The sequence below is a fragment of the Lagopus leucura genome, unplaced genomic scaffold, assembly GCF_019238085.1.
Source record: "Lagopus leucura isolate 7727_CA_CO unplaced genomic scaffold, USGS_WTPT01 Super-Scaffold_100159, whole genome shotgun sequence".
NCBI classification, from domain to species: domain Eukaryota; kingdom Metazoa; phylum Chordata; class Aves; order Galliformes; family Phasianidae; genus Lagopus; species Lagopus leucura.
Genome location: NW_024962335.1, coordinates 35207908 through 35279777, shown reverse-complemented (window position 1 = coordinate 35279777; position 71870 = coordinate 35207908). Strand labels below are relative to the sequence as shown.

The 71870-nt window shown below is 38.9% G+C and overlaps 3 protein-coding genes across 7 annotated transcripts in view; 1 reads left to right on the top strand and 2 right to left on the bottom strand.

The window, feature by feature from the left end:
• Nucleotides 1–12544: 12544 nt before the first annotated feature.
• Nucleotides 12545–41807, bottom strand: CUNH12orf4 (chromosome unknown C12orf4 homolog). 4 transcript variants are annotated; one of them, XM_042889705.1, is made up of 14 exons: nucleotides 41702–41807; nucleotides 39557–39751; nucleotides 39145–39290; nucleotides 37590–37771; nucleotides 30226–30325; nucleotides 30013–30134; nucleotides 29071–29177; nucleotides 28183–28380; nucleotides 25060–25188; nucleotides 23872–23940; nucleotides 22162–22364; nucleotides 15246–15303; nucleotides 13814–13881; nucleotides 12545–12796 (listed from the first exon to the last, which is right to left on the bottom strand). In XM_042889705.1, the coding sequence occupies exons 2-14, from the start codon at nucleotides 39732–39734 to the stop codon at nucleotides 12704–12706; spliced, it is 1653 nt and encodes a 550-aa protein (XP_042745639.1). In that variant the 5' UTR covers nucleotides 39735–39751; nucleotides 41702–41807; the 3' UTR covers nucleotides 12545–12703. The 4 variants fall into 4 exon arrangements, 3 of the variants coding, with proteins under 3 accessions (XP_042745639.1, XP_042745641.1, XP_042745640.1); XM_042889706.1 differs by lacking the exon at nucleotides 15246–15303 and adding an exon at nucleotides 19485–19597 and having other exon boundaries at nucleotides 12704–12796; XR_006182064.1 differs by lacking the exon at nucleotides 12545–12796 and adding an exon at nucleotides 19485–19597 and having other exon boundaries at nucleotides 13860–13881.
• Nucleotides 41808–41846: 39 nt separating this feature from the next.
• Nucleotides 41847–50589, top strand: RAD51AP1 (RAD51 associated protein 1). Of its 2 annotated transcripts, none has more exons than XM_042889709.1 (8): nucleotides 41847–41951; nucleotides 43396–43445; nucleotides 44418–44556; nucleotides 45687–45796; nucleotides 46798–46947; nucleotides 48014–48160; nucleotides 49146–49265; nucleotides 49987–50588. In XM_042889709.1, exons 1-8 carry the CDS (start codon nucleotides 41932–41934, stop codon nucleotides 50112–50114), a joined length of 864 nt encoding a protein of 287 aa, XP_042745643.1. In that variant the 5' UTR covers nucleotides 41847–41931; the 3' UTR covers nucleotides 50115–50588. The 2 variants fall into 2 exon arrangements, with proteins under 2 accessions (XP_042745643.1, XP_042745642.1); XM_042889708.1 differs by lacking the exon at nucleotides 41847–41951 and adding an exon at nucleotides 42345–42548 and having other exon boundaries at nucleotides 49987–50589.
• A 9673-nt stretch (nucleotides 50590–60262) lies between these two features.
• The window catches only part of FAR2 (fatty acyl-CoA reductase 2), a 134077-nt gene continuing 122469 nt past the window's right edge, over nucleotides 60263–71870 (bottom strand). The window contains exons 11-13 of the mRNA XM_042890418.1: nucleotides 71099–71228; nucleotides 68642–68769; nucleotides 60263–65587 (exon numbers count right to left, since the gene is read on the bottom strand). Coding sequence (XP_042746352.1) covers nucleotides 65425–65587; nucleotides 68642–68769; nucleotides 71099–71228 — 421 coding nt within the window. The 3' untranslated portion in view covers nucleotides 60263–65424. The remainder of the gene's footprint in view (nucleotides 65588–68641; nucleotides 68770–71098; nucleotides 71229–71870) is intronic.

Below are 71870 nucleotides of genomic sequence, written 5' to 3'. Positions count from 1 at the left end.
TCCAACTGTGTCCTCGTGTTTTTCCATGCACACTTTCCCAGATGACTTGGGATTCTTATTATCACCAATTTTGAGATGCATTCAACTTCATACGTGTGGACTTGGCAGAAAGTGCAGAAAATCCCATCTGAGATCCAGCTTGCTTAAAATGCCCTAGCTTGAGTACTCAAAAATAGAGAGGTTAGTTGATATTAAGATAGACCGGGGAATGCTTTCCTTTATGTGCATGGCCTGAGGATTCTGAACATCACAACTGAATGTGTCTTTCACCCAGTGATGATCTGATCACCAGCCCATGCAGCTTACAGTTTGCACTGACACATTCTTGCTGACTTCTCTTCTGAAAGCTGAAAATGTTGGTGAATGGCAAGGGACAAGGGAAAAAGGGCACTAGCAGGAAGTATCCAAGGGTACTGAGTCCACTGCCTTCCTCTGTTAACTATGTTGCTCTTGATTGAGTTTTCTCCTCGCTCTTGTCAACTGAAATATCTTTACCTTCTGCTGCTCGTTGCTGCTGCCTTTCACTCAGACACTGGTGGGTCAGTTAATACAAGGCAACTGAAGTGTTCAACTAAGCCATCTCTTTCTGCCTACTGAGGTTCAGCGAGCATTTTGATTAACACTTTACCTACTGAACGTAGAGATGTGGGTGGGGGAAGAATTGCAGCTAGAGAATGAAAGAGGTCCAGAGCTCCTTCTAGTTTTCTAGTCTACCTAGCTCAAGCCTCCTCTCCACTTCTGAGAGTTTACTCCAGCCTGTGCCCACACACTGTACTAACAGCATGGTAGCACTTTCTCTAGGGCTTTGTAGAGCTGTGCAGCACCACAGGAACATTAGTGATCCCAGAATGACAGCAGCCAGCGTAGTGACTGTGGACACATTGTCTACTTTAGTTACAGGGGAACTCTAATGGGTGCCTCAGTTTTTCCTGGATTCAGACCCTTCTGTCAAGTCTGGATTTATATCCCCCAAACATTTCTGGAGGCACTGAAGAGGAAGGAAGCAGTCAGCCTGGACTGTTATTCCCTGGCAGAGATGTCCTACTTTTGTATATATATTTGTTTGTATTTAGTACTGTATCAGTCTCTTTGATGTGGCCCACTCTGGCCTGGAGATGTTCAAATCCAGCTTTCTCCAGAGAATGGCTTGACCACTGTCATGGTTTTATGATTTGTTGTTATTGGTATTGTACATCATAACATCATTTAGTGCACTGGAAGTTAAAGAATGCTCCAATTCTGTGGACTGTCAATATTTCCAGGTACCTGGTTCTCAGAAAAGAAGAGCACCTACATCTCCCAGATGACCTAATTGTTCTGTGTCCATTTTCCATTTGGAGGGGGGGAAAAAAACTGCTCACAAGTCACAAGATGCCCCCTTCTTTTACTGCTTGTCTCTGCAAAGTGTGCTCCCTAGCTGTCTTGCCTTCAGCATTAAAGCCTTCAGTTTTGGACACTCATAGAATCATAGAATCATAGAATATAGAATCGCAAGGTTGGAAATGACCTGCAAGATCATTTAGTCCAACCACCCTCCCATTCCCAGTACCACAAGCTACTAAACCATATCTCGTAGCTCCATTCTCATTTATTTGGTTTATTGTCTTCAATCGCAATTAACTTTACTTCTGCTATTATAATTAGTAGATTAACTTTCCTCCTCAAATCATTGCTGCTGTTTTTTGTTTGTTTTTTTAAAAATTTATTTCCCTCTTTGTTCTCTTTCCCTCTTCATGCTCAACTCTGCCCTCTTCCCCCTTCCCCCTTCCCTTATTTGGGCTGGCGGGCCTGTGGCCTGCTGTCCCCCATCACAGACACAGATCTAGAGATAACTCCATGGCAAGCATCCAGGAAAAAGAATAGCATCCTCGTTGCATGGCAGATGTGTTCCCAGTGAAAGCCCTGCTCATGCACTTCAAAATATGCCCAACATGGGCTAGAAGCATGACCGAATGCTGAGTCCATTGTGGATAGGAGGACAACACCCTTGCCTGTCATCTCAGCCATGACAATCCCTGTTGCCATAAAATCTGATTATAAGCATAATTTTAAGTCTGAGCATGTAAGTCTAACTGCAGTCAGACAAATACTTGCTTTCTGAATCAGGATCCTACACACTTCTGCAGAGTTGTAGTCATATGTAAATTAGTTCTCCATCTCTTCATATTTATTGCATGCAGTGGGCATGATCTATTTTAGCTGGAAGACAGATGACTTGTAAGTTACATATCAGCTGAGAAGGCTTTTAGGGATTCAGAGTAGGGGGGTGTCAAAGGATTCTGGAGAGCTAGGGGTTGCTGAATCCAACCTGAAGGAACTGAGGCTGCTGCAGCTTCTGGTTCTCATGTCCAGTGAGGCTGTGTGTGCATTCCCAGTAGGCACACATGCACTGAATACCTACATATGTCTCTACACACCTGATCCTATCAATCAACAGAGGCAGAAAACATAGTACTCGAGCAAACACAGTCAACACAAATTGCCTCATCCTGTTACTTTCTCTGACCAGAATGGAAAATATATGTATGTATATATACATAATATGATACATATCCCTTCAGTAGTTGATGTTCTGTTACACAATCTGACTATCCAGTAACATCCTTAACAATCTTTGATCTCTCCAGTGGCTGATACTTGGACTTTAAAGCCACTGAGGCCTGCAAACTCACTTTGCTAGTACTCAGACTTCCTTGCACAGATACACAAACACGTGCACTACAGATCCCTCCAGTAACTTCACTTAGATGTTGAGTGTGGCCAGTAGCTGCCTCTGGATCCCTAGCCTCCTTGTTGCCCTATGCATAGGCATACACAAACAACTGTGTATGCCTCTAGATAGTTGATCCAGACCTATGGCCTCCAAGTAGCTGAGCCCCACATGCCCCTATCTCCCCAGTTGCTGATTCTCAGGTGCTCTGGTTGCTGATGGCTGCACAAATACGTGGCTGTCAAACCTCTCATCCTATCTGTGGTTAGTCCAGTGTGACACAGGCAAGTGCACACACTGATGTGCCTACCTGCATAGGAAGCATTCCCTCCATTTACCTAGTTGCTGGCACCTCAGGCTCGTAGCTCTTTTAACCTGGGGCCACTTGACAGTGGCTGGCATTTAGACCTCCATGCACACATACGCATGGAATGGAGAGCCCCTCACTCAGAAAAACTGGAACAGAGTTAAATGAGAAGAGAGAAGAGAATACAGAGTACAGGTGCAGGACGTGACCTGATGAGTGTACTGAACACAACGCTAATGCAAATGAAGCATGGAAGAATCTACTCATTTGTTTGCTTTTTCACGACATTTACGTTACCTACACCAATGCGCCGTCCAAAGGAGATTTGGGAAGTATGGGCTAGAATGGTGAGGAGATGTACACATACACTTGTTGGAAAACCATGTGTCTATTGGAGCTTTAATTATGTTGTAACATTAATCTAACATTCTTTTGCTTTATGTCTCAATTTTGCAAGAATGAGTTTCAAAACCCATGGTTTTCGAATGAAATTGGAAGGGGAAATGTTGGCAGAAGATGCCATGAGGCACTGCTGACACTGAGGAAGTGAATCATTCTTCTGAGGCCCAGTTTGGATTTTGAGCTGTTAGATCTGGATGCTATATACCTTTTCTACATTTTCTTTAGAAGAGCTGCAAACATTTGATGTCACAGAATCACAGAATTGTAGAGGTTGAAAGGAATCTCTAGGTACTATAACTCCAGCCCTGAACTTGTCTTAAGCATGTGGCTGAATGGAGGAGACTAACTGCAAAATCAGCTCATGTAATTGTATCCAGCAAAGCTCCACTGTGTGAAGGCCTTGTGCTTTAGCTTCTCAATTTCTGTGATTTCTGAGTAAAAGGCCTTTAGGGAGGAAGAAGCTTAAACAGATTTTGTAGGAACTGTCTGATAAGAGTTTTCTCATTCATCACATTGAAAGGCTTCCCTTAGCATTCCTTTAATCATCCTCTTGAACAGAGTGTTTTTTTTTTATTTTTTTATTTTTTATTTTTATTTTTTATTTATTTTTTTTTATTTTAATTTTTATTATTTTTATTTTTATATTTTACTTTTTGTATTTATATTTTATTCTGTTGATCAGCAAAGAATTTTTTTACTTTCACAAGGTTTTTCTATTTGAGTGAACTGTAGTTAAGCTGGTAGCTCAGAGATAACAGTCATTGCAGAGCAACTGAGCAATCCAAGGTCAAATCTTACAGTTTTCCAGAGATGGGAGAATGGCTGTTTTAATATGTTGGTCTGGCTGGAAGCCTCTTGCAAAGGTCTTGAAACGCACTGAATACTTACTTTATTGTTCTGGGGTATGTAATGCAGTCTACCATCATAGAACACAGTGCCCAGTAGACACTGCATTAAAACATTAAAAATAATCATCCAGCCAAAAGGAAAAAGAAGCAATATTCCTTCTCACTCAAGGTGCCTGGTGGACTTGATATGCACCTAGGGCTGGAGAGAAGGCAGTGGGAATGATGAACATCCTCTTAAGTCTCACAAAGAGGAAAAGCTGCTTTATTCTCTGCATGACAGCTAGTACATTCCTAATGTGATTTATAACAGCCACATGATTTAAATCAATTTAAACATTTCTAGAGCCTGATACTGTTCCCTGGAAGTAAAGTTTTTCTCATCAATTACTTCTTGTCTTTCCATAATATGTCCTAATATTACATAGTGGATAGAATGTAGTTTCAGTGCCAAGCCCTGAAGTCTGCTGCCTGTCTTCTATGTGACTGTCTACCATATGTATCATTCAATCAGTTGAGTCTTTCAGTTTTACTATTGACTTAGTAGAATAACCAGTGCTAGCCAATGCCAGGTGTTTTAGAAGGACTAGATAATTTGATACATGAAGAGTTCCACTTTCCTGGGTGTTAGGTACTTTAGAAACAGGGTGATTCCCAAAAAAACTGTGGTAACTAGGACACAAAGTTTTGTTCTCTGTACTGCCATGGTCACTTGTGTGCCATGGGCTAATCATCCAGAGCTTCACTGAGACCTGTTCATGCTGGAGAGCTGGGCAAAGAGAAACTGCCTGGGGTTCAACAAGGGCAAGTGCAGTATCCTAAACCTGGAGAAGAATAACTTGGTACAGGTTAGGGCCTGGGCTGTTGGAAAGGAGTTCTGCAGAGAATGACCTGGGTTTCCTGATGGACAACAGGTTGACCTGATCTTGTGGTCACAAAGGCCCTTCCCTCTAATCTGCACTGATGAGGCCACATCTGGAATACTGCATAGAGTTCTGGGATCTCCAGATCAAGAAAGGGAAATTCTAGAGAGTCCAGTGGAGAGCTACAAAGACGGTCAAAGGCCTGGAGCATCTCCCTTGTGAGGAAGCTGAGAGACTTGGATTGTTTAGCCTGGAGAAAACAGAGACCTTATTGATACATATAAATATCTACAGGGCAGTTGTCAAGTGGATGAAGCCAGGCTCTTATAATTGGTGCCCAGCAACACGACAAGGGACAAAGGGCACAAACTGGAACATAAGGTATTCCATCTCATTATAAGAAAAAAATTCTGTGAAGGTGGCAGCGTGATAGAACAAGCTGCCCAGAGAGGGTATGGAGTCTCCTCTTGATATATTCAAAACCTGCCTGGACGCTTTCCTTTGCCCTACTCTAGGGAGCCTGCTTTATCAGGGGCTTGGACAGATGATCTCCAGACATTCCTTCTAATCACCAAAATTTTGTGATTGTGAATGGAGCACTACACCCATCACTTAGCTTTGCCCGCATGTCATCATCTTTGATGGGATTCATTATAGCAGTCAGCTACCAAGTGACTCACAGGCATAGGGACCCAAGACTTTGTCTTTCTTGAGAACTGTGTGTAATGCTCATTATTAAAGGCAGACCTGAATAATCAGTGGGTCAGAAGGGCACATCAACTTCCGTCTGCTGAAAAACATCAGAAATTGACACTGTTCCAAGGGAAGTAAAACATCCTTAAGTGTTATGCAGCACTTTCCTGAATTATTTTGAAGGCTTAGAAATCAAGTGAAACTTGCAGAGGTGAAGCAATTGCCAACAATATTTTTATCTGCAGTTTGTATGTCTTAACAGGAAGGCTCCATAAACAAAGCTGAGCAGGCTACTTATCAACACAAGAGTGGTATGTATCATTTTGCATTTAGTAACATCAGCTTGCAGGACTTACCCATGATTTATGGACTGCTTGAAAGAAAGAACCACTTCCACGGGCAGGAAAAATGACCAAAAATGGCTAAAAATATATCCAAAATAACAACTGGTTGTCAAACAGTGGTTTCCAAAAAGCTAGTCAACAGAAGCATTCACATACTCTAGTGTAGCTGGTCAAGCTCATGTCATCTGACCTGCTGCAATTTCCGCTGTTTATTGGTGAACAAGAAAAGATTTACGTCTCAAAAAGGAGGCTTCTTTGGCTTGTGCTGGTAGAGATTTTGCTGCGGAAATAGGCAGGCAGAAAAGTGATAATATGGATGCACACAAGGAGGGGCAGGCCCTTGTTTGTGGAGTGATGCTATTTCTGCCTGGATTTCAAAGTGTTCATTGGAACAAAGTTGAAACAGTCACTATAAATTACTTGTATGAATGAGTACAGAGCATTTTGGAGAATTATAATTTATGCTGGGCAGATGCTGTTATGGTTCAGTTTAAGGCACTTAAAATAAGACTTTTGGGAGACTACCAAACCAGCTTCAAGTCTGGTAACAACTCAGCTCAAGACACTGAATTTATATGTACAGGTTCCATTACTGTGAGGAGGAAAACAGGCCTTGAACTACTATTGAAACCACTAGGTTCAAAGACGGTCTGGTGATAGTTAACACTGCAGCAAACAAAGCAATGTACATTAGGAAAGAGATGATAATGCCATGTTCACATGACTCTCCTTGTCTGGACCCAAATCAACTCAACTAAAAGATTTGCTACCCAACACTTTGTCTTTCACAGTAAAAACATCTTGAAGGAATGGGGAATTCTTCATGGTAAGCTGATTTGTACACATTTAAAACTGGTTAGCATATCAAGTCAACTTGAAAAAAGATGTCTGTCTAGATTCAGCTGGTCATGCACGTGCTTCCCAATGACAGAACAGTAGGAGGGAGAAATCAATCCAATTCTTCTGAGAAATCATAAAGGCAGACATCAAGCTCTATTTTGGTCTCCACTAGGCAGCTTGAGAGTGCTTTATAAAACAATAGCAAAGCTGTAACCTCATGTCATTTTGTAAATTACAAAGCGGTTGTCACTTCATTCACACAGAAATGCTTACACATTAGGAGACCGATTTCTAAGTTTTTTTACTAATAATGCTTCCATAACTTTTATATATTTTTCTTTGCTCAGTTTTATTCCTGTACATTAAGTCCCTTCTTGGAATACGCAGTGGAAAATCGTCTCCTGTTTAATCATGGCACCTACCATGGCTCTTCTGACAAGTTAAGATATGGTTCAATAGTCTGCTTTGAGTTCATTTATGGTTTAAAAAACTTCTATGACTTAAAAAGCTACTAGCTTTTCCTTTTCTTTTCTTTCTGTGTTACAGATAATATTTCATTCTAGCTGCTCATATTTATATGTATGCATTACAAACATGACACGAGAAACTTACTTTGTTCTGTGACTTTTTTTCCTTTAGAGGTACAAATACTTGTCCACACTGGAGAACACTACTCAGTCTTTCCCCAAAAGCACCTAAGATTGGTTGACAGCACTGTTTCACACCTATTCTGAAAGCCGAGAAACTGATAAGACAAGATCCATGCATCGTGTACTTCAGTCCATACTGCATTTCCCATAAAAAAAAAATAAAAAAATTCACAGTGAAGAAAGTCCCCAGAGGAAGATTATTTCAACATAACTCTTGAGCTGGACTTGACTTGCTAGAGTAACAGGGCAGAACTTACTAGACCTACTTCACATCTTATATTGACTAGTTTCAAAGGCTTTTATCTTTCAAAATCTTCACGGTGAATGCTGTTTTTAAAAATTATTGTTATATGCAAGATATTCCAGCAGATCTGTGAATTGAAATAATAAACTGTGAATCACAGTTCCCCAGTACAAAAAAGACAGGGATCTCTTGGAAAGAGTCCAGCAGAGGGCCACAAAGATGGTGAAGGGCCTGGAGCATCTCCCCTATGAGGAAAGGCTGAGTGAACTGGGTCTGTTCAGCCTTGAGAAAAGGAGACTGAGAGGGGACCTGATCCAGGTCTATAAATATCTAAGGAGTGGGGGGCAGAGTGGCAAGGCCAGACTCTTTTCAGTGGTGAGTGGAGACAGGACAAGGGGAAACGGCCAGAAACTGCAGCATAGGAAGTTCCGCACAAACATGCGCAAGAACTTCTTTACAGTGAGGGTGATGGAGCACTGGAACAGGCTGCCCAGGGAGGTGGTGGAGTCTCCTTCTCTGGAGATGTTCAAGACCTGCCTGGATGCCTACCTGTGTGACCTGGTGTAGGGAACCTGCTTTGGCAGGGGGGTTGGACTCGATGATCTCTGGAGGTCCCTTCCAACCCCTACAATTCTGTGATTCTGTGATTCTGTGAATTAATCTTAAAAAGAGCTTTACATGTTTCTGATGGATTCCTCTATAGCCTAGTCACCACAGCAGCATGGACTGTACAGAGAAAGAAGTCAGTGCATTCCAAACTGGATATGAGATGCTGCAGTTTTGCTGTCCATGTTTAGCTGCTACTTACCTACAGAAATATTTGGGAATGTAAATTTTATTGGGGACGTAAAAGATCTGCTTATAGGTATTCATAAAAAAATGGCTATGTCTGAGCTCATTCAGATTATCAGTTAAATTGTTTTCATTAGACACACTCCCAGCCTAGTTATGTGCTGAGTTTTTGATGTGAATCTTGACAAACACTGTCACTGTATAGTTTCCCATTAAGTACAGGAGCCCACCAATTTGAATACTTGTTCAACTTCTCCAAGATCAATGATTTTCAATTTATTTTTCTCTCTGTGGAGATGCTCTTCTACAACTTTATTTACTTTAAGAATATCGATGAAGGTAGCCCTTGGAGGTAGTCTCCAAGCACAGCAAATTTTGCATAGATACTTAGTTTATCACTGTCTTGCTTTTTCTGACTGACAGGAATGATCTCTCAATGCAGCTCCTCATGATGTATTCTTACTTTGTTCCCCCTACTTCTGAACTTTGTGGTAAGATTACAATTTCATGTTTAAACGTAATTTTAGTATAACGTCAAGCCCTCGCACTTACACAAGCAGAAACAAGGTTGTTTGTAATTGCAGTTAACAATACATTCTTCTAATTTTGTGGTCCCGTGGGACTGCAATTTTGTGGTCGCTACTGAAACCTGCCACATCCAGTATGCGGGATGAAATAACAAGTTTATTTTTGTACAACACTAATGGTCTTCCTGATACCACAGTGAAACAAAGACACAAGAAGACAGACATTCCTTTACATTTCTGACTTGGCCTGAATACCAGGCAACAGCATTGTATGTTTGGGTATAGTACAGACAAGAAACAGTACTATTAGTGACGTTTAAGACCAATGCTCAAAATACTGTACAAGCATAAATTAAACTTTTCTCTGTCAAGGGGAAAAGCCAGGCATGGAACAAATGAACTGATCAGCTCAATGCTCACATAAATAACAGACCTGGATTAGCCGTGATTTCCTCCTTTAATTTATACTCTCTCCAAAACTGCCTTCTGTGGCTTTGCTCATGTCTCATACAATGGGAAAAGTTGTGAAATAACACATTCCAGTTGCGCTTCATCAACTTATGTTCTGTTATGCAGAGTGGACTACTGTAGAAGGACCTCAGATCCAATTTCTTATCTCTCTAGGCAGTGATAGCTCCTAACAGTGGAACTTCTGTAATTACAGCACGGTAAAATCATTCTGGCGAGAACTGTACCTATAAATCTGTTATTTCTCTTCATAGCAAGAACAACTCACTGATTACAAGCCCAGCCACAAACACAATTCAAGACATTTTTTAAGGTATTCAGTATGTTAATCTATCAAGGAATGCTGATGTGCATGCACTAACAGAAAATCTGCCTATCAAGTTGTTTTCCTCTTAATATCAAACAGTTTCTTGTGGTGCAAATAGGATTTCTCACAAGGCTTTATTAAAATTGCATTTGTGGTACTACTGATCTGCACAGCTGCAGGATACAGATCAACCAGAAAGGGCAGTTTAGGTCATGTCAGTTCTGTATTCTGATTTTTTATAACAAATGAGACCTAAAGATCACTGTCAACACTTTCCTGTGAACAGATAGGAAGAGCAGCAATAACAGATTTATCAAGAATTCTCATGACAAATTTTGGCAGCTCAATACAATGTTTAAAAGGGACAATGTTCCATAGAATTTTAAGCATAACTAATAGTTTCCCTGCACGTCCATCATTTTGCCTTTCCAAAACCTCACCACTAGATTTTTTTTATTTGTTTTTATTTTTTAATCAAAGACCAGTTGGTAATTAGGGTGAATTTTACATATTCATATTTCAATACTCCACTGAGAACTGAAATCACAGAGCTTCAAAAAATTAAAAACAGTAAGGCTTATCACAAAAGGTAATTTTTTTCTAAGAAATTTCTTGCATTTTTACAACAAAAATTACCAAATTAAGTAGCATTTCTTGGGAAGTTCCATAATCCAGACCTCTTTTATAACACAGAGTAAATCTTAGAATTGATGAAACAAAGGAGTACTCTGCTAGCACATCTTTTAGAAACAGAACCATGGTTAGAGCACTTCCTTTTCTCATACTGGAGTTTGATTTCAGCTTCCAATCAGCAATGTAAAATGAGCTCAAATAGGATTAATCAAGCTCCTTCTAAATAAGCATACATCCTTATTTTCTAGAAAAGCAAATTAGGTCATTACTTGCATGACTTTTCTTTTGAAGCTGCTGGCACAGCAAATGAAAGCAGTTGATAGTTCAGCAATAGGTATCAGACAGGAGACTTCTGTACCACATGAAGGATTCAATAAAAATACCAAGCTAAGCTAATAAAATACTGAGCTAAGAATTTGTTACTTACACAGTGAATTTATAAATATCATGAACTGATTTATATTACTTCACTTCTGTAAGGATTCTAAATTGCAACTTCTTCAGAGCAAAATTTTACCTTCTTCACATCTACTAAACTAAGTAAGATAATAAGTCACACTGACAAAAGTAAATAATTTCAAATGTATTTACAGTTTTCAAATGCAGAATCTAACAATCCATAGAAAGACTGCATATTCAAAGTGAGCTCTATCAGGATTCCCAGTAATTTCTATAGAACAGAACTGTGGACTTCAGAAACCTACCTGAGACCTTCGCTACCTCAGCTGCTTTCTTGTGATGCTAACTCCTCTAGGAACCCTGTAAATACCAGCTTCAGACAGGATTTTCCCTGTGCCTAGTCTCTACTAGACTAGAATTTAAGAATTGCTTCCAGTCACTAGTGTTCAAAAATAAGTCAAAAAGCTTGAGTGTCCCAACATGGGTTAAAAGCAGCTTTTTCTGCAGGGAAGTAGGAGGTTATGAGATTGCTTATTTTTCAGTAAAAATTGAATCCTGTCATAAAGAAAATACCATTAAATAAAGAAGGAGTGATAATTTCAAAAAAGCAAAATTATAGATATATTGATTATTTTTTAATAATTCCAGTGATTTACAAAATGTCTTTCTTGCAGTAAGGGGCCCAAAACTGGACACAGAACTCCAGGTGTGGCCTCACCAGAGCTGAGTACAGGGGTACAATCACTGCCCTGCTCCTGCTGGCAACACCATTCCTGACGCAAGCCAGGATGCCATTGGCCTTGTTGGCCACCCAGGCACACTGCTGGCTCATATTCAGCCAAACATCGATCGATACCCCCAGGTCCATTTCCTCTACAATCAATTAGGGCTTCAAGCTGTGCCAGGAGAAATTTAGGCTGGATGTTAGGAAATACTACTTCTTTGGAAGAGTGGTCAGGCACTGGAATGAGCTGCCCAGGGAGGTGGTGCAGTCACTGCCCCCGCAGGTGTTCAAGGAACGTTTAGATTTCGTGTTGAGGGATAAGGTTTAGTGAGAACTATTGGTTGGACTGGATGATCTTGTAGGTCTTTCCCAACCTTGGTGTTTCTGTGATTCCATGAAAATGCAACAGGTTAAAAAGTTCTCTCATGTTTTTTATTTTATAATGGTTAAGTGCTGAAATGAAGCAGTAAAACGCTTTATTTTGTGGTCACCTTTAAAAGACAACTCTGACAAATGATATCAAAATTATTCAAAGGAGACACCTGACATCATTTTTTCCTCCTTTAACTATCACTGAGAACATTTAGAATCTGTTTTTAAAATCATCACCTGTTCTGCCAAGAGGATCCTACTTCTTCCATAAGCCCTTATTCCTACTATCTAGGTATGACAATTATTTCTGCAGATTCCATAAGACTAGCTGCATTTAATTTCTTTCAGAAAAAGATGAAGAATTCAATATTAATGCATGCTGAAAAAGAATGAAAGAGGTAAAAATGAAATGCTAACATCCAAATACAGGTAGCATTTTATCTTTTATTCTAATAACATTATTCTTGAAATTGCAACAAACTTCAATTCAGGATCATCAGGCTTCAGAGAAGTGAAATTCCAGTACCGATTCTCCAGAACCTTTTCTTCTGTCAACAGGATACAACCTACTTTTGCACAAAATTCAGTGCTTAGAGGTTAGAGTTAATGTAGAGGATACTCGGAAGATTTGGGGTAGCATGTTACTCAGCTGGTAAAACAATTCCTCAGAAATTGTCTGGGGAAAAAAAGATAAAGTAGTAAGCTTCGTTTTTTTTGCTGTACTTTAGAAGAATGGAATCTCTCTAAACTTTATTTTTGACATCTAAGAGTATCATTTTTCAGAAGGCCAAAAAGATTTTTTATGTAATGCATGCTATAATTCTATTTAATTCAATTAAAAAATGGACCAAAATACTGTTTGTGTATTCATGTGACATATCTGTCCCCAGCAGATTTCTTGTTCCAAGTACTTCTGTCTAGAAGAATGAGAATAGTGCTCTTTGCTATATACAGGACTCCTGCTCCCTGAATTCCAGAATTATATACTGCTTCATTTACTCTTATCTTCCTCTTGTTCCTTAGTTTATGGCTCCTGAACAAATACATGCTATTTCTTTCCTAAGATAACACTGATTTTTTAGACAACTTTCAGCACCACTTTTCATAATGAAAACAAAACACAGAAAATCACCAGCAACAAACAACAAAAACACCTCAGTGTTGGCCATGCTTGGAAAGATTCCTGTTCCTGAAGATGAGTTTAAGCTCATAATTAATCATTAATCATCTTAATTAAATCATTTAGGAATTTTCATTACAATTCACTTCAAACATCTAGTCTAATGATTTTTGGAAGCATAAATGAACTCTCTTCATTGCAATTTTCCAAGATGCTCAACAGTATGACTAACAAAAGCCTAACATCATATAATGCAAGGTTCATCTCATCAGAGAAAATAAGAGTAAATGATATCTTTTTCAAAGTTTATATATATTCACTATTTGGAAAGACAAATTTCCCAGTTTGAATTTTTAGTACTCCCAGGATATTCCAAAGGATATCCCAAAATATAAAACCCTTTTATTCCTATTTTGTAAGCAAGGAATCAAAACAACAATGGGCTAGTTTAAATTCAAACACAGCAAAAAACAAACAAACAGGACACAGCAAAGAAATCAAACCTAAGTATACTGACATTTAACTTCATGTTTGTATCTAACCCAGGGGACTATTGAAACTTGTTTAACCCACCTGTGGTACCAAGAATTGTACAGTCCGAGAAATTCCTCCATCCCATGAGGCCATTTCCATCATGAAACCTAAAAACCAATATTCATAATACATAATTCATAATGGATTACTTATACATGCTTCCCTCTTAATTACACTCTTACCTAGCAATGAGGAGGTTAGGAAGTTTTCATATGCAGTTAGGATTTTAACTGTCTTTACTATTGTCACTGTTATTCATATTCATATCTGACCTGGCTAATCTACTTTGAAACCTTATTTAACTGGAAAATCTAATGAAGAATTGCTGAGAAAAAATGGAACACTGTTGAAGAGCAAAAAAAGCCACTTACAGTACAGAAACAGTGTTTATCAGCAGAAGTGAGAGGTTTCTCCAGACATGACTGCTATGTGTTCTTTCAATAGCTAGCTTTCACTTTAGAAATAACTCTTTCCTTTAGATCAGTTATGATCAACTGTATGCTCAACAGAAGTCTAACATTATATAATGTAAAGTTCATTTCATCAGAGAAAATAAGAGCCAATAATATCTTTTTCAAAGCTTATATATATTCACTATTTGGAAAGACAAACATGCCTGAACTAACTTACAAAGAAAGAACGTGGTGTTTATTGCTCAACTTAAGATTTTGATTTTACACTAGCATTTCTTAACTGTAACTGATGAACTATAAGGTCCACAGGAATACATTGCTGACAGTTAAGGATTTTTGGAAAAATACTATATAATGAAAGTGATTACATGGATACTCCATTACTAAATCACTAAAGGTCACAACAGCACAAAGTTCCTAAAGTATGTAGTAGAGAGAACACTACACTACTTACACTTTAAATGCTCTAAATGATTGCTTGCTGTAAGTATTTAAGCACGGGACACAACAATGCAATAAGTAATAATACAGTTGGAATAGACAGGAAATAAATGTTAAATCTGATGACTTTCCAGCAAAGAGTCATCTTTAAAGAGTTAGCATATAAACTAGCTTTAAAAAAAGAGTGTGGAGTTCACATTGTTTGAGGAAATTAACATAGATAAGACACTGGAAAGTATATTGACAACTGTCAGTTCCTGCCTTCCTTCAGAGATTGCTCAAAAGCAGTAAGGAGTTTTTCTTTCACTAAGTGCAACTCATAAAAATATTTTCAAAACATTTTCAGTCTTCATTCTAAGTGTGAGATTATTTCCTGATGCTTAAAATAGCCCAAGAGTAACATGGTAGTTAATAATCTCAAAGAAAAAATACCAGTATTTTAATAAACAATTACTGAATTGTTTACTGAAACAACTTTTTTTGTTATTGTATTTGTTTTTTGTAACCATTTGTAATTGTTACTGAAACAACTTTTTTGGAGCAGTGGGAAATACACAGCTTGAGCTAAAATCACCAAATTCAACTCTAGAAGTGAGCTGCAGCATTCACTAACATACCTTTGACACATTTGAACACAAGTTCTGCCCTCTTTAAGCACCATGGAATGGTCATTTCCTAAAATTAAATGAATAATGAAAAGGCTCAACACAAATGGATCAACCAACAACAGCAGCAAGGAAATTCTTTAAAATAATAAATTGCCATAAAAGCATATTTTCCCATCAGGTATTCTAGCAGTATATATATATATCAGAAATGAAAATTGTGACTGTCAGATTTGTGGTTCAGGTAGCAAAAAACAGGCTCCTCACCACAGCTTAACAGCAGTAACTCATGGTTACCAGGTATTCCTGATGATTCTGATTTAGGCTTATCGGCATACCCACATACCTCATGTAAAAACCTCCTCTCCTAAAGGTGATTTTTCTGAACAAACAAAAGCTAACTTCATCTGATGGATGATTTTCAGATTTAATCAGACAGCAATTTCTTACGTCAAGTTAAACAACAAGATAGGATATGAAAGCCCCACTGATATAAGTTACTGTAATGTGTAGCTACGTGCACCAGTCTAAACCATTTAAGAAACAGTTTTACTACATACAACATTCTCTTCCTGTAAACCATAACATGAATTATATTAAGATGAATTTTCCTAGTTAGAGGCAGAAAGGCCGTCACAGTAAAGAGTAAGTACTTCTCAGAGAACATAATGTCCATAATAAATAAGATCAATTTGTTCAGATGTGCTCTCCAACTAAACCTCTCTCTCTATATGTCTTAATCACATAAACCTCTGCATCACAAAGTGCTGCTTTTAGGTTATACAGCACATGAATCAAACAGAAGAATGCAGACAATACTATTTTAATTTCTAATCTTTATGGAAAAAATAGTTGGCCTTTGTTACAAATTAACTGCCTATGTTTGCTTTCTGTCACAAGCAATGTAGGTGTTTACTGCTAGTTTTGATCACTGTTTTGGCTTGGTTTAAGAACAAATGTCTAAAAAGAAAGATTCAGTTACTCTAAGAGCAATTCAGAAGTACATTATGTAATCAATAAAAGGACCTGGCCTAAAAAGGACTGATTGAGGCAGCAGGATATGACACTATTCCTTGGACTATTTCAGAGGAACATAGATGCTAAATCTTGTGGGCACTCAGGGAAATAATAGGTTGAACCTAGAACGTCACAGTATGCAAGCCACAAGAACAGACAATGACACAGTAGTGATTCAATTTCAATCCATCTTTAAAAAATACGTTCTTGTAATTTTGGCATGTCAGAATTTTTCTCTATATGTAAATTAACAGTAGTGAAAACAAAGGATTGAGCGAGTACCATTTCACAGCACAGCACAAAGGATAGGAAAACATAAAAAAAAACCATCACTTTTGATGAGCTTTCATTAGTAACATTCCAGCAAGTAAAAAAAAATGCCCGGGGGTTTTGGTTTGCTGCTTGAGACCACACACCTCTCTGTTTTAAGATGAAAAGATCTGTTATTAGATTAACATCACTTCTGTTGGTAAAAATAAAAAAGGTCAACTTCATTGATTAGAAATACATGCTGCAAAGCTGCACCAACAGACTCTTCCCATGTGATTACTGCTTTTTTAAATTTATGAGCACATTTAAGTTTCTGCAGAAAGCCATGTCATAACCAAGTAATGAAAACACTAAATTCCAGAAACTTCTTGTGGAACAAAGCTTTCAGATCCTTTTTCAATGGTTAATTTTCAGATGTGGTGAATTAGCAAGGTGTTTACTTGAAATACACAAAACCTTCACACTGTATGAGCAGCAATACACTTCAAGGTGGGAAACTGTAAGACTGTAAGAGGTAAAAAATTAAAGGTTAATACACACGCTGATAATCTGTCTCAAAGTTGTCCAACCTTTTGGCTTGCCTGAGACACAAGGAACTAAGAGGAACTGTCTTAGGCCACATATACAATATATAATATAGTTAATGTATAGAAGCAACAATTTTTTTTAATATATATCAACTCTGACATTTTTAGTTTTATGCTTTTTTTTTTCTTGTAATTTCATTTCTTTTAGATCTTATCATAAAACATTTAACTTACTGTGCTACTTTCACATAAAAAAAGTTGCTGTTTAATACACAACTTAGTGAATTTACAGTTTCTGAGGAAAAGTGCATAAATGTAAGTATTACACACATTCTCTGTAAACTTGCTTTTAGCATGGCTGAATTAGTAAAATGACATATTTGTTTAGGCAAACATTACAAAAACATTAATCAAATACAAACAATATGATTTACTGAAAACATACTGCAAATTATATTGTTTGTGAGCTTTTGGAGATGTTGAAAATTACAAAGTTTGTTAGCACTGCAAAAGTATTCTGGATATTTCTTCTCCAGAAATCACATTTACACAGTAAATTATTTTATGAAATAACACAAGCCCAATTTTAATAATTAAATAAGAAAACTTACATGCCCACTTAATAATAAAGAACATGCATCTTCACAGGCATACACATGTAGGTAAGCTGAAATACGTTGTAGTTTAACACAGAAGGCAACTAAACACCACACAGCTGTTCACTCATTCCACTCCCCTCCACCCTTGCTCCCATTAGTGAAATGGGAGGAGAGAATTGGAATCAAAATAGAACTCCTGTGTTGAGATAAAAACTATTTACTAAGACTAAACAGAAGGAAAGTAGGAACAAAAATGTGATGATAGTTATACATATATCTCTCTGTGTGTATGCATATACAAAGAAATATTTATAAATCCACAAAGCAATTAGTTACTATCCATCAAATGGAGTCCAGCTAATCCCCAAGCAGCAGCTGGCCCCGGTCAACTCTCCACAGCTTTATAGCCTTCTGCACGGTGTCACGTGGTAGGGAATAAACCCTTGCCTAATTCAGCAGAAGATCTTTTGCCAAGCAGCCTGGCCTGGTCCCAGTCATGGCCCTGTCAACCAGCAACATTCAAAACACTGGTGTGCTATTCACACTCTCTCAGCTGAAACCAGGACAAAATATTATTACTAGTAATTACTGCACTTTATTTGCCAAGTGGCACATGTGCAATGTAATGTGTAACACATCTGGCTCAATTAAACTGAAATTTAATTGACACTGTGCAGCAGGCACAAGAAGCAGAGTCAGCCCTGCACTGCACTCTCCACAACATTTCATTGTCATCTACATAGTCTGTGCTCAAGAGAAGTGCAATCAGCTGTTTAAAAATATCACTAAAACTCACAGTAATGTTGAAGTTTATGATCTTGTGGGACTGCATTACCAGCTGTCCAGGGCTGTGTGCAGCCCAGGGTTTTGATAATCTGCTCTACATGTAAAAATTACTGGTCACAAATACTTGCTACACAGCCTATTTGCCTTTTATTTTTACTTAAAAACAAACAAAAAAAGAAAAAAACCCAACACTTTTGTCTTAACTCATAGAATCATTGAAGTTAGAAAAGATCTTTAAGGTCATTAAGTCCAATTGTCAATTCATCACAACCGTGCTTACTAAGCCACTCCACCACATCTCTGGGCAGCCTGTTTCAATACCTCACGACTCTTTCTGAGAAGAAATTTTCTCCAAATACCCAACTGATACAACATGAGGCCATTACCTCTCATCCTATTGCAAGTTATCTGGAAGAAAACAAATTCCCAGCTCACGACAGCTTCCTTTCAGGCAAGTGTAAAGAATGATGAGAAAGTCTTTCCTGAGCTTCCTCTATTCCCCAGTGAACAATTCCAGTTCCCTCAGTCTCTCCTTGTAAGACTTGTGCTCCAGAGGCTTCAACAGCTTCACTGCCCTTCTTTGGATACGGTCCAGGGTCTTTCTTGTAGTGAGGGTCCCCCAGAACTGTGAACCAGTACTGAGTACAGAGGGGCGATGACCTCCCTAGTCCTGCTGACTACACTGTTTCTAACACAAGCCAGGTTGGCCTCCTTGATCACCTTGGCATACTGCTGGCTCATGTTCAGTCAGCTGATAAACAGCACCCCCAGACACTTTTCCACCATGCAGCTTTGCAGCCCCAAGCCTTTTGCATGGGGCTTGTTGTGACCAAAAGGCAGGATCCAGGAAGTGGTCTTGTTGAACCTCATACAGTTGAGCCTCAGCTCACTGATCCATCCTATCCAGATCCTCCTGTAGGGCCTTCCTGACCTCAAACTGATTAACACTTACTCCCAGCTTGGTGTCATTTGCAGAATTATTAAGGCTGCACTCAATCCCTTTGTCCAGATCATCAATAAAAATATTAAACAGGACTGTCCCCAGCACTGACCTGTTGACAGCTGGATTTAAGTCTATTCCTGGACCCAGCCATCCAAGCAGTTTTTTATGCAGTGAAGAGTGTATCTGTCTAAGCCATGAGCTGCCAGCTTCTCCAGAAGAATGCTGTGAGAGACAGTATCAAAGGCTTGACTGAAGTATACGTAGACTGCACGCAGAGGTGAAGGTCAGCGAATCAGAGAAGATCAGGTTGGTCAAGCAGGACCTACCTTTCATGACTAGCCCTGATCCCCTGGTTATCCGGCACATGCACGACAGACAGCTGCCCGAGAGCCCTGAAGTGTCCTGTTTTCTTCTGTGTTTCTATATTGATGGCAGCATAAAATGGCCCGCATGTTGAAACTACCAAGGAGCTATGCCAGCTCTAGCCATGTCATTAGAACCATTTAATTCCTCAATTCGGTTTACATTAATTTCAGTGCAATTATCAGACATTAATACCTCTGCTGTCCTAAATCTGATCTTGTCTTCCACAGATATTAAACTCAGTTTCCTTCCTTTGTTAAAATTAGTGACCAGAACAGAAAAGAAAAAAAACCAATCTTGAATTTCTTGCTATTCTAGACATAAGAAAAATTAAAGAAACCATAACCTTATCTTTTTCTTACCAAAAAAAAAAAAAAAAAAAAAAAGTAGCTTTTTACGAAGTCCCAATAATAGTGAAATGTGATACACTCCTTACTTCTGTGATGTTATAAACATTACTCATCTACTCAACCAGCCATAAAAGAAAACCTTTCGGAAACACACAAAGCAAACTCATGATGAATGTCTGTCACAGAGAAGGTGGCAAATATCTTTACAGCTGTGCTCTTGGTTAACCACTTTACAAAAACTTTTTTTTTTTTTTTTTTTAATGTAGGTGGTAAATGTGGATTCAAAACTGGAGCTGCTGAAGGCACCAAGTTCACGTTAACCTTCAGAGACCTGTTATTCACTCAGCAACAAGTCACAGATTTGTGAGTTTCAAATTCAGTCATCTACAGAGCACTGTAATAGGGTATATGCTGCTAACACAGTTCATTCAGTTCAGTCTGGGCTTAACACATGCTTTACCATACAGGCCACTTTCTGCTTAATCCATAAGTACTTAAAAAGTTTAATATCAAAGGTAAAGTGTTTTACCAAAACGTTTTAATAATCCAATGCCACACAAATAGATAATTCTTCAGTTTCACACATTCAGCAATAACACTTTCTAAAAGCACAGCAAACACATGGTCTTGTGTTCTGTTCGTATTTTAAAATACATACATATAAAGCAAGGTAAAAATAGCACAATTGAAGAAAGAAAAAGATGAATAGAGTCACATGGTGACTTGATTAAGAAATAAATGTCTACACATTTCTGAAATGCAGTAACTGTGTCCCAATAATAACTCAGGCAGCTACCCCTAAAAAGGACACTAATACAAAGATGCAGAAGTATATTTCTGATATAATATAATCTGTTACTAAGAGTTAACATGTATATAGAAGCATATCCTTTAGAATTTTCACTATTGGATATTTTTAACTTTTGCATTGCTTGAACTTTCACAAATCTTGCAAAAGGTATCTCAGTTTTGTATATGTTCAGATCAAATTTTGTTAAAAAAAAATAAAGAAATCAGTTATTCCATCTGTTGAAAACAATCCAAAGGTGAGCCTTTCTCTTGCTACGAGTCAAGCACTTTTACGGAAGGAATGGCAGTCTTAACATTTGTAAGGTTATTCAAAAAAACCCAAAACAGTGATAATTATACATATACAAGGGTAACAGTAACGGCACCATTATCTTTTTTTCTCATTCCTTTAAGTTTCTAAACTTAACTTTTCTAAACTTCCTTATACATAAGGAAGTGTGGCATGTAGCTGTACTGCCTGTCTGCTAGTTCTGTCCCCACCTCCATTTCCTTTCCTGCCAGCATCTTTTGAATCAGAGAAAAGAAACTGCCAATGGTATTAAACTATAATTTATACACTGAAAAAACACATGAGAGACAACTTCTATGAATTAGTGTCCCATGGAGGAAAGAATACGAAAGTTCAGTATATGAATCACATGTTTATCAACAAAGTGTCTTGCAGTATGCTGCTTCTTGCCCAGGTGGTACACGGCGGGAACACAAAAGGTAAACAAGGGCAGAAATTGAAGGTATAGATGATTAGGCATGAAGAAGGTGACCAGTCAGGGCAGAGGTGAAATCTGGTTACTGCTGCATAGGGCTGAGGTGATAAAGAATGGTGTTTAGGGATACAGAATTAAAAATTCTTTAAAAACCAAGCTAGTTCTGCTATTCCTAAAAACTTAGTTTTAAGATTTTCTCGATGACAATTAAAATTGGGATCTGATGTAACCATTGTATCTTGCAATTTCTAAGCAATAAGTGTTGCCAAACACGTGCCATTACTTCTCTCGTTAATACTTGTGCAGCCTTGCAATGAGCTGGATCAAGAAGGGGTGGGATTAAAAACAAAGAAGTTCAGCTAACCAAAATGCTTTTAACTGCTTCAGTTCCTTAACTCTGGTCACGATATAGATACTTGTGCTATTACAACGATGTGGCAGGAGACTGGGATAAACTTCCTCGTCTGTGTCAAACAGCATGAAATGTGCCTTTAAAAAAAAACCAAAAAACTGCAAACAACTGCACTCTAAAAGCCAAAAAGAGAACAAATTTACTTACTTCTGACATATCATGTACCAACAAGAGAGGAATACTAATGGTAGTAATGTCATGTGTGCAGCAAACTTTGAGAATGTTTCTAAGTCCCATGATCGCAGGATCCCGAGCAGTTATGTTTCCAGATCTTACATTATCATCCACACAAAGATGAAATGCAACATGAATTTCAGAAAGATTTGAATGGCGAGTGATGTAGAATTCTCCTGCAGAATAACATAAAATAAAAAGGCAGAGTATCATGGCAGTGACCTATACTGAAACATACTTATTATGCAATGTAGGAGTAGAGTCAGCTAGTTAAGACAAAAAGCCAATACAAGTAGACAACACAGATCAGAACACATACATAAGGAGAGAAATAAAAGAAATGAACTGGTCTAAAATCACGGAGTATCGCTGTTTTACGTTCATCTAGCACTCAATTTCCTGCTTTAATGAATTTCACTAGCATCACAGACACCCGGTGTAGTAAGATGTAATAGTGCCAGTACAGGCGGATATGATCTAAATATAGTATGAAACAGAAAAACAAACACAGAGGAGGTATAATACTCAAAATATATTATGTAAGCACTGAATTGCAGACAGATGTGGGAGGCGGAAATACCAAAAATGGATGGGTTAAAATAAAGGATACAAAAAGTCTATGGAAAAAGGGTAATTGGTTATATTACATACATGATACATACTAGAATGCAAAAGCATCAGTGGTTATTAGAATTTAAAATAATTTGCAGCAATGGGAAGATGAGTTACAGAGTTGGTTTTGAGAAGACACCTTAAGGGAAATTTTTCAAATCAGTTTTCATTTATCAAACACAAGCAGCAAGAGGCAGATAAATTCAGGTTTCTTCATGTTACCTTCTGTTGGAGAGCAAAATGTCTAAAGTGGAGTCAACAGAGAAGTAGGTATGTGATAGCCCCACTGTTTCAGTCAACAGATAAGCATCTTTCTTTAAACCTACTTTCACTGGCAAGTCAAGACTGCGTTGGGATACTGGAGAATGGGTATATAGTCCTTGCTGAGAGCCAAAGAGGAAGTAATCCCCAGCAGTGACCATCTAAGAATAATGATATACAAGTCATTGCAGCAAGATTTTACCAGGATATATCTGTTAAGGATCCAGAGTGGATTTATAATCCACTAACAAGACCTAAAACAACCATGAAAGCAATTTTAACAAGCCCTCATATTCACCTATGGGTTACGGTGGATTTATCTCCTTTCCTCTCAACTGTGCATTTTTCTTCAAGCTACTCTGCAGCCTTCTTTATTAAAAGCACAATATATTCGAAATCTATTTCCTCTTTTAGAGGAATGAATTCTTAAATTCAAAGATCAAAAATCAAATACCTTCTAAAATGCTTTACTGTATCTGAAAGAAAATAATTTGCTAGTATTTAAGCTTCATCTTTTTCCAGGATCCTCAGAGATAGCCTTTTCTCCCCTCAAATTCTGAAAACAAATTTTAAGCATAGAGAAGTTAAGTGATTTGCCCCAGCGTCATATGATGTGGTAGCAAAGCTGGGAATAGAAACCAGATGTCCTGACACCCAGTTCTCTGCCTTAGCCACAAGAACGTCCTTCTCCTTTGATTGAGGTCAACTCAGGTTTAGTTTATAATTTATGTTCTGAGTTTAGAGCTAAAAATGTGCATCTATAAAACACAATTTGCTGTAAGAAGAGAGGGGAAATGCAATGGAACTCACCTTGTAAAATATTCGACTGGTTACGTTCAATATTCTTGGATTTATCTTCAATTCCACTATCTTTGCTTCCTGTATATAAATAAATAACACAAACATTAAATATATCATGTATTAATGTATTATCTGCTTTAGCATATAAAATATATTGAGCTGATTTCTAGCTTAAATTTTCACCATAAAGTTAGAAAAAGTCTGGGGGACAAACAGGAAGTGCTCTCACTGGCTTCAATAAATGCTGAACTGAATCCTGAAACAAATCATTAGCTTTCTTCCTCAATCACCCCATTCAGACGAAAAGAAATGTTCTCAAACATAATACTCAAAGTTAACCCCACAACTACACAGTACCTTGCTGTTGCTTTTTAATTACGCATCTATTTTTAAAAAATTTGTTCCTAATACTAAAAAATAAAATTTTAACAGAAATTTGCATGAATCATCGCTATAAAAACAGCTTTCAGTATTTTCCTTAGGCTAGAGCAATATGCAGGTCTCTAAGAGAACTTGTTTCTCTACTTGTACTCTTACGAATCTATTCACATTACTGATGTATTTAGCCATACAAGTAGTTGTCTGCAAAAAAACCAAAATATCATGATGTACATGTTTTTAAAGCAGTGCTTGTACTCAGATGATTTCTCTGCCATTTGTAAATAGAACTGTAAAGTAAACCATTCATAAGGATTTAGTCAGCACTAAAGAGAATACAAATTTAGTGAACGTACTGTTCAGTTTTAGCACTCGTTTATGACGAGGGGAAAAAGTCAAAGCATGTATTTTACAATTTTTAAAGCTTTTCATTTACACAGAAAGAAAAAGAGTTAAGTAAAATAAATTCCGTATTGTAATAGGCAGTTTAAATTGCAGAGGAAAACATAATGATCCTACACACTTTGCATATGGATTGTGATGTTAGGCTGATCACAAGTATGATTAGAACCTAGTGACTTTCTTTTTTTTTTTTTTAAAGGTGTGTATGTAATGACATCAAAAACATCACATGGACCACATAGGCACGCAGTCTGTTAAGACAAAATTCCACAAAGACTTCTTAACTTATAAACCAGAATATTACATTTTATAGATAATCTAACAGAATAAGAGAAAAACTAAGGTGCCCATAACCACAAATATTCCACTGAGGACTATTATAGAGTAGTAAAGAAAGTAATTTTGGTTGTCACTGACCATGATGCTTTTTTGACTTATTGCTACGCTGTGCTCTGGCCTTAAGTACAACCTTCTGGACAATTTCAAGTTGTTCTTGAATTCCAGGAAAATGAAAATCTGTGCATTCTTGGCAAACAGTTGCAAAATCTAGGAAAATAAAAGATTTAAATCAATGTCACAGGGCTATGCTAAGTAACATTACATAACTCATTTCTAGTGTTCAAGCAATGCTAGTTACAATGATAAATAAAAAATGAAAAATAAAGCCAGACCAAAACAATATCACCAACAAAAAACAAAGCTTTTGAAACAAAAGAATTACTTCAAAAAACAACACTCTTACTGTTCAAATAAAATCATTTATATAAAAAATCCAAAAATAATAGCAGCAACATATGTTTTACTGTGCTTTAAAAACAACCCTTCAATCCGCGATGCTTTATTAAAACATGTATAGAGATCCTTCCAACAGCAACTACTGCACTCCATTTTGTTTCGTAAAATGACTGCTGTTAATTAAATTCATAAACAGTTCATCTGGAAATTTGGAAATACTGTTCCTCTTCTGTTCCCAAAACTATTTTGCTCTCTGAAAGCTAAAGAATACCACCAGCTGAGAAGAGCTGTAAATCCTTTTTCCCAATAAGAAAGTCTGATGTCAGACTTAGAAAAATTAAATTAATAATTAGGTTCATCACATACTGCCCCTGTAAATGGTAATCTAAGCTACAAATCCTGGTTTCTAGCCTTTTCTCCAAACAAGTTAATGACTGCCAGAAAAAGCTATCAGCAAGAAGCTCAGCTAAACAACTTTGACTTGCTTCCTTTTTTGAAGTACCTGCTCTAATCTTCTTTAAGTACGTAATACACTTTGATTATCTAAGGAGCTCCATATATTCCCATGAAGAGCTGTGACAGGAATCGGCAAGATATAAAGAAAATCTTAATATACCTTATGTACTGTCTCCAACATAAAGTGTATTTGAAATGCTTTACTAAATTCTGGAGTCCAAGATCATAGGAAGAAACTGCTCATATTCCAAAAGATTATTTTCTGGGTGCATCAAAATAAAATAACGCTAGGACTGAAACAACAACAACTACAGAAAGTCTCTCATACTTAAGCTGAAGTCAATTATAGTCCACTGATTGAGTGTGCTATACGCACTTAAATCTGAGTCACAGAAGCCCTACAGATTCCTAATGTAAGAGGTTTGCACCATAAATACCAAGTAAGCAAAGAAACAACTACTACTCCTTACAACAAAAAGCTGAATGATATCAACATAGTGAAAGATCAGTTTTCCATGTGTAATAAGAAGCTCATCTATACCATCCTTTTCTAATCACACAGAGATTTGAGTCATTATAGCCCATCAAAAACAAAAGCTATTAAATTTGTGATCTTCTTGTTTAAAATAGAAGCAGAAAACCATTGCTACACTTTTGTAACCCAGAAATGTAACGTACACACACCATTACCTCTCTATTTAAACAGCATCAATGTACTATGTAAAGGTCTTCTATATAGCATTTTTGCCCACATCATGAACCTTCAAACCTCCCAGTACATTTATTTCTTAACAGGCCTTCTAGTAAGGAGAATGTTTTCAGAGTAGTGCTCTTGTAACAAACAATTTAATAGTTTAAAAGGAAAGTTTCTTCTCAAATGTGCTTATTACTGATCTTCAATCAGTAATAATCAGAGAGCATATAAAGAGATGTGGCCAAGCATCAGTTGCTGCCTCAAGTTGTTTGGGGTCTTAGCATAACCAGATGCTCGTTATTGATTTAAAGCAATGTATTTGACTGGATTAGAGGAACAGAGACATGAAACATTCATTTCCGCAACATTTTTAAAAGAATGGTAGTGCGAAAGCTATGGAAATTGCTTAAAGTTAACTTTGCCAAAGTTCCTTTGGATCTAAACGAAATCAAAACATACTAAGCATTATATTTTATAGATTGCTTGGCAGCCCCTTACTTTCTCCTCCTTTCTTCTCTGCTAAGGCTGCAGTACCTAATTTTGTGATTAGTGGCATTACTTAAATGCTGATATTCTCTTGATCACCCAAGATTTATGACAAAACAAATTTTTGCAATTTGTTAATAATTTAAATACGTAAGCACTAATAAGAACAATAAAAAAAAACTAAGTGAAAACAAGAGCAAGCATGAAATAACACTATGAGAATTAAGCAATTTGGAAATCATATACAGAACAAATCCATCTGGTATTTTTATGGGCACACTTTCCTCTTCTATTTTTTTGATTCCACAGCGTTTTCAGTTTGTATGAAAGCCTACTTTTTTCTTCCCTCCCTTTTCTCAAGAACAGACACGCTAGAAAAATGACAATTAGAATCATAGAATCACAAGGTTGGAAACGACCTATAAGATCATCTAGTCCAACCATCTCCTCATCACCATTGCCACCACTAGCAATAAATTAATACTGGCTACAGGTAAAAGATGTTTCAAATGTAAATTTTTTGTTTTTAAACTTCAAGGAGATGGGAAAGTCTATAATATGGTTCACAGAATGCTTGAGCAATCAAAACTGTAACAAGAACAAACAGGTGTTTAATTCATTTGCTTTCAAACATTCATCATCACCTATTATTGGTGCACTTAAAATGGCTATTAATCAAGCTTTCCAAGAGCAGGCAAATAATACTCCTATTGTTCCTTTTTAATGGAATTTATGGTACTGGAAATATTTAAAGCACATGGCATTTTAACACATTTACTCATCAATTTTAGAACTATTTAACTGTTGTATTTGCAAATATGTTTTGGTACGATAAGTTGACATAAGAGAGTTAGAAGACCCTACTGATAGTTAGCCAATCTACAGCAGGCAAATCAACATTAATGATTCTGCTCTAACATCCTCCTAACTAAAAAAGCAAAACCTAGGACAGAGATGAAGGATTTAACAGCACATCAGAGTTCAAGCTACTCAGCAAAACTGTGTCCTCTACCTGCTTTTCTATTTGTTACTCTTTTGTAGTACCACACACAAAACACTCAGTTCTCTAGCAAATCAATTTGACTGCACTTTTAGCGGGAGAAGACAGCAAGTCTTTCAAGAGTCACATTGACTTTTAATGGCATGTTGCACTCCATTAGAGGACTCACCTCTTTTGATGCCGCTGTACGAACTGATACGGTTATCTACCAATAAAACGAGGCCACAGAGAGATGTTGAATAGAGAGACATTGCAGTTTGAAGTCTGTGAAGCTTTACTCCATTTCGATGATTACGCTTGTGTTTACAGAAATCCAGCATATCAGCCCTCAGTAATCTCAAATTATGCATGGTCTTCAACTGAGCTCCTGTATGGAATACAAACAATTTTAATACAAACAGTAAAGGATGAAACTCAGGATTGTTATCAAAATGCAATGAACCAAAATTTCCCCCTAATTTTTGTGAGAAAGACCCATAAGAGAAACATAAACAATCATACACAAAGTTCTTAATCAAATGCATGATCTTATATGCATATCAGCAATTTTAAAAATAAAAATGCAATATTGTAACCAAAAAGGCATATTTATACCTGAAATGAGACTTGTTCCCTGTGATAAAGCTAGAAATGAAAACTATCTGGGAGCAGTTACAACAAACAGCTTAAAAACCTTCAATGCACAAGCAATAACAAAATAATTTTTTTTTTTTTTAAATCAAACACCTATTATTCTAGGAATCGAATCAACACTCATATTTTTAATTGTTATGTGCTTTGATGTCACCATACTTTTTCTTTAAACTATTCACTTTAGCAGAGTGTATAAAAATTTGCTTTCAGAATGTTTTCCATTAAGTATTTTTCAGACAGCTAGACACTATTTAATATGGTTTATGATGTACTGCTTTTCTCTCACATATGCAAACAACAAATATAAAACAATCCCAATCTGTATACAATACATTGACAATTAAACACTGTAAATAAGACATACACGTATAATTCTCTAGTCTGTTATTATGTTTTGGCTTTGCTGTCAGTTTGTTTTACTTACCCAAGTGAATAGTAAAACTTTCTTCTAAAAGTCTTTGCTCTTCGTAAATTCTCCCATTTCCTTCTACAGATTCTCTCAATTGACTGGGCTGCACCTTAATTTCATCGCTAAAATAATAAGAAACCTACTGAGAAGTTTATACTAGCTGCTGTACACCAACAATATTTCATAAATGCTATAAAAAAATTTCTCAGCCCGTGGAAATCAAGATACTAAACTTTTGAATGAACTCTTCACATCTGAAGACCTGCATTCCTATCATGCTGCAATGAAGTCATCTGCTTGTCAGCAGGAAAATAAAACTTCACTATTAGATTTATATTATCAGTTTTCTTTGTAAAATATTTTGAGACTGAACGACAAAATGATGCAAAAGTGATGCAACAGATGGCAGCAGAGGGGCAGTCTAAATGGTGCCTGACATGGAAGTGTGTATGAAGAATCATGTCATCCTCCATGTGGAAAAAAATGCACCTGTTGACATTCATTGCTGCTTACTGAATGTTTATGGAGACTAAGCAGTGGACATTAGAACAGTGAGGCAGTACACATTATGTTTCAACAGTGGTGACAGCAGCAGCGTGTCACCTCCACCGGTGCAGATTTTTACAAAAGTGGCATGCATACTTTTGTTCATCAGTGGCAAAAATGCACAGCAATGATGGTGACTTCTGAAAAACAAGAGCTTTTTTTGTAGGTGAGAATTCATTCTATCAAATATAACTTCATGTGTATGCTGCTCCCGTGGAAATAAACAGGAGATATTATTTTCTGAAAGATCCATGTATAAGTATATGCATACATAAGCAACTATCTTTCTACCTCCAAGCTTCTAGTTGCCCTATTATAGACATCCTATGCATTACTTCCACATGCACTAGGGACCTATAGTTCTCAGAACTCAACACAGCCTGAGTGAACTGCCACAGGGGAATTAAATACCTGATTGAGCTGTTGTTGGGATTCTTCAGATCCTGATGAAGTTTTATCACCCATTCCTGATACTCCTGCTTCTGGATAGCAGTAGATTGTTTTAATTCATTGGTCCATTTGTTCTCTAAATCCTAACAAGAAGACAGTTATTTGAATGTTTTGAGTTTTCTTTTTAATGCAAATATATACGTGATGTTTTACAATTTGCTGAACTTAGTTTACCTGCTGAGATTCAAAATGCCGAGCTGCTAATGAATTTACATCTTGGTCTGTTAGAGATTTCCCTAGTTCCTGCATCACCTTATCCATTTCTGCTCCTTGTCTGAAAGGGAAGCAAATGCAGATTTATAACAAGTAACACTTTCAATAAACTAGCAGAGGAACAAGCACTGTTGTTGATACTGTCACTGATCAGTTCTATCAGTCAGGTAATCAATGCTAATCACACAGGCTAAGGTTGTCAGGGCAATCCCAAACGTAAGCACAGGCTGAGCAATGTGACTGTATTGGGAGCAGCCCTGTGGAGAAGGAATTGAGGGTATCAGTGGAAATAAAAATAAGCTGGTATTATGCACTGGCAGCCCAAAAAGTCAATTGTATCCTGCAACAAAAGATGAGTAGCTAGTGGGTTAAGGGAAGTGATCCACTCCGTCTATTCTGCTCTCATGAGATCCCACTTGCAGTACTGCATTCAGCCTGCAGCATGAGGAGGACACAGACCTGCTAGAACTCAAAAACAGTCAGAGGGGTGGAACACCTGTCCTCCTTCAAGGAGACTATGAGAGATGGGGTTTTTCAGCCTCGAGAAGAGATGACCTTACAGAGACCTTATAGGGGTCTGCTAGTACTTAAAAGGATCTGCAAGAAATATGGAGAAGGACTCCTGAACAGGGAATAGAGAGACAGAAAAAGAGGTAAAGGTTTTACAAGTGTAGATTGAGATTTAAGGAATAAATTCTTTACTACAAGCATGGTGAAGCTTTGGAACAGTTTACCTAGAGAAGGTCTCCACTAGAAGTCTCCACTATGGAAGTATTTAAGGTCAGGCTGGATGGGACTTTAAGCAGTCCAGTGCACTGGAAGGTGCACCTGGTCACTGTCGGGGGGGAGGAACTAGATGATACATAAGGTCCCTTCCAACCCAAACCATTCTATGACTTTACATAAAACTCAACGTAGCTAAAAGATATGTCATGTAGTACTTTAACTACCTGCTTGTTTTGGAATCAGAATCCACACATTTCAAGTCTGCCTGTACATATGTCAGTTTTTCCATACTAATATCTGGATATATCACTTTACTATCCTCATCATTAGGAAGGTTTTTACTAATACGTGGTCTGAACTAACTGCTGAAATTCAATTGTAGTGCTTCTTTTCTACTGTTCTACCAGGACTCAGAAAAATCAGCAAGACTTATCAGCAGAAACAACACTTTACACAAGGGCAGGGCATCCAGAAGACAAACATGACGCATATTGAAAAAATCCAATGAGGACTGTACTACAGTACAGTGAATTAAGTGCATTTTATAGTAGCTACTTCAGAGTCAGACACTTAATTCTAACAATTTTAGGGGGGTAGTTCTCTATTTAGTTAACTCTTTTCAGTTAACTGTTTTATCCAAGAATAATGGAAAAGTCACTGGACATAAAAGAAAAAAACTCAAACTTTAGGTTAGGAGCATACATATTTTCAATTTAAAATAGCTATCATGTTTTGATTTGTTGGTTGTTTTTTTTTTCCCAAATAAAAATTAATTGGACAGTCCAGAATATGAAAAATTTCCCAGCTAGCTACTATAATGCAGACATAACTACTGTTTTGAAATAAAATTTCTCAACCCTTTTTGCTTTGCTCCCTCACAAATACAAATGATGCAAACATGTAACCACCAGGAAGTAGGCTAAACACACTTATTTTTAATACCCAGATAAGTTTCCAGCTCTTGCTGTATTCAAAAATGGGCACTGGAGCTAATGAACATGATCCTGCTATCAGCTGTTCATCCAAATACCTCATCTCTCCCTCATCTTCCAAATTTCCTGGCTTCACTTTGTCTTTTGTATTCACCCTAGTCTTCAGAAATAAATAGATTTACTACAGCAAACTTAAGTTGATGGTCACGAATTCCAAACCACCTCCTGTGTAAACAGGTTACCTGCACTCATAGTTGAGCTGCGTGCAATTACTGCTATTAACACTAAGTGGTCTCTCTTCTTTATAAATAATCAAGACAATCTAAGAATCCACAAAAAAGAAAAAAAAAAAAAATTATGCTTACACACATTACTGGAGATTTTCACCCACAAATTAGAGATATGTAAGATTTATTCTCGAGGTACATTAAAAATAAACAAAAAAGCTACATAAATAGCTATACATCATACAAAAGGAGCTTAAAAACAAAAATAGTGCTGCTTACAATGCTAAAACATACTGTTTCGAATATTTTGGTATTTCACAAGCATTGCCAGCATTTGTATCTAGCACTTATAACATCCCGCAGTGCATATTCTCCCCCTTGTGGGCAAAGCAGCCACATGCAACTTTACAATCCTAGGGAAGACCGGATCCCACGCACACTCACATATTTTCTAGAGTTACTGAATTGAAGTTCATTCAGTTCCATTCCTCCTTCTTTTGATATTTGTTATCGCCCCTACAAAAAGCCCTCGAGAGGGCAGCGACACGTCGCTGACCACCTGAGACACAGCGGAGGAGGTAGTACAGCTCTCTCCCAGGCTGTCTTAACGTGGTGCTTTTGTAAGGTACCCCTGTCTGCACTCCCCTGCAAGGAGTCTTGTTATTGCTATTGGTGGTAAGTGCCAGGGCACTTAGCGAACCCGGCAATAGTGTGAGGGTAGGGGGCAGCAGGGCAGGGCTGATCACTTGCACCCCTATAGGACTTTCTTGCTGAGTTAGTGAGCCTGCTGGTAGCCATGGGTGCACCCCGGCAGAAGGCTTCAAACACAAAAACTGTGAAGAGCCATGCAGAGGTCCCAAGCACGCGCAGCAGAAAGACAGTAGCCAAGAAGACGGTCCAGAGCCAGACTGAGGTCTGGTGCATGCATAGAGAGGAGAACAAGGGTATGAAGTGTGTGGCGACTCAGACAGAGATAACATCACGAGATGCTAGTGTGCAGGTCACTGGCTGTGAGGAGTGCCACAGCCTGGCCTTTGCAGTGCCACAGGAAGGAGGCAGCACTTGTACAAGGTGCGAGCAATTGAATGACTTGCTCAGCCTTGTGATTAGCCTGAAGGAGGAAGTGGAGAGGCTGAGGACTATAAAAGAGTGTGAGAGGGAGATTGACTGGTGGTGTCAGTCCCTCTCAACCTCAGGTTCTCGGCACACAGACGAGGCTCCTCACGGAGCACGTCAGCCCCTGCCACCTTACAAACAACTGGTAAAGGGGAACCAGCCAGCTGACAGCGTTTCAGAGAGCCCCCTGTCCTCTCTTCCCCCTAACAGCAATTTGAGAAGGGAGGAGGAGTGGAAACGGGTACCTGCTCGGCGGAGGGGGCATCCCCCATCCCGACCATCCCCGGCTCCCCAGGTGCCTCTGCGTAACAGGTTTGAGGCCCTGGAAGTTGAGGGGGGGACAAGTGAGAGTGCGGAGACAAGTTCACCCGTGAGGTTGCCTCAGGCGAAGCGGTCGCCCCCAACCCTCAAGACTGCTTCTACCCGTAAGGACAGGAGGGTGATTGTCATAGGCGACTCCCTTCTGCAAGGAACAGAAGGCCCTATATGCCGGCCCGACCCTACCCGCAGAGAGGTGTGCTGCCTTCCTGGAGCACAGGTCAGGGACATTTCAAAGAAAATTCCTGGGTTGATTCAGCCTTCAGATTATTACCCGCTTTTAATAATTCAGGCTGGCGGCGAGGAAGTTGATAAGGAAAGCCTGAGGTCTATCAAGAAAGACTTCAGGGGAATGGGGCGAATACTTGAAGGAGCTGGGGTGCAGGTGGTCTTTTCTTCTATGCCCGTGGTGTCAAGGAAAGGTACAGAGAGGATCCAAAATACCCAACTCTTCAATAGATGGCTTAAGAGCTGGTGCAGGCGCAAGAATTTCGGCTTTTTTGACCATGGGGCAATTTACACTGCACCTGGCATGATGGCTGCTGATGCATGCAGCCTGTCCCTGAGGGGAAAGAGGATCTTAGCTGAAGAATTAGCGGGACTCATTGACAGGTCTTTAAACTAGGAATGAAGGGGGAAGGGGACAAAATAAGGGCTACTGGAGTTGAACGGGTCATTCGAGGGCTTATACCAAACTCCATGGGCAATGACGGCAGAGTGCATAGGGAAGGACTAGGGCAGGGGGATGCTGGGGATGCTGCTGTTCTAGGGGATCCTAGATCCCTTATAAAGGTGGCGAGATGGATAGCCCGGCTGAAGTGCCTTTATACCAACGCACGCAGCCTGAGTAACAAGCAGGAGGAACTGGAAACTGTGATGCACTCGGGAAGTTATGACCTTGTTGCTATCACAGAAACATGGTGGGATGACTCCCACAATTGGGATACTGCCATCGACGGCTATAGACTCTTTAGGAGAGATAGGCGAGGTAGGAGGGGTGGGGGAGTTGCTCTCTATGTCAGAGATTGGATAAACTGTGAGGAGCTCCCTACGAGAAGCAGTCAGGAACAGGTTGAGAGCCTGTGGGTTAGGATTAGAGATGGGACAAATATAGGTCAGCTGGTGTTAGGGGTATACTACAGACCACCTGATCAAGGGGAGGCTGTTGACGAGGCTTTCTTGCTCCAGATGCGTGAGATGTATGGCTCACGGGCTCTTGTCCTGGTGGGGGACTTCAACCATCCGGACATCTGCTGGGAAAACCACACGGCGAGCTGCAAGAGCTCCAGAAGGCTCTTGGAATCCATTGATGATAGCTTTCTGGTTCAGGTATTGGACAGACCGACCAGAGGTGAAGCGTTGCTGGACCTGCTGCTCACCAACGCCGAGGAGATCATCAAAGGCGTCAAGGTTGGAGGCTGCCTGGGCTCCAGCGACCACGCCCTGGTTGAGTTTGTGATCTCAAGCGATGTGGGCCTGGCAAAGAGCAGGACCAGGACACTGAACTTCAGAAGAGCAGACTTCAAGCTACTCAATGGATTGCTGGCCAAGATCCCCTGGCGCGCTGCCCTCAAAGACAAGGATGTTGAGGAGAGCTGGCGGCTCTTCAAAGATGCCCTCCTGGAAGCACAAGAGGTCTCCATTCCTCTGAATAAGAAAGTGGGCAGGCGAGGTAGGAAACCGGCTTGGCTCAGCAAGGACCTGCTGAGAGAACTGAGGGCGAAGAAAGGGGTGTACAAGCTCTGGAAACAAGGCTGTGTCACCTGGGAAGAGTACAGGAACGCCGTCCGGACTTGCAGACGTGGGATCAGGGAAGCCAAGGCACAGGCAGAACTGAACTTGGCAAGGGACGTGAAAAACAATAAGAAAACCTTCTACAGGTACATTGCCCAGAAGAGACAGGCCAAAACGGGCGTACCCACTTTGGTAAATTTAAAAGGAGAACTGGCTTCAACAGATGAAGAGAAAGCTGAGGTGCTGAATGAGTTCTTCACCTCGGTCTTCACTGGTGGCCAGGATTCTAGTCTTTTTCACGTCCCTGAACCCTGCATCCCCAAACCTCTATGTGGGGACCAAGGAGGTAAATCCCTCCCCACTGTAAGGGCAGAGCAAGTCCGAGAGTGCCTCCTTAGACTGAATGAATACAAGTCTATGGGGCCGGATGGCGTGCATCCCAGGGTCCTGAAGGAGCTGGCTGAGGTGGTTGCCGAGCCGCTCTCCATCATATTTGAGAAGTCGTGGCTGTCAGGTGAGGTCCCGAACGACTGGAGGAAGGGTCATGTCACTCCCATATATAAGAAGGGGAGCAGGGAGGACCCGGGGAACTACAGGCCGGTGAGTCTTACCTCCGTGCCTGGGAAGATCATGGAACAGATCCTCCTGGACAACATGCTCGGTCACATAAAGAATGAGCATGTGATCTGAGACAGCCAGCACGGCTTCACCAAAGGAAGGTCATGCCTAACTAATCTTGTGGCCTTCTATGATGGAGTGACGGCATTGGTGGACGAAGGGAAGGCGACCGATGTCATTTACCTGGACCTGAGCAAGGCCTTTGACATGGTCCCCCACCACATCCTCATCTCCAAATTGGAGGGAAGTGGATTTGATGGGTGGACGACCCGATGGATAAGCAATTGGTTGAAAGGCCTCAGACAGAGGGTGGTGGTCAATGGCTCTATGTCCAGGTGGAGGCCGGTAACAAGTGGTGTCCCCCAAGGGTCTGTCTTGGGACCGGTGCTCTTTAACATCTTTATTAATGACATCGATGAGGGAATTGAGTGCACCCTCAGCAAGTTTGCTGACGACACCAAGCTGAGTGGTGCGGTTGATACGGTGGAAGGAAGGGATGCCATTCAGAGGGACCTCGACAGGCTGGAAAGCTGGGCTCGGGTGAACCTGATGAGGTTCAACACGGCAAAGTGCAAGGTTTTGCATTTGGGCCGGAAGAACCCCAGGCACCTGTACAGGCTGGGAGGAGCGGTCCTTGAGAGCAGCTCGGCAGAGAAGGACCTGGGGGTCCTGATGGACGAGAGACTGAATATGAGCCAGCAGTGCGCTCTGGCAGCTCGAAAGGCAAATGGGATCCTGGGCTCCATCAGGAGAGGGGTGCCCAGCAGGGACAGGGAGGTGATTGTCCCTCTCTACTCGGCTCTTGTGAGGCCCCATCTGGAGTACTGTGTCCAGGTGTGGAGCCCTCAGTACAAGAAAGACATTGAGATTTTGGAAAGGGTCCAGAGGAGGGTGACTAAGATGATCAGGGGGCTGGAGCACCTCCCCTATGAGGACAGGCTGAGGGAGTTGGGCTTGTTCAGCCTGGAGAAGAGAAGGCTGCGGGGTGACCTCATTGCAGCCTATCAATACCTGAAGGGAACCTACACCCAGGAGGGGAGTAAACTCTTCAAAAGGGCTGATAACAGCAGGACTAGGGGAAATGGTTTTAAGTTGAAGGAGGGAAGATTTAGGTTGGATGTTAGGGAGAAGTTCTTTACTAGGAGAGTGGTTAGGCCCTGGAACGGGCTGCCCAGGGAGGTTGTGGATGCCCCGTCCTTGGACGTGTTTAAGGCCAGGTTGGACGGGGTCCTGGGCAACCTGATCTGAATGTGTATGTTTGGTGGCCCTGCTAGGCAGGGGGGTTGGAACTACATGATCCTTGGGGTCCCTTCCAACCCGGGTGATTCTGTGATTCTGTGATCTGTGTGATTCTTTCATCTGGTGGAACTTCCAATTTCTCATTTAAATTACAATAAGGGCAAAGCACGGTACATACTTATACTTCGTTTACCAGACATCCTAAGCGCTTATAATAGAACAAATGGGAATCAACACCATCAAACCTTATATTACTCAGATGACCTTTTCTAATTCTCAGTGACCAAGTACAATGGAAGATAGCTGACCCTAGTAATATAGGCTAAGTATTTATTACGTACTTAAAGACAGAAACATAAATCTGGTGGTGTACACCCATATTTGGCATAACAATAAAATAAAATAAAAATAATACCTTTCCTGTAGTTTTTTCAATTCCACATCTCTTTCACTTATTAATTCTGAGATGCTAACAAAATAATTGTGTTCCAGGTTTAACAGGGTCTCAGAAGCTGGAGAATGTATCAGATCATGATAAACATCTGCAAAATCTTCATCCCAGCTGTTTTCTTCAGGTTTTGCATACTCTAACGTTGTCTAAAAATTATAAAAGATACATCCTTAAGGGTTCCAAATGATTTAAAATAAAGATGTCTTATAATGGTGGCACAAAACCAACTGGACATTCATTCTGATGTACATCCTTCAACATACATTAACTATCTCTTCCCTAATTTAAGTCATCTATACTCTGGCTTAACTATTATTATTTTCTCTCTTCCCATATACTCTCTTTTTGAAAGCAACCAACAGCAGAAGCATTTTGATTACAGAGAGGGATGATCAATTTTCAGCCACCAACCCATTGCAAAGAAGAAAATTTAGCACTTTTTTTTTTATATTACCTTAAAATAATATCTGTATGATATTTCATCATTTGATGAATTTTAGATTGGGTTCAAAACATCGGCTATGAAAAGAAAAATGTTTTATTACAAAGGAGAACCAATTGTTGATATAATTAGAATGTGATCAACAATGATTTCAGAAAAGCAATTTTTACTGAATAACGAATGACCCAAACATGTCAATTCAGCAAGCTCTTCTACACCGAAACACTCTGTATATTTTTATATACCAGTTTAACCTGACAAATGTAGCTGATATATTGAATAATAAATTAAGGAATATCAAAAGACAATATAATTCTAATCCTCGCACAGAGACAAGGTTTTGAATAGTCTGCCTAACCTATTCATTTCTTCAGAGAAAAGAGGGTAAACTCATTGTTTCATCACACTCCTATGCTCCCCCCCAAAAAAAAATTCCTTCTTAAATGTTCGGCTAATTTCATTTTGTTGATGTTCATTAAGGCAGACATTTTGTTTTGCCAATTTTCTTTATAACGGACATACATTCCAGCATTTTCCCGCAATATTCTTCACTCTTTCACAACAAGTTAGGCCCTCAAACTTTTCGACAATAGCTGCAGTTTCTGTCATGCTTTTTTCTCTCCACTAGGACTCCTCCAATTCCTCTGCATTCCTCTTTTTTGAAGTTTAAACACAAAACAAATAACTAAGAGTACAATATTCGTATGAACTCAGAAAATGAGCTGAAAACCACATACCTCCTCCTTTGGAGTCCTCGTTCATATTTTTGCAATTTACCATCTTCTGATTTGGTTCTAATGCACTGTAACCCATACATCCACTTCTGTAAATTGACTGTAAATATCTGTTTCACCTTTCTATTTTGATTTTATAGCCCAACTAAATTTTTGCCAGTAATGACATAAATTCAGGAAAAACCTGATAAAGAACTTGCATGATCACTTCAGAATAAAAGGGAAAAATTACAAGAATTGATCAGTAAAAATGAATTTGTGTAATTCTGCACCTTTGCAGAAGTGATTATCTGCGTATATGTGCACATACACTCAGAAAACAAGTTCTGAATATTAATCTTACCTCTTTATAAGCTTTAGCCCAAGTATCTGCCAGCTGGTTTACGTCTACTTCTCCTGACTTCACAGCTTCCAGAGCCATTTCAGCTTCTCTATCATAACCCTTTATAGTTTCATCTTCTATAAACTTATTAAGAGATTGCTTCAGGTCTTTTATAACAAGAAGAGAGCATCAACAAAACCACGTCAGTGGAGTATTAGTAATCAAGTAAGATACAAAGGTTTTTCTGAAAAGCTTTCATTTGGGCATCATACTTGCTCGTACTGACAGCCATATTCATAAATGTTTTGCTGTTCTTGTTTTTAATTAAAAAAAAAAAAAACGACTTTTTTTTCAGTACTTGTTTCTTAAAGTATCTTGTAAAACATTTATGTACACTGATACTTGACATGAATTTTAAAAAAAAAGTTCTTACCATTTTCTACAAAGCATGGCAGATTGTGCAGAAGCATTAGACGCCCATGCAAATGACTAATATTCTCTTGCACAGGAAATTTGAGAGGCACTGTAAGCACAAAATGTTGATTTCCAATATTGAGTGTGTATACATAGTCTCTCTCTCCAGCACAGGCCTTTCCTCTATTAGGCTTCATTTTCTTGAGTTCATTTCCTGCAGTAGCAATGAAAACAGCAATAATTACATTCTCATAAAACAAATAAATAAATGCAAATGTCTTTGTTAGTAATTTACAATTTCTAGCAAGAAAACTTTTAATCCTGCATTTTTTATTGGTGTTCATTTCAGCTTTGGATTCCAAACACGCAGGTAGAAGCTGTAAAATAAACACCAGTTTCCAGAACACTGAGTTATTCCAAACTGGGATTGAGCGCATTATGGTACTTACTTTCAAGAATTACAGTATAAACCTTGTGACTAAAAGGCAGAAACAACAGAAGAAAAACACATAAAAAGCTATCTTTAACTGAGAAACTGTAACTGCAGACAACTATGTCTCAAAAACAGAAATAGTTTGGAGCATTAGGATTAGCATTAGGATTTTATTGCCTCTTCTCTACCGATGGTAGAGTTGTGGGAGGGGAAGACAGCAGCAACTTCTGGAAGAAGCTTACTTACTTCTTTTGAAACTTGCCTAAGGATAAATTGGATTTATTTTTAAAGGAAACCATGAGAAGGAAAAAAAAAAAAAAAAAAAAAAAGAAAAAAGCAAGAGAACTGTCTACAAGACAAAAATGAACAATGGAAGCTGTCTTGTGTCTTGGTGGTTTTTCTCTCCACAAGGTCTCCTTCATAGATTTACAGTTCTCTTCTTTGAACATACCCTGCAATGTTGGGCATCTTATTCTAATGGGAACCTCCTCAGTGCTAAAAGCCACTGTCCAAGGAGAAGAAAAGCAGAAAACAAAAAGTTTATTCTCCACAGAAAAATTTATAGGATTAGTCTATAGGGTCATGAACAAGTCCACATGCTAGGAATCGATTAAACAAATGACTTTAGTACTGTTTACTCCACCTTGAATGCTGCATTCAATTCAGGGACTCCCAGCACAATAAAGACAGACACCTGTTAGAGCAAATCCAGAGGAAGGCCACAGAAATGATCAGCGAACTGGAGCACCTTTCCTGTGAAGACAGGCTGAGAGTTCTTTATTTTCTTGCCTGGACAACAGAAGGCTCCAGGAAGACATTGCAGCACCCAGCCAGTACCTAAAGGGAGCTAACAGATAAGCTGGGGAAGGACTTTTTATCTGCAGTGATAAGACAAAGGGTACCAGTTTTAAAATAGAAGGTTGAGACACTGGAACAGGTTCCTCAGAGAAGCTATGGGTGCTCAATTCCTTAAAGTATTGAAGGCCAGGTTGGATGGCACCTTAGGAAATCTGATTTAGTGGGAGGTGTCCAAACAGTTGGAAGTATCTGATCTTTTCAATCCAAACCATTCACTGATTCTGTAGAAAACTTAACACATAGTTGAAAGATATATCATCCTGTATTTTATCTACAAGTTCCATACATGAATGAACATTCCAAGACAACCAAAACTAAATTGAGGCCGGCACATGTCCAGTTGCAGAGAGGGATCTGAACAGCACCACTTAGACATGCAAAAGCCACAAACATCTCTGTACCATTCCTCGAGTAAACTAACTTTAAGAGGGGAAGACAAAGGATGTGAAAAGTTTTCGATCGCCATGCAACAGCGCACTCAGTCTGCATTTGTGTCCTCAAACCCACTGCAGGCTCAAGGTTAACAGGCTCAGAGGAAAGGCAGCAGTAGCTGCGGTTACTGAAAACGCAGAAACAAAGTTGGTGACAGAAGGGAAGAGGAGAAGGGTCTGCAGTAACGTGTTCCCCGGGAGAACAAAGCCCCCCGCCCAGCTCCGAGGCAAGCTCGTTCAGTCACGAGACCGCAAGGCTCAGCTGCGGAGATACGGCACAAGAGGGGCGGCCCGGCCGACAGGGCAGACGAACGCCGCACCGGCTCCGGAGCGGTCTCACCAAGCCGAGGGGCGCTGGCCGACCGGTGCAGGGCTGACAGGGGCTGGGGCCGGCGCCCTCGTACGAAAGGCAGGAGTGACTTCCACCGCACTCATCTCTCACCTGGATTCCGGACGAGGTATTCGATTTTTCTGTCCGGGAAGCGCCGATGCCAGGACCTCCTCCCTTCCCTTCAATAGCTTCTCATCCGGAGACGCAGATTCGACGCCGTAGAACCGGCTGTCTCCGCTCCGCCTCTCTGTGGCGAATGTGCAATTCTGCTGGAATCAAAAGAGAGGAACAGTGTCGTCAACGGCGCGCGTCTTTCGCGGCCGTCGCCGGCTGCCGCGGCGATGGCGGGGATGGTGCGGAGGTGCGTGATGTAGCTCGGGTCGGGTCCGGTCGCGCCGCGCGGACGGGACGAGGGACATGAGCGCGTGTTGCGCGGTTCGGTGGCCGCCGTGCCTTCCGCTCCTCGGGGCGCGGAGGCGTTGGGAGTGCGCGCCGAACAGTGCCGAGCGGTTTTTCTTCGAAAGCCTCTGGTGCGCTGCATCTGCCCGTCGCTTGCGTGACGTCCACCCCGCTCTCCCCTGTTGTCAGTTCTGCTGGACCTGTTCTTGGAGGCGAGATCTTTTCTGTGGGCTGCTGCAGAGCGAGGCTTGTGGGCGGTTTGGCGACGTTTCTTCTCCAGCTGAAAGCACGGGGCTCTTCCTGCAGTAGGAGAACAAACAAACTAACACAACAAGTAGGCAGCAGCTGCCCTTCTGTTCATCAGAGAGCTTGTGCGTGAAGGTGGTGGCCTTCAGGTGGGCTCTGAGAGGCAGTCGTACACCTCATGCAAAGGGGCCCTCTGGGTACAGAAACACCTGCACTGGTAGCAGTGTGGCATGGTAAACCATGTAAAAACTGCATGGAAAACACACCTTGAGCATCTGGAAGTGACCGAGGAATTGAATAAATCTCTGAGAAGGTGTGTGTGTGTAAGAATACCGTGCTTCCGTAAGGAGAACAACAAAAACACTTATTTAGGAGCTATTCAGGCAAGGAGATGAATGGATTGAGAACAGTGCTGCGGAGGATTGGGAGTGTTTGTTGGTGAAAGACCCAACGCATGTCAACAGTATGCAGTTCCAGCCCAGAAGGCCAACTGTAACCTGGGCTGGGTCAAAAGAGGGGTGGCTAGCAGGGCAAGGAAGGTGATTGTTCCCCTGTGCTCTGCACTCATGAGGGCCTGTCTGGAAAACCATGCTGATGCTTTGGGCTACCAGCAGGAGAAGAATGAAGACCTGTTGAAGCAAGTCCAGATGAGGGCCATGAAGATGAGTGGGTCTGGAGCACCTCTCTGTAAGGCATTTTCAGGGGGCTTGGCTTGTTCAGCCTGGGGACAAGAAGACCCTATAGCAGCCTTCTAGTACCTAAAGGGAACCTATAACAAAACTGGAAAGGGACTCTCAGAAGGACAAGAAGAAACAATTTTAAACTTAATGAGGGTAGGTTTAGTTGAATATTAGGAAGAAATTCTTCACTATGAGGGTGGTGAGGCAGTAAAACAGGTTACACAGAGAAGCCGAAGTACGCTAAATGGGCAGCCTGATCTAGTGGGGGTGTCCCTGCACTTGGAAGGGGAGGTTGGAACTATCACTTCCAACCAAGCTATTCTAATACTCTTAGTAACCATGTTTGCAATAGTTACAAGTTACACATGTATTTGGACATACATTGCTTTTCTCCTTAAATACATGATTTAAACCAAATCAAGAATTAGCTAGTAAGGATTCTCAATATGAAAGGCTTAATACTGTGTTCTTTTGCTACAGGAACAGGAAAATTGTTAATTATTCAGAATTTGGGGATTTTGAAGATGGTGGTAAGTGATGTATTTCTGTACATAACTGAAATGCCAAGCACGAATGCCACAACCTAAAGCATCAGCAGAGTGGTCTTCTTTTTTGTGACTTAGTTAAGTGACAAGGCTATTAATGTTTTCAGTGGATGTAAACTGAGCACATTGTTAAAAATCTTGATTCAACAAGAATATGATTTCTGTAAGCCAGAGCATAACAATAGTTTGCCAGGGATCTGTTGAATGCACTGTGTCTTTTGATTGCAGGAAAATCTGTTTCTCTGTCTGCCTCAGTTTTCAGAGAGAGTTACTTGTTCCATGTCCTCCTTATGATCATTTCACAAGTCTGCATATCAGAATATAAAGGGAGTTATGTAGTTGGTTGTGCACAGATCTAACATTTCTCATGGAGGTCTGTGTCTTAAAGAATTTTGGATAAGGATTTATGAATTAAATTTTGAATTCTATGGATAACAAAAATAGATTGCAGTCTATTTGTTGTCTTGACAGTCCTCCTTCTAAGCCCTAATGGGTATTGCATAATTTTCCTTTATGAATTTGGATTAACTTTTTTTTTTTCTTTTTCCTGTGCTATTTGTCGGTTTTTGGTATCCACTGAACATTTTGAAGTGATAGGAAGGGGAAGGAAAAATTAAATGATCTTGAAGATCTCTTGTAAGTCATGATTATTAAGTATTTCAAAAGGTGAAACTTGCAGCTGTTGAGAAACTCAATACTGAACCATTAGTCATATATTGTTAATATAAATTGCCTTTAACACGGATGCATAAGAGGTCTTGTTATATTTTCATTTAAATTGCATTGAAGAACAGTAGATTTACACTTGTCTCTTTATTAACAGATTTAATTTCAGAAAGGTTGTGTATTTTGTATTTTCAGTATATGATGAAATTGAGTTGAGTGACTTCTTTTTGACCACATAGAAGAATATACTGAAGGAAAATTAATTAAAGCTTGTTAATATCTCTTACATAGATGAAGACTTTGCATGCATAGCTGCACCTTTAACAAAAAAATCCAGAACACAGCCTAAGGAACCAAAAAAGGAGACAAAGAAGAAGCAAAAGCCACGAAAAGAATCGACTCCATTGCAAAAAGCGTCACCTATTGGAAAGTAAGAAAAATTGAAATGTGGTTTACTGCGTTTGTAATAGGAGCCTGGACTTACAAAACAGTATTTTTTCTTTTTTTCCTATCGTTTTATGCATTTGAGAATGAAGACTCAAAGTGTTATTTTAAGAATTAGAATGTTCACAGAATCACAGAATTGTAGGGGTTGGAAGGGACCTCCTGAGATCATCGAGTCCAACCCCCCTGCCAAAGCAGGTTCCCTACACCAGGTAGCACAGGTAGGCATCCAGGCAGGTCTTGAACATCTCCAGAGAAGGAGACTCCACCACCTCCCTGGGCAGCCTGTTCCAGTGCTCCGTCACCCTCACTGTAAAGAAGTTCTTGCGCATGTTTGTGCGGAACTTCCTATGCTGCAGTTTCCAGCCGTTTCCCCTTGTCCTGTCACCATTCACTACTGAAAAGAGTCCGGCCTCGCCATTCTGCCCCCCACACCTTAGATATTTATAGACCTGGATCAGGTCCCATCTCAGTCTCCTTTTCTCAAGGCTGAACAGACCCAGTTCACTCAGCCTTTCCTCATAGGGGAGATGCTCCAGGCCCTTCACCATCTTCGTGGCCCTCCACTGGACTCTTTCCAAGAGATCCCTGTCTTTTTTGTACTGGGGAGCCCAGAACTGGACGCAGTACTCCAGATGAGGTCTTACCAGGGCAGAGTAGAGGGGGAGGATCACCTCCTTTGACCTGCTGGCCACACTCTTTTTAATGCACCCCAGTAAGCCATTGGCCTTTTTGGCCACAAGGGCACACTGTGTTATTGTTGTTGTTGTTTTTTACCCTTTATCTTCATTTAACACTCTGCACACTGTATTTTCAGGGCCAGTCTTTTGTGCATATACGATTTTTATGACTATTATTTTATAGAAGTGGAAGTCGAGATGGATGATGTTTGTCTTGTTTTCTCCTGTAATAATACTTTTAAATATATTGTGCTTTAAATATCAGTAGATACTTTCTGTAAGTCTTTTCTGGAACTAATTTGTGACATGATGTTTGATAAAGTACATATTGAAATATTAATTTCTGTAGAAATATTGATATTTAAATCTTAGTAAGTCAGAAATAGGTTAGTGACTCTTGTCTCATTATACTTTCATTTTGAATGTTTGTTTTCAGGACATCCTTGGATGATAGTTCCTGTGAAAGGGATTTGAACGTTACCTTGGCCTTGTCCATCAAAGAAAAATCAGCAAATATCCACGAAGTGCAAAATTCAGAAGAACAAGGTTATTGTACAGTTCAGTGCAATACTCTGTTTATATGTGCTGAACTCAACGTGACTTGTTTTATAAAAAAATAGATTGAAAGTCATGTTTTATTCAAGATGTCATGATAAGAAAATGTGAATTTCGAGGTGGTACCTGCCTTCTTAAGTTAATAGCTTTTACTAGGAGAAAAATAACTTCTCTATAAGATCTTTTGAATAAGTTGTTTAGAGAGAGATAAAAATTTTATTTTCATTTCTTAATAACTTGCATTTTTATAATGTAATTTTCAAATATTGTTATTCTGTATTTTTTAAATTTTATTTTCTGGATACCTAAAACAATAAGAATATTGAATCAGGAGATAGGAGACCTGTTTTTCCAACTGCAGTGTAGACAGTGAACTTTTAGGTGTTTTCATACTCCGTCTTTTCAGAAAAAGCATTTAAATTCACATTTAAATACATTTTTCTCATTTTTCTTTCTCGTGTTTCCTGTTTTTCAATTATGTGGGGAAAAAGAAAGTGTCTATATTTTAAAATATGTTAAATGTTGAGGAATTTAAAAGTCCTAGCATTGGAAAAAAAACCTACTGTGAATGAAATAGTTACAGACCACTAAATATTTTCTGGAATAAACAGCAGACACAATGTTTTTAGATGTTTATTTGCTTTTACAAGAAGCAACGCTTATCCTCAATTTCTTAATGTGTCTGGAACTTGTAAGCATCAGATTTGCTGTGCCACTGGAAACTTTTTCATGTTTCTCATTTTATTTTGGCTTTCTGTCCTTTAGTTAGTTTGATTACAGATAAACACGGATCACTTTTACTACCAGAAAGTACAGTTTGATCAGTTAAAAAAGTGAGAATGTGATAAAAACAGGTACAGATAATATGCTTCTCTAATAGCGTACTTTAGAAAAACAAAAAAGAATTCAGAGCCTCAAGACTCAAATACCTGCTTCTCTTTGAGCAGAGTTACTGGGAGTTTGGATTAATTAGACCACCTTCTGTTCTCTAGGTCTCAGTCAGGTTCTAGATGATGACATACCTATGAATGGCTGTAGGCAAAGGACGGCAGCATTTAAAGCTTTCTCTCATCAGAAGTTACTGACCATTGACAGTTGTGACAGAGAGCACATTACTTACTCTGAACCAGCGACTGTACCAGGTAAGCTGTCAGTAAACACCCTCTGCTTAGATGTGTATTGAATGTGATTACTTACCCTCAGGTTATATGTTCATTGAAACACATACCACCTTTTTATCTTTCCTTCCTCTTTACTGAATTGTTTTAATACTAGTGATATATGAAGCGGCACTTGGACACTAAATCTAGACACTGGGGCTTATTGATACACATTTCCTAAACTGGCAGAAATCATCCACTTCTCTGTATAAGCTGCAGTATGTCAGAAAATCATTTTTCTACCCCCACGCTGTCTGTTGAAAAATGGTCTCTTGAAAGAGTTACTGTTCATTCTTGCAGTTGTATTGCAGAGAAGTATCATATGTTCTTCATCACAGTTCTTTCAGTGTTGGCTTTATCTAAGCTTATTAAAGAACAAAGTAGCCTTCCTTCTTTCCATTATCAACTCTCAAAAAACCTTGCTGCAGCTGGTTGTAGGTCAATACGATTCGGATAGGATCTAATTACTGAATGTCTGTAGCTCTCTCTCCCTCTTATTCCCCAGTAGTTGACATGTCTTTATCCAGACTTATCCATTACAGAAGGCTTACTGGAAAATATTTCAAAAATCGTCAGTTAAATAAAGTATTTGGAGAATAGTCCAGATATTCCTGCTTGGAAGTTATTCCTAAGATTTGCTAGTGCATTAAAAAAAAAAAAAAACAACTTAAATAATAAATGTGTAAAATCTTTCCTGCAGCTGAAATTTGACATATTTTTCTTCTTCAAATATTTGTGAATAAAATTATGTGAAAATCAGAGGCTGTGACAGAGTTTACCTTTTTCATCTAGCACATTTTTTTTTAACTGATAATTAAAAACTGTTAATTGCATTTTATACCAGTGTTGAAAAACAGGGAGAGAAATCTGTAAATGCAGAATATTTTATGACAGCTATTTCTTTCACGTTTCATCACATATATATATTTTACTATATTCTTAATATACCCTGATTCTTTACATTCAACATGAGATTAGAAGACTTTAGCTAGCATAACAGTAAATTCTATTTCCTCTAACGGGTTGAGATCCTTTTTCCTTGCTGTAGATGAGGAATCAGAAAAAGATTCAGATTATAATGAAGGTAATGATGAAGACTGTGCTATGGAAAAGATGAAAATCAAAGGAAATAAAAAGGAAATAAAGAGGCAGACTGGAAAAGAAAAGACTCCTAAATCTGAGAATAATACTACTGGTAAGCTTCTACTATGAATTTGAAATACAACTTCTTTTAGTATAAAGGTTCCTTTTGTTTTAATCCATACATTTCACAAGAAATATTTCATGTTTTTTTTTGTTTTGATATTCATAATCATTTTTCTTATTTAAAAACCAAGTATCTTAAAAGGGACCTGCAATGGCAGATAAATTAGGCTGACAAACTGACTCTACAGAGTTAAGGGAAATGACAAAAAATCTGAAAGAAAAAAAGCTTTAAAATAAATAAACCCTGCTTACAATAAAAACAGACAAAACTGAATAGACAGAGTTCATTTCTTTTCTTTTTTAAAAAAAACAACAGCATTTAAGAAAAGGCTAAATAATATTGAGTGGTATGAGGACTTAAATACATATGCACAATTTCAGAGCCTGTTCTTGCAGTTGTTGTATGTCATTGCACATGTAAGTCTGTAATCCAAGGACAGCCAAACAAGGCTAGTGCTAAAAACTATTTGGAGAAAATGTTAAAATATTCACGTCCTTCAGACTTGAATTTTTCTCTGTATTGCTAACACAATTTAGTTTTACCTAAATAGTATAGGAAAATTCTTACTGTCATGTTAATCCTGTCTGACTTGATAATGTGTTTCAATTTCAGGCATGAATTTACATAATTTAGTTTACATTTAGTTTTAATTGTGACAAGGAATGGTTTGTTTTATGTACCTGACAGAAGAACCTTCCCTTTTAGCAATTCAGATCTGGAATATCTTTAACAAGAAATAGTTGCAGAGCTTATTAACAAACCAGGGTTGAAATTCCAGAGTATAGTAAGTGTAACTGTTTAAATATATGTTGTTGGTTGGAAGACATGATTGTCTATTAACATCCACATTTGTTTCACTCAGTTCAGAGAGGTCTTGCAGTAAAGAGATCTATCATCTTATACAGTGTAATGATTTCTCAGTAAAAGTGTCTTTCCAAGCTTTTATTTTTATCTGTATTTACTCCTTCAAAAGTAATGAAAGTAAAATCTGAGCAAACACAAAAGAAGATGTCCACGTCTTCAGAACCAGTTGGAAAGCCTCTACATACATCAAGTCCTGTAACAAACAAGAAACCCAAATGGGTACCACCAGGTACATTCAAGTTTGTAACAGATAGATTTGTTGTCTTATGTTTTTAGAAATGCCTCCTAAAAGCGTGCAAACAAATAAACTGTATTTCAGAACAATGACTGCAGAGCATAGATCAAATCGTAAGCAAGAGATTGTATTGTGTCCCTTTCTAGTTCATTAAGAGTTTTCTTTAGCTCTGGTATGTGCTTTGTTGTTTTGTATTCTAAAATAATATTAGAAATATGTTTGAGTGTTTTAACTGCTTTAGTAAGATTAATAGTTAGGAGTTTTAATGTTTTGGGATGTTTAAGCATACTGCTGCTGACTCCTTATTCTTATTTTCCTTCATATTCCTTTTCTGCACACATTTCTTTCCTCTTTGACTCCTTTCTTTTCTCACTTGGCATTATGTTCCATTGTGTGATTGTCTGCCTGAAAATGCACAGTAGGCTTTTACCAGTAGTTTTTCTGTGCCTGTCCAATGCCATGTGGTGCTATTGGTCTGATGCGTTGCTGGTTACTTAAAAATGTGTGCTATGCCTGCTACTTTGGCTCCCAAATGGATTGGTTCCTCGTGAACATGCTGATTTTCTTGTACTTTCATGGTATATTATTCAGTTCTTCTTGCAGTGCCTTTAGAATATCTTTTTTTTGCTCTGCTTTGAAAGCTATGAAAAGATTAGATTTATATTATTTTTTTTCTCTGTGTTCTTAAACCTTTTTGTTTTAATGTTATTTTCAGCTGCAACAGGAACAAGTAACAACTCTACGAAGTATGCTTCAGTTAAATCACCTACTCAGTGTCTTAGGCTTGGCCTTTCCAGACTAGCAAGAGTCAAACCTCTGCATCCCAATGCCACCAGCAGATAGGTGGTCAGTGACAAGGTGCCACGTGAAGGCCTGTATTGAGGAAAGACTTGGGAATGTATTTTGTGTATAAATAGAGGCTGGAAAACCACTGGGCAACAAAAGCTTCACAACATCATCGGTTTTCTAGGATAGTTGTTTAGTACACTTCTAATATTACAGAGTTTTATTCTGTAAAATGCTAGGCATCCTTAAGTGCTACTGCATAATATTATTTAATCAAGGTCATCTGGGTCACCAACTCATTATGAATTATAATCAAAGATACAGGTTTGTAATCTAATTCTCTGTTATGTGAACTCAGCATTAAGATAGTCTAACAGCACAGTGTCAATTATGCAATTCACTATCTCAAATAGATTCTTTAATACAAGTGAAAGTGATGTTTTAAATGTATTTCTGGGAAGACTTAAGCCATCACTTTTATGCCGTCTTCTTCACTTTCAGAATTTGTTAATGTTTGCATGTCTTAAATGTGTTTTTAATTGCTTTTTAAATGTATTTTAGATAGAAATTGTATTTAAAATTTGTATTTTGAAAAAAAGTAAAATAAAATATATAGTCTAATGAATCTTAGTAATTGATTTTATTAATTTTGAAGTTAACTTCCAGATTTTGTCTACAGCCCTGCAAATGTGGGAATAACTTACTGGGCGTCAGTAAACATTAGTTAGGCTCAGAAAATTAGGATTTTGGCATGGACTCCTTCGTCTTTGTTGAAAACCATGATGTCTTGCGTGCATGTGGGATTCATAAAACTTGAAGTGACTGGTACTGAGTCATGAGACTGATTTTTTAGACAGTTTCCCACCTAAGCACATTATGCTAGACACTACAGTTGGGCCTGTATTAATTAAAGGAGTTCGTGATAATTTTCATGCATGTAACATGATATCTGACTGCTTAACATATACAGTAGTGTTAAAAGAATGCATGATCCTATTGCTCAAAGTAGTTATGCAGGCAAAAGCATGGTATTACCTAAGGTAAAAAAAATATATGGTATGACTAATTTTTAACTGCATAGTATATACATGATAAAACAACATAGTAATAAATACATGCATTACATTTAATATACATTATAAAAATAATGTGCATGTTGCCTTATGGAAGGAATGACAGAGTATTCATGGACCAAAGATTGTTTCTCAAAAACAGGGAGATTTGGGCATTGTTTAGTATAAACTCATCCAAACGGAATCACAAAGCCTTTAGTGAGTGGATGAAGTGGGGCCTACTGAACTGGGCTGAGTGAGTGTAGGGAAGGCACATGCCTTCTGTCTCTAGTACCTGCCTGCCTCATTTGTGAATTATCTTAGCTTGCTAAATTGACGCATGAAAAAAAAATCAACCCACCTTTACAGCAAATTGCCAGCTGATGTACTTGAAACAGCTTCCAAACAAAGGTGAAACAGAAGTACCCAAAGGAAAAGATAAGTGCCTAAGAATAACACTTGTGATAACTAGGAGGTCAGAGTTGTGTTATTCCTCTTTTTGTGTTTACTTAACCAGGCTTTTTCTGAGATGTGTGCTGATTAAGGAGCTGTAGCAGAACAGGAAGGAAACACAGAGAGCCTTGGGCCTTAGGGTGACTCAATGCAGCATCCCAATCCACTACCTTCCCTTTACGCATCAGTCGTTTTCTTTCTACTTGGAGTAATCATGCTCAACAGTCCCCTACAGTGTCACAGTCGCCTGGTTTCCTTTTCTACTGAAATAAGTCTGTCAAGAATTATTTTGCTTTTCTACTTACTTTTCAGAGTAAGTACACATTTCATGAGGTTAGATTTACATAACCTAACATAATTAACAATTTCCCACATGAGGGAAATTTACATAACAATGGTATAAGTGTTTTCTCAGTGTGAAGCTTTTGGAAAATTCCTGCAATTGGTAGATTTATTAAGCCCTATTTTCTCTGACTTTCCATTCATCCCATTTTTATTTTTTTTTTCACAAAACATACATTTGAAATTTGTCTCACTCTGGTCTCAGTCTTGGCATCATCTTATTTTCAAAAATTACATGTCTGTCAAAATTGCTAAATCAAAATTCCATACAGTCAATTGGAAAAAAAAAAATCCTTTGAAAGGTTCTTGATTGTATCTTTCCATGCCACTCTATCCAACCTGAAGAAGCCAGGTCCTGCCAGTAGATGGGGTTATTTATATAAAAGCTTATTGTTACAACAATATTTGTAAACCATGCTACATAGGTATGTCCATGCATCATTTTTCCAGTTGTTGCACAGCGATGGGTTGTGGAATGCACCTGATTTGAATATCTGAAACTGTCAAAAAGATAACATCTCTCTTAGCAAATCAGAGTTCACAGTCTGCAAATTTTAGATTAGAGCAAATTTTGCTCTTTTAGAACTGCATTATGTTATTAAAAAAGTAATAACAAAGCTGTTAAAGGAGAAATATTTTAAATGTAGACTGTCAACTCCTTCAAAGTCAAAGGTGTCTTGAGTAGATAGCTTGTCTGATCTAGAGATCTCTTGCTTCAGAACAAGTCTTTTTTAGGTGTTGTTTGTGGCTCTGGATATACCATATTCCCAAAGATGGATTCAACAGTACACTCTGTGAAGTGGAATCAGCATAAGTGAACAGTCTTTGCATTGCTGTCTGCAGTTCCTGTTGTCATGAATCGGGAGTGTATGTTGGTCATACAGAGCGAGGTTGCGTCACAGAAAAACTGCAGAATTTCACCAGCCTGGAAACACTGTACTCCAAATCTCATGCTCTAAGTCTCAATCCAGAACAAGAGCAAAAAAAAAAAAAAAAAAAAGAAATTGAAAATACCTACAACTCAAGAATAAGTGTATGAAATTGCCTTGAATATTTGTGAAGCATATAAAAAGATAGGTATTTCTGCATTAAGATCTGTGGGCAACATGGCAATTAATATTGATGCTTCTGCAGAGCAGTTCTTAAGTACTGATTTAGCAGTACCTTTTAGTACTTCAGTTATTCTGAAAGTATTTGTATTTATTTCCATGAAAACTGCAACAGATACAAAGAGCACAATAACACTATTTGATAGAACCAATTCTTAGCTACAAAACAGTACTTTTCAACATAGCCTTCACCACTGATTATGTATTTTTGCTGGTGATAAACAACAGCCTGCATGCCAGACTCCTGAAAATGTGCACCACTGAAGATGAACTACTGTCACAATTGCTGAAACACCACCCACCATCTTACTGTGCTAACATCTACTGCTTGGTCTCCAAAAACATTCAGCAAGCGTCGGTGAATGTCAATGGATGCAATTCTTTTTTGCACAGAGGAATTCAGTGACACACCTTTACCAATCTAATGGCATTCTATGATGGAGTGACAGAATCGATGGACAAAGGGCCTTTGACATGGTCCCACACCACATCCTTTACTCTAAATTGAGAAATATGGGTTTGAAGGGTGGATTATTTGGTAGATAAACTGGTTGGATGATTGCAACCAGAGGGTTGTAGTAAATGGCTCCATGTACAGGTAGAGGCCAGTGACGAGTGGTGTCCCACAGGGGTCCATCTTGGGACTGATTCTCTTTAACATCTTTATCAATGACATATGTGCTGGGATCAAGTGCACCCTCAGCAAGTTTGCAGACAACAACACCAAGCTGAATGATGCGGATGATATAACGGAAGGAAAGGATGCCATCGAAAGGGACCTTGACAAACTCAAAAGGTATTGCAATCACAGGTATGTATACAAAGTGGGACTAGAGCTATTTGAGAGTAGCCCTGCTGAGGACTTGGGAGGTCCTAGTGGATAAAAAACGTAAGTCATCAGTGTGCACTTGTAGACCAGAAGGCCAACTGTATCCTGGATTGTATCAAAAGAGTTGTGGCCAACAGGCCAAAGTGATTGTCCCTCTCTGCCCTTGTAGGCCCCTCCTGCAGTTGTGCATCTAGTTCTGGGGCCCCCAGCTCAGGAAAGATGTGGAGCTGTTAAGAATGGGCCCAGAGGAGGGCCACAAAGATGATCAAAGTGCTGGAGCACCTCTCTTCTGAAAACAGGGGGAGCTTGGCTTGTTCAGTCTGGGAAAAGTTCTAGGGACACTTCATTGCACCCTTCCAGTATTTAAAGGGAAATTATAAACATGAGGGAAATCAAATTTTTACATGGTAAAGTGGTAAGTGGTAAGTGGTAAGTGGTAAGTGGTGATAGAACAAGGGAGAATGGGTTTAAACTAAAGGAGGGGAGATTTAGATTAGATACTGGGAAGTTTTTTCACTCAGAGCATGGTGAGGTGCCAGAACAGGCTGCCCAGAAAGGCTGTGGATGCTCTGCTCCTGGAGATGTTATGGCCAAGCTGAAAGGGCCTCAAAAAAACTTTACCTAGTGTTTGATCTAGAAACCTTGATCTAGTTGGCAACCTTGCCCACGGCAGAGTGATTGGAACTAGATGATATTTGAGGTCCCTTCTAACTCAAGCCATTCTATGATTCATACACACTTGTATGTCAGACTTCATTTTGTCAGACTTCCCCAGTGCTGCCATCTGTCACATGGCAACAAACTTTAACAGAGTATTGCTGGAAAGCTTCAACCTCTACTGTCCTACCACCATCTGACTGTGATGCCATGATCCAACATAATAAAACAGAAGACATTACTTTTGGAATAGCCCTCATACATTAAGGTTTAGAATTTAGAGTTGATGTTCTTAATAACACAGAGTATTTAAAGAAAAATATTTAAACAGAATAGAAAGCAAGAGCAAGTCTTGGTCTTCCTGATTTGGAGGAACATCAAACCATGCTGAACAGGCTTGCAGCAGAAATGGGTATTGGGATATTCCAGCACCAGAATGAAATCTAAGCTTTTAGATCTGGCTTTCTCATTTGTGTTCACTGATTTTTAGCCTTGTTTAAGTACTCTGTTGCATATTCTACTTTCATTATCTGTACAGAACTGGCATTTATTTTCTGTAGGAGTTTTGCTCACTAATGAGTTCAAAAGAGTGCTAAGTATTTTGTCATTGTATTTATGAGGTTTGCATGTTGCACTGAATTTGAATTTTTCTATGTTGTACAAAGTATAGCTGAGATCATAGAATCATAGAACCATAGAATCATGGAATCGCAAGGTTGAAACAACCTGCAAGATCATCTAGTCCAACCATCTTCTCATTACCACAAACTAAACCATATCTCATAGCTCCTCATCCAGGCACCTCTTCGCTTGAACACTGCTAGGGACGGCGACTCCACCACCTCTCTGGGCAGCCATTCCAGTGTCTGACCACTCTCTGAGACAAAAACTTTTTCCTCATATCTAACCTAAACCTCCTCTGGTACAACTTGCAGGCATTTTCCTGGGTCATGTTTGTTGCCTGGGAGAAGAGGCCAAACCCCTCCTCATCACAGCCTCCCTTCAGGAAGTTGTAGAGCAATGAGGTCTCCCCCAATCCTCCTCCAGACTAAGAATTGCTTGTTCTCCAGACCCCTCACCAGTTTTGTTGCCCTTCTCTGGACACGTTCCAGGGCCTCAATGTCTTTCTTGTAGTGAGAGGCCCAAAACTGAACACAGTAATCGAGGTGCGGCCTCACCAGTGCTGAGTACAGGGGGATGCTCACCTCCCTGCTCCTGCTGGACACGCTATTTCTAATGCAGGCCAGGATGCTGTTGGCCCTCTTGGCCACCTGGGCACACTGTTGGCTCATATTCAGCCGAGCATCAACCAACGCACCCAGGTCCCTTTCCTCTTCATGCTCATCCAGACACTCAGCCCCAAGCCTATAGCGCTGCATGGGGTTACTGTGCCCAAAGTGCAGGACCCAGCACTTGGCCTTGTTGAACCACATCCCATTCACCTCAGCCCAGTGATCCAGCTTATTGTGTGCTATTTGTGAGTCCATAATCATGGTGGTTCATATATGGAATGCAACCAGACTTACAGCATCAAATTGGGTATCAATTAGAATTGAAATTCAGATTCACCCCAGTCTCTGATATCTGAGAACAAGATGGAATACAAAGGGGTTTATTTTCTGCAAAATCATGTTGCCCTTTACCACGACACATGTTGTCAACATCGTTTGAAATGCAGCGTAATTCCTTCTACTCAAAATGTTAACAAACAAAATTGTTGTCTTAAGACAGTATTATCAATCTGATCTTTTCCCTTATGTTTCTCTATCCTCCATGTGTATGGGAAGCAGCATTTAAAAATATCAGACTACTGTAGGTGAAAAATTAGCATAACGGACCAGCAATTCTTAGTGAGCAATCATTTGCATTCCCTTAGAATTATCTTGTAAAAAGGGCACAGTGGAAAAATATTTAGCTATCACTAAATAGTAGTCAAATACATGTTTTGCTGGCATTATCTGTAATCCATGCCTTTGCAAAAAAAATCCCTTAATGGCTTCAATGACTTTTTGCTTGCAAATATTCAGAGATTACATCATGTTGGGCAGAAGTATTAATCTGCTTGAAGGTAGAAAGTTTTTTGCAGAGGAATCTGGATAAAGATCAATGGGCCATATCAACGATATGACATTGAGCAAAGCTAAGTGCTGAGTGCTGCAGTGGGATCACAACAACCCCAGCAGTGGTATAGGCTCAGGAAAGTATAGCTGGAAAACTGCCCAGCAGAAAAGCACCTGGTAATGGTGGTCAAGTGAACTTGAGCCAGCAGTGTGCCCAGGTGGTCAAGGCCAGTGGCATCAGGCCTGAAACAGAATTAGTGTGGCCAGCTGGACTAGGGAAGTGGTTGTCTCTCTGTATTCAGCACTAGGGGAGACTGTACCTTGAGTACTCAGTTTTAGGCCTCATTACTTCTGAATGTGTTTGGAGAAAAACGACAAAATTGGTGAAGGGACTAGAAAACTGAATACATGAGGAGTGACTGAGAGCACTGGAGTTACTTAGTTTGGAGAAAAAGTAGGCTGAGGATAGACCTCATCATTCTCTACAATTACCTGAAAGGAGGTTGCACTAAGGAGGGTGTTGGTCACTTTTCTTAGGTGACCAATATTATTCAGAACTGTAGGTTAGTAGTACTGAGTTCTCAGATATACCTTCTGGATCTATGTCTTTCACAAGCTTTCTCATAGTCTTTCTTCAATACCCACTGCAAGAACTATTCTACCAAAATAAATAGCATTTTCACAGTACTTTAGTCTTAAGTTCCTCTTCTTATACTGGTAAAACCTCCATCTGGTCTACACTTCCTCACATCCAGAAATAGAATTCAGGATAAGTAAGAATCATAAAACTCATGGCTTAACTCATACAGTTGGGAAAATTTAGCTCAAATACACTATATTTATTCCAAAGAGAGACAGAGGAGTCTTTAGCTTTATTTACTTGAATAAACTCTAACTTTATGTCATCCAGGCAGAGAAGTTAATATGAATTAACCTAAGCCTGCACAGCAAGTCTAAAGTTCATAAATTCAGGTTGTTTATCTACCATTTTAATTTCTTCTGGTCTCAACTGGTTCTTCTTTCTGATAGCCTTATTTGGTGAGAGTGCAGTTATTCAAGCAGAGAGGAATTTGCAAGACCTTGCAGTTTGCATGGACACTGGACACCTTGCTCAAAAGCCACTTTTATCACAATATTTTCTTTTTTTGAGAGAGAGTGCATACTGTAGTTGTTGTAATCTCTGATGCATATGCTGAGAGGGGAAGGATGACTGATTTGTGCACTTTTTGTGTTCTTGTTATTTATAAGCCCCATATTTGTCTCAGACAGTTCTTGTGAAATACTAGTCATCTCCAGGTAAAAACACTCTGACTTTAAAATCAAACATTGCCAAACACAGTGATTTGGAGGATGGCTAACTAAGCAGCGTGTATTCCTTCCTCACTGGGCTGATGAACATTTAATAGCTAGTAGTTATTTTATCTAATCTCTGTCATTGTCTCTGACATTGTCTCCTCTGTCTCTGTCATCTATCATAATGTTGAAGACTGCAGGTTAACCTTTAAGTCTTATTTTTTTAGAACAAATTTGAGCTTCTTGCTGATGGCTTTAATTCACTGATGCATGTTAATGGAAAATTGATTTTTTTTCCCTAAAAATTGCATTTACATTAAAAAAAAAAAATAACAGAAAGAAAATTATATTTTAAGGAAAGATTTGATAACAAAATGAAAATGATGTCTTTGATGTACACCCTGAGTTTCATGATTTGAAATTACTTTCATTAAGAAAAGGCACATAATAATGCTATGATTTTATTGCAAAAAACTTTTTGCTATATTGCAAGGAAGTAGATTATTACTAGACAGTATTTTTTCTCTGTTCTTAATTTTCAAAACTAGTAGGGCTGAAAAACTTGTCTTTAATTTGTGCTCTAGAAAAAAATACAATAAAACAAACAAGCAACAAACAAACAAGCAAACTAATCTGCAATATCCACCTCTTTTCTCACTGGACTAAGATCTAATAAAAATCTTGCAATGCCTAGAGTAATAGCAGGATGCTGTTCTGCTGAAAGAGTATTGTTAGTAAGTCGATACCAAATACTAGTAAGAATATCATTAACTTAAGAGTGATGACAATTTATGTTTAATTTGAATAGCAAATTCAAATTAATCCAATTCTGTTTTTATTCTAAATTCTGTTAGACAAGATTGGAACAAGGCTACAGTGACTGCAGCAGTAGCAGGAAGCCTAGGCAAAGACACTTCTGCCTGGAGCTCTTCCATACTAATAAGATGGTTTCCTTGTTCTTTTTCTCCTTGCCCCTACTTTTGCTTTAAGCTACATCTAAAAGCTGTGGACCATCAAGTGGATATTTAGGGCCTGAAAATGTCAACTCAGTTCACTTTCTTATCTTTACAGTAAAGCTGTGAAGAGCCAGCCAACTTTCCTTCTAATCTTGGCCTGCAGACACTCCAAGGCTCACTGAACTCTCCTCTCTTTCTTCCTCTTCTCAGATACAGATGTTCTTATAATAAAGGAATGATATAATGTTTGGAGATGTGTGTGGGGTGAGGAGAGTGAAGCAACTGCAAAGAGAGAGTGAATAGAAGCTGCATAACTTTCAGAAGGATGTAACAAATGTGAAACTGGGATAGCAAAACTGGGAATTTGGATAAAATACAAAAACAGCCAAACTTAGTATTGGCAAAGATGTGCCTTTGAGAAACGTAACAGCAAGGATTTGTCCTACGTCATAGTTAGTCAAATTCCCTTGTCTGTAGCATTGGATTAGTCCTGCAGAATTTGTGGAACTACAGCTTACGTGCATATAAATGCACAGACATGTATATGTATGTGCTTATCCACACACATTCAAAGACACTTCCACTCACACATTTTTGTATCTATTAAGCCTGTGTAGTTGACAAGACAATAGCTGTATTTGCCAGCACTTTATGTACTAAATGTTGCATAAGACCTCACTGTTCAAAAGAAATGGGCCAGCTGATGATGATCAGTAGACTATTTGCATGACTGCCTATTTACATGATAGGACAAAAGGCTTCTCTTTCAGCATTACTGGTATGAGCCAAATACCACCTCAGTTTTCCAGTTGTTCTGGGATTTTATCTTTTTTTCAGAGTTGGTCCAATTCATTCTTGTTTTGTTTTTATCTAGTTTTCAAATAAGACAAATACATATCTATTTTTTCCCTTTTGGGAAAAATCTGAATGAAAATACATTTATGGTTTGGAAAAAGAGACCAACACAGTAAACATTCAACAATATGATTGTTGGAAAGGAGTCAGTGAAATGACTTCTGAGTAAAATAAAGTTTTTTGTTTTTTTTTTACCTTGTAAAACTAGGGTCTTGGGGAATATTATCAGATGAAAACAGTAAATTTTGCAGGAAGTTGGTTGATTATTACCAATATGTTCTTGTTGAAGACCTGTCCCTATCACTTTCTGGGGAGTATTTAGTTGAGATGCTCCCATCCTGGTTGTGGGTATCTGGGTTAATGTCTCACGTCATTACTTTTTTAAAAGTAGAGATTTTTCTCTCCTGCTTATTATTTCCCATCCTGGCCTGTGCAGGAGGTGCTTGTGCTGGCAGCTTCCTGTAGATGGGGCTGAGGTTGCACACAGGCTGGGACCCGGATGGCAGCATGGTACAGATGAGATGCAGACATGAAGCTTGTGCTGAACTGCAAGTAACCAGCTCCTTTAGCAACTGAGATAGACATATACCAAATAACCATAGTTTTAAAATATTCTGTTTTATTAAATGTTTAAAGTAACATAAATATCATATTAACAATTTTATGGCTGAAGTTTTCAGAATTTGTGAATTTACCCTTTTATCTGATCTGTGAGCTCAGAAGCTTACACCTTTACCTTAGAAATTTGTAAGCATGATTTATAAGATTTATAGTTGTCTCATAGCTAACAAAAGAATAGAAATAGCAGATAAAACCATATAAACTTTGGATAGCGGGAAAATATTTGTTTTACTAAGTAAAACTGGAGTCTGCCAAGATTATTTAAGAACAAGAAACCTTTTATAAGCAGCTTCATGTTAATCTGAACAAAATCATTCAGTTCACAGTTCGATTTTTAGGAATAGAGAAAAATAGGATAGTACTTAATTATTCCCCAATTTTTTTAAAATTGTCTCAAGTAAGTCTGTAATTTCTTCATACCAATATTTAGCACCATATAGTGAAATATTCTTCCTTTTAATTTATGGTGAATATACAGTATATTACTTACTCAGTATTAGAATAAAGGATCTAATTGTAATAAAAGTTTAAAAATTCACCTTTGTTTTCTGCAGTAGAATGTTAGTGCTGGAAGAGCAGCACCATGCTTTCAACCAAGAAGCTGTAGCATATTTACAAATAAAAGAATGCTCCCCCCCGCCCCCCACCTTCTCCCAATTGCTCATACAATGTAATTATTTGATTATTTAATAGCACTACAGGTTAGATCTTCTTTACATTTGAAACGGATAGGTTTTCTTGTTTAATCTTAAACTGATTTAGAATAGAGCATATCAAAGAAGGGAGGCCTGTCATTTCAGTATAAACACCTCTATATTACCCTCTCTGTGTGTTGCATGAGAAGACTTGTGTGGAAAGATGTAAACATGCACACACAGCTATAGTGATGTTTTCTTGTAAAATGTAAAATAACAAATCCATTGAGGAGGTGGGCAATGTGCCAACATTAAGTTGAATGCCAGTTGTCTGTTACCCATTTCTACTACAAAGAAATAATGTAGTTTTCTTAATAAAGTTATTGGGGTAAAGAAGGATAGAGGAGAGAAATTTTATTTTTCATAGCAGACATGCTGGAGATAAACAGCCTTGGTTGTCAGTCAAATTGCAGTTTCAATTCTGATTCAGTTAGGGATTTTTTGTTGTTGTTACAGCAATTCAATAAAAAGCAGAGATACTTCTTAATTGCAAGTTTGTACTCATTGTTCTTTGACAATGAAATGACATTTTCATACAGTTACAGCCTACAGAAAAGTGTTTACAGAACATGAGTACACTGGGCTCAGCAGTGATACATGCTGTTTCTGTAGCAGCACTGAAGGCTTTCAGCACTGTGAGTGAGTAGCTACATCGCAGGTTCATAGAGTACAAACAGTCATAGATGATTCATCTCATTATATAGTCTTATGGCAGACTTTTTCTTTTCTGGCTACGCAGGATGGTGGCTAATACTGTTCTCTATGCTGCCTGTTGGTTTCTGGGGAAAGAACTGAACAGGTTGTTAGGGAGCCTTTTAATTTATCCATCTTATGAGAAGAAGCCAAACTGATCACAAAATGCTGATGGAGCTCCTCCCCTGCCCATTGGGAGGCAGAGTCCTCTAGGTTTGGCAGCTCATGCTTCTCTGATTTCTTGCATCTCCCTTTCCTCACTGAGCAGGGTGTGCCATATCTAGCAATTCTGCTATGAGCACTGGCTGTAGAAATGCCCCTTGTAGCTTCTCCCTATATCACTGACCATGCTACCTTGATAGAGGGAAAAAAAATTAAAAGCCTGAGTGAGTCCATTTTCAGTCATACAGGTAGTAAAGCCTCTAGCCTTCAGCCATGAGTAGTATTCATTTCTGATCTGTTCACATTAATTGGTGCACAAATCAGAGGTCATCGCAGGACCTCTGATTTAACTAAACAAAAGCCCTAGCTTGCTTTTCTTTTGCGAACAGATGGTGAGTATACATGAGAGAGAGACATGGAATAAGAAAAGAAAAAAGTCGTCAATCAGCATTTTATATATTCTCTGCAAGACTTGAATTTCTTCAGAGTACATATAAGTACACAGAGAAGTACAAGTAAAACATGTCACAGGTAAGTCACTACTTGAGAACAAATTCTTTTGCTAGGTGCAGCTTTTCATGATTACTGTCAGAAATGGCAGACAAATACCACTGCCATGTGTGAGTTTCTCCACTGGGATTTCTCTATCATTTTTCTATGTTGTGGTTCAGATGATCACCTGAAAATGTCACAAGCCACAGGAAAAAAGATTCAAGTTTCACATGAGTTTATGTCTGTGTTAAAATAAGCTAACAGCTTGATCTCCCTCATAGGCAAGGCCAGAGCACTGGAACCAGCTTCTGGCAACATTGCATAGGCTATGGAAGGTCTCTAGAATAGCATACACCATCTGCAATTGCAATATTTCTGTAACATTCCAGCTGTTTTTCAAGGATGAGCAGCAGCTTTGCAGTAATGATATCTTCAGCAAAATGCTGAAGATTTAAAATGTGATACCACCAATGTTCTGAGTGAAGCCTGAAGTGTTCTTTTACATGTGGAGAAATCTGGTCCAAATGTATTCATAATGAGCAGTTACATATTAGACTTGTTGGAACAATACAGCCTATGCAAATAACTATGAATACCTACAGGCATATCTGAAGGATGCATGGCATGACTAGCATTGGTGACGGGAAGGCAGGAAACTGTACTCATAGCCCAACAATAGCATGTCTGGTCTACATCAGCCATCTGCTGTAGGTGTAGCACATCTGCAGTATTTGACTTTTCTGTGAGACTCAGTATTTTTCTTACAATGAGTGCGGCTTAAGATCTACGATCCCCTTAGCTGCTGCTTCTCTTGATATGTAAGTCAGGCACTTAAAAAGACTTCTTGGAGATGAGCTAGAATTCTTACTTTTTAAAAAAAAATGAAGTTTGTTTCAAAACAGTCTGCAGTTTTGTTTTGTTCTGTTTTAAGCCTTTAGTGTAATTAGACTGGAAGCTGGTTGATGATCTGATTATTCACTTGAAGGAATGCAGTCTTTCTAGAGGTATCTCTGTAGTGACCTGCCTCGCTCTACTAAGGTAACCATAGTCCCAGTTAGTTAAGTACAATGCAGCTGACCTTCACCATATAAGCTGTTACAGAAGGAGCATACATAAGGTATCTGGACCCCAGCTTGTAAACCTGGTCTTCTAGGCAGTGGCATCTTACATAAGCACAATGCACAAAATGCACTGCCAACTTTCTAGCATTGAAAAACAGATAGCTAACAGTTTCATTTTGAAAGTACGTTTTCAAGTCAAGAGCTTAAAAAAATGGTATCTTTGTTAGCTGTGTGCTTAACCTAATTGAACACAGGTCAGAAGGAATGTAATAGGGGGATTTTTTTCCCATTTGCTAGGGAATGCTGGAGTCCTGCCATTTTGGATACCAGGTTTCCGGCTAGGGCATGCTGCAGGCATCATTTGGCAGTTGCTTAAAACTAGACCCATGGGGCATACAAGCATATCTTATCTTGTAATTCCTTGCAACTTTACAGAGACTTCTGAATCAGCTTGGATGCTCAAATAAAAATACACTGTCATCATAACTTGTTCTTGCCTTTGCTACCAAAGCCTTTTGAAGAACGACAGTTTTGTAAATACTATTCTCAGCTCTCAGAAGAGCCACTATGTCATTTTATGAGATGTAGCATTAAGACAGCTAATGTGACACAAGTGTAGGCAAACTGGATGCTGCAGTTGTTTCAAAAACTAACTGTTTTGAAGTCTCATAATCTTATCATACTTATTCAGTGTAATCTGAATAAAATATATTCCAATACTACTTTTGATTTTGAAAATCTGATGGCATGAGTAAATTTGTTGCACTGAAACTGTCATTGCACCAGCTACTTTGAAGAAAGCTCTTTCTCCAATCTTTCCCATAGGAATTCATACTTCACTAGGTGAAACAAATATCTCCAATAGCCATGAGCTTTAATAAGATCCTTGAATTCCTTTCTAAACTGCAAAGTAGAACAATTACTTTCAGAGCACATGATGATTTTTACACAAAGTCAACCTTTGAAACCTTTCTTAACCTCAACAGAAATAAGTTTCAGACAAGTGGTAGCAGAATTGTCCTGATTGATAAGATTCCCGCCATACATGTCTGTACGTATTTTTCACCAGCTGAAGTGATCAACTGTGAAGTGATTTAGCTGTAGTGAGATTCTGAAGGACAGTATCAGCTTGTTTTTGAGCTACAGGGAGGCAAATGGAATGGAGAAAAGGACCTACTTCTCAAAAATAATAACGAGTTTCAGAATTTTTCTTCAATCTTTTAGGTATTCTTCTCTTTATCCTCAGAGTAAATAGAGCATTTTTCAAGCTGAAGAAATGTGCCAAGCAAAAGTGATAAATGCAAGAACAAAGCTGTTTAATGGAAGATAACTGCATCCTTAACCAGTGAGAGAAAAAACGCCTCTCCATAACAAAGCAGCATGTGAGTGAGTACAGTTAGCATAGGTACATAAATTCTCTTTGTGTCTTCAGTTATGGCTTGAAAGTATCAGTCCTCAGTAGGATTATAAGACAAGATCTGAAAACTGTTCAGTGTGTTCACTGGCCTAGTGTAACTCATGGTTTTCCCCTCTAGGTTTTGAAAAATGGAAAATGGAAAATTTTTGAATGAGAATAAAGGAATAAATAGCCTCTTAGGAAGACCTCTTAAAGGTTAATTTCCTTGACTGAGTATTCTCTGATGGCATTATTTTCTTCCAAGGTTCTGTACTTTAAATGTGCCCCTTTTATGGAGGAGGATGGGATTAAAATAGTCTAAAATAGGTAGTACATGGGAAGACTGCAACTTTGGTTAATCTTTACTCTTGCACAATGAACTTTCAATAAAAGATTCCATCTTCATCTCTTCCTAAAGCTTTATGGTTTTAAGAATCAGTCTGGTCCTATGGAATAAATACCACCATGTATTACAGCACTGGTTAAAACTAAAAAGGTGAACACATATCAGTGCACAATAAATGCAGGTTGCAGTTGGAGGGAGTGGATTTTTCTGCTACTTTCAGATTTCGATGCCCATAGTTGCTGGTTAGAGGGGATTGGAGGTCCTTCTGGAAGAGGCTGGTTGTTGATGGACAGCTTCAGTGCCTGAGGGTGCTGGATGCCCTGAAGTAGGAAAGGAACTTGTAGCAGAGGCTCACCACAAAGTACCAGATGTTTCGAGCCATCTGTGACCTTGCGATGAAAATGCGCCAGATGATCACGAGGAGGGTGGTGTTAAATGCATACCGGATATTCCTCAGTCTGAGAAAAGACAGAGGCATGTTATGGAGGAAAACAGAAAGAAAAGCTTACCAGCTTAGTTAATTTGCTACCGATAATTTTCTAAGAAATCTTGTTTACAAGTGGCCTTTGGGCTTTTTGCCCCTCCTATATTAGTGAAAATACTAGGCCTAGATGTCCCTACCATCCCACAATCTGTGTTGAAGTATGCAGTGTAGTGAATAGTTAATACAGTAGGTGGAATATCTGTATTCTAAGTCTCTCTTGTTTCACGTACTCTACTTTTAAACCAAAATAGGCTGAATTCATACTGAGAATTGGTTGCTTTTTTTTTTAAATGATACTGTAGGGCATGTCAATGCCTTCTTGATTTGGTATATTAGTTATTTTTGACTACGTAGGATTGGTGATAAGCTGGAGGAGTTCTACAGGAGCTGATGAATACAGTTCTCCTATCTGAATGAAACTATGTTTTTCATGTTAGGAAATTACTCAGTAATCATAAAAGATCTTAACTTTTGCAGTACTTTAGCAGCTCGAGTGCTACATTCGCCCCTGGGACCACCAGCAACACAGATCTGTTGGACTGGGTACAAAAGAGGGTCATGAGGACGATCAGAGGGCTGGAACAACACCACTGTAAGAAGAGGCTAAGAGAGCTGGGGTTGTTCAGTATGGAGAAAAGGCTAACTGTGGTCTTCCCGTACCTAAAGGTGGCCTACAGGACAGATGGGGACAGACTTTTCATCACAGCATGTAGAGATATAACAAGGGAGAGTGACTTTAAACTAAAAGAAGAGAGAATTAGATCAGCTCTTAGAAAGGAATTTTTTCTCAGAGAGTGGTGAGGCACTAGAACAGGCTGACCAGAGAAACTGCGGATGCCCCATCCCTGGAACTGTTCTGTGTCATGTTAGGTGGGACCCTAGGCAACCTAGTCTAGTGGGAAGTGTCCCTGCCCATGGCAGGGGCATTGGAACTAGATAATCTTTGAGGTCTCTTCCAACCCAAACAATTCTATGATTCTAACACCCTTTACTTTAGCAACAAGCTGTTTTTCACTTCTCATAGTGCACAAGAATGGTTTTCTTAAATCAAGCTCCAAGAGAGCTTTTTGCTTGCACATCTTTGAGTAAAAGGGCTTGAGACGATGGGAAAAGCTTTGACTGAAAAGGAGAGGGACAATCTCCTATTGTTCTTTTAGGAGCTCTTAAAACTTCCAGGACTTGAAAATATAAGCTTTGCTCCAATTTTGGAGAAATTTTCTCATTCCGCATCACGCCCTCCTCCCAAAAATTTAGAATCTTCAACTTTAAATTAAATTCAAAATAACATAAACAAAGTTTTTATGCAATCCCTTTCAAATGCTAGGAACTTCAAGGAGCTTCACAATATCTAAATCTACCCTTGTTTTTCTATTTTAATTCTGAATTACCAGTATTTTCTGTATTCATTGATTATTCTTATTCATTGCAACTTGTTTATTTGGTCATCTGCTGGGAAGGCATACTGTTTAGTCCTTGCCTGTTAGTGCCATCACAAATTAGCCTCTCTTAAGTGCTGGGGAAGATCATGGAGCAGATCCTCCTGGAAGCTATGCTAAGGCATGTAAAAGAAAGGGAGGTGATATGGGATAAAATGCATGGCTTCACTAAGGACAGGTCCTGCCTGACCAACTTTTTATGATGGTGTAACTGCATCAGTAGACAAGGAAAGACCATTCATGCCATCTGTCTAGGCTTCGGTAAGGCCTCTGACACAGTCCTCCATAATATCCTTCTCTCCACATTGGAAAGGCATGGATTTGATTGGTGGATTGCCTGATGGAAGAGGAACCAGTTGTGAGATCATACTTAGAAAGTATGATCAGTGGCTCAGTGTCTGGGTGGAAGTAGATGGCAAGTGGTTTGTCTCAGGGGTTAGTACTCGGACCACTTCTTCATCAATTACATTGACAGTAGGATTGAGTGCACCTTCAGCAGGTTTTCAGATGACACCAAACCTTGTGGGGAGGTTGACATGCCCATGGGACGGGATGCCATTTAGAAACACCTAGACAGGATTGTACAGTGGGCCTTGGTGAACATCATGACATTCAATAAATTCAAGTGGAAGGTCTTACACCTGGGTTGTGGCAAGCCCTGCTATCAGTACAGGCTAGGGGATGTAAGGATGGAGCACAGCCCTGCTGAAAAGAACTTGGGCATACTGGTGGATGGCAAGCTGGACATAAGCCAGCAATATGCCCTTGCAGCTCGGAAAACTGACCATATCCTGGGCTGCATTAAAAAAGCATGGTCAGAAGATCAAGGGAGGTGGTTCTGCCCCTTTACTCTGCACTGGAGCACAGTGTCCAGATGTGGAGTCCTCAACACAGGAGTTACATGGACCTGTAGGAGCTCATCCAGAGTAGGGCCACAAAAATGATCCAAGGGATGGAACACCTTCTCTATGAAGACAGGCTGAGAGAGCTGGGGCTGTTCAGCCTGGAGAAGAGAAAGCTCCAGGGGACTTTCATCACAGCATGTAGACTAATAGTGGACTTTCAATATCTAATGATGGAGTACAAGAAGGAAGGGACTCTGGACTCTTTACTAGAATCTGTTATGATAGGGCAAGGGGAAACAGTTTCAAACTAAAAGAGGGGAGATTTGGATTGGACTTGAAGAATTTTTTTTACAATAAGGGTGATGAGGCACTGGAATGACTTGTCCAGAAAAGTGATGGAAGCCCTGTCCTTGGAGACATTCAAAGTTAGGCTGGACGGGGCTCAGAGCAAGCTGATCTAGCTGTAGATGTCTCTGTTTATTGCAAAAGAGTTGGACCTGATGATCTTTAAAGGTCCATTCCACCTGAAAAAATTATGTGATTCTGTGATTCTAAGTCCTTTTTTTTTTTTTACAGGAATAAAAACCAAAGCATTGACAATGTTCTGCCATAAAAATAAATAAGCTACGCTACATTTATCTCCATCTTATTCAACAGTAACACACTGCAAGGTAAAATGAATGATTTTCCTCACAATTCATTTCAGATAGCCAGGAGCTCTGGTCCTTGTCATTGGATATTACTTACTTTCGTAAGTGCTGCTTTGCTGCGGGGATGCCAGACATGTCCTCATTTAGCAAATACTTCTTAGCACCTAGGCAATAGCTTTCAATATATTCTGACCAATGCAGCTGACGAACATCAAAGTTGTATAACTGGGATATAAAGACAAACAGCAGAAGTTAAATGCAAGTATTCAAAACAAGTTCACTTCAAGCACTGACATGATCCAGACCAGGTCATCTCTATTAAGTTTTTAAAGCCACTATGTTTCAAAGAAGACATGGACACTTAAAAACTATACTTCGTAGCTGTCAATTAATGTTTTACCCAGACAGAAATTTCAGAAAAGCAAGTAAAAATTCAGTGCTAACTGGCAGAAAACAACGAAATCTTTTTCTTTCAGGTAGACACTTTACATAAATACATGTGAACGTGCACCAATCTCCGCACAGAATCATGCAAGAAAAATGGCAGTCCACTCAAACAGATCTGAAAGCCTCCCTGCAGTTTTTTGGTTTTTTTTTTTTCTTTTTTTTTTTTTTGGTGTCACTGGAGTTAATTGTGAATAAATGAACAGGACATTGAATCAATAGGTGCCTCTGCATCAGTTGCAGCTCTGTGTTGTGCTGCATTTACTCTCGTCAGCTAGACTGACAGAAATCCATGGAATGGTTTACTACATTGTTTGGCATCAATAAATCTCATTGCAGAGCTATTTAGTTAATTTCAGCGCTGATACTGGAAAAATTGTTGGCAAGCTTTCAGGTTGTTGTCTGTCTATTAGGACAAAGAAATTATTTGTAAAGAGAAAGCGGTTTTGTTGGAGAGACATTTTTTTTTTTTAATGGAGAAGTATTTCTTACATACAAAGCCCTAAAAGGGAAGATACAAAAAAACCAATCCTTTCTTTCACCTTCAAGGCAATCTGAGCCTGTTGGTTTGGTAAAGGAACTTTGATATTAGAACAGCAACAACTTGAGTGAACTGTGTATAATGCAGGTTATGCAGATCCCTGTGTGTCTGTCAGATATGTATAGGGAACTATAGTCTCCATAAAATACCTAACTTGAATACATTGCATGCAATATGGCAGTGGCAACACAGAATGTGGAGAATAATCCATAATCTCATAAGCAACTTGGGAAGTCTGAAACACTGTCTAACTTGCACTGAAGTCCTTGCTGCTGTGCCTTTTTGTTTATCTGCATCAATGCAAGCTTCTGAATTACCAGTTAGGCTCCCTCTACATCTGCTATAGTCACAGCAGTAACACTGCCCTTAGCCATTTGAATTTTCTGCATGCACTATCTGTACAGAGTAGGGAAGAAACCTTTTGGCTCTTTTCTTGGGAATCTATGTGAGAATCTCATGTGTGACTGGTTTGATGTGAATGTCTAAATAGCTCTTTGAAAGGAGATACTGAACAAAAGTGCATTCAGGCTTATCTAATCTCTGTATTCCTTCAGTCTTTCAGTTATAACCCCATTCTAAAGGAGTAGTATTTCAAACCTATAAAGACTACAGTAGAGCTTGACATCCTGGAAAGTAATTGCTGTCTGGGGACTTAAATCAAACAGGAACATTTTTCATATTGTTCATGCTAACTCACCATGTGTTAACTAAATTTACTCATGCAGTGCCATTAAGACCAATGTGGATAAAAATGCCAAAATCTTTCAAGTAGTTTCCTTCCAGGCCTCCTACCAAATTCTGTACTGCCAGAAGAGATGAGGGAGAAAATGATATCATAAAGGAGCTTCCTAGTTTTCCAAAAATGAGACACTAAGAATAGGATGAGAAACTACTCAGAATGTTACAGTTATCCAATGAAAATTGTATTAAATTAACCACATATATTCGTATTACCACTGATGCTGTCTTTTTGGGGTCCCTGTATAGCACAGTGGTTTATATAGACACATCCCCCATGAAAGGGGACGCCTGAAATTTTTAGGGCCCAGAGTTGTTATATGAAAACTAGAATTGACCATTTCTTCTTAGAAAGGGAAATATGTTTCTATACAAAAAGGAATATCTTTCCAACTCCGCTAGCTATTCCAGTGTATGCAGCCAACTCAAGAGGGCTGAGTACAGCTGGGTCATTGGGGATATAAACTTATGTCCCCTTTGTGCAGGCTATTTTGTCTGTGGAAACAAATCTAGCTTATTTCTATGCCAAACAGAATAGATGGTAAAGAGTTGCTATGTTAGCTGAAATGAACAGTGATTGATTTCTCTCAGAAGAAAGATCAATACATCTCAGGAGAAAACATTCTCCTACATGGAAGTTTCTAATACCTTCCTAAATGGAAGGTTCCTGATAAGTTCTTGAATAAAACAAGAAGAAATACTTTTTTTTTCAGGTTCAAGTCAGTTACAGTAATCTAGGCAGATTCATTTGAGGGCTCAACAATATAAAAAAATAATTGCTGCAGATGAACAGAAGTGGAGTTCAGCAGTCCTCACACATGACATACTCACCTTTTTGTCCTCTGTGTTAAGCTGACCCATTAACATATTCATATTATCTGAAGACCAATCCCAGGACTGGGTGGAGAAATACTGCAGGAGCATCATAGACTTGTGTAGTCGATTGATAATCTTCATCATTCTGAAAGAGAGGAGGAAGATCAGAGATGGAGAGAAAGTATGTCTTAATGCAAAAAACAGTACTTTTAGTCTAGGTGTTTCTGCCAGTCCAAGCAAATAAGACTTGCAGTGCTCGATGAGCCTTCCACTGGTATACACAAGGCTGAACACCAACTCAGCAAGATTCTAAAAACTGCTCCAGGGGAGGTCCTGAACCTATCTTTAATGTGAATGCAAACACACATTCTTCAGGACAAGACTGATTAATTTACAGATTTGAACGAAAGTCTGTATCTACTCTACATGGAATGCATATCCATGAACCACTACCAAGTCAGCACAGTAGACTTTGGAACCACAAAAGTATCTTTGTCTCATAAGATGGATACTTCTCTCTTTCTATCACAGAAGAGCTCTTCTGTTCTCATGTCTGACTTGGCCTGAAGTGAAGGCTCTGATTTTGAATTTAGCTTATACTGAGTCAGCTCTAATTCAAAGGTGACTGCTTTTGCAGCATGGACAAGTTATGAAGCCTATTACTAAAGTTCAGCATTCAGATAATGGCAACTTTTTTTTTATCTTGGGTTTTCTTCCATCTCTCTGTTTTTCATAAAGGCCACAATTCTCCCTGTGTAATAAAGTGGCAATGTGGAGTGATTTTTAT

Coding starts and splice junctions, on each gene's coding strand:
- RAD51AP1 (XM_042889708.1), top strand. CDS start 42,466: ATGGTAAACCATGTAAAAACTGCATGGAAAACACACCTTGAGCATCTG. Junction 42,549..43,395: donor TTGAATAAATCTCTGAGAAG/GTGTGTGTGTGT, acceptor CTTTTGCTACAG/GAACAGGAAAATTGTTAATT. Junction 45,797..46,797: donor GCAAAATTCAGAAGAACAAG/GTTATTGTACAG, acceptor TCTGTTCTCTAG/GTCTCAGTCAGGTTCTAGAT.
- CUNH12orf4 (XM_042889705.1), bottom strand. CDS start 39,734: ATGAAGCCTAATAGAGGAAAGGCCTGTGCTGGAGAGAGAGACTATGTA. Junction 23,941..25,059: donor TAAGTCAAAAAAGCATCATG/GTCAGTGACAAC, acceptor ATTTATATACAG/GAAGCAAAGATAGTGGAATT. Junction 15,304..22,161: donor TGGTACATGATATGTCAGAA/GTAAGTAAATTT, acceptor ATTTAATTTTAG/GAAATGACCATTCCATGGTG.